This window comes from Coffea arabica, chromosome 5e (assembly GCF_036785885.1).
Source record: "Coffea arabica cultivar ET-39 chromosome 5e, Coffea Arabica ET-39 HiFi, whole genome shotgun sequence".
NCBI classification, from domain to species: Eukaryota; Viridiplantae; Streptophyta; class Magnoliopsida; order Gentianales; family Rubiaceae; genus Coffea; species Coffea arabica.
The window spans coordinates 6,188,812-6,246,371 of record NC_092318.1 but is presented as its reverse complement, the minus strand read 5'-3'; the positions used below and the strand labels follow the sequence as shown (position 1 = coordinate 6,246,371).

Sequence of the window (57,560 nt, the reverse complement as noted above, 5' to 3'; positions counted from 1 at the left end):
GCTTCTTCGTCCACCAAATCTTTTGCTGCTATTGTGCAGCATCACCCTCGACACTCAATACCTAAAGAATATCCGTTGCTAATGTGTAATCCACCGAGCCATCCATCAATAATTAAAGAAGTCTCAAGCTTCAGGGGTAGGCCAGCAGCCTTTTTCACGGATGAGGACATTCAAATTCTTGCTTCTCCCTTCAAATTTGCTCAGCCGAATATGGATGCGCTGTGTAAGTTGTTTCAAATCGTGGGATTCAAGGGCATGTTCAGCCTTGGGCTGCTAGATCCTCGACATGTCCTAATTCGGTTCAGCTTTGAAGAGGACTACTTGCGGTGTTGGCTTCAAGGGTCATGAAATTTTCAGGGATTTTTCATGCGGGCGTTTAAGTGGCCTCCAACATTCTCGGTAGAGACGGAGTCCTCCATTGCCCCAGTTTGGGTTTCACTGCCCAATTTACCAATTCACCTTTTCGATAAAGGGCCTTTGTTTTCCATTGTCCGGCTAATTGGAGAACCTTTGAAAGTGGATTCATCGACCATATCTTGAACAGACCGAGCATTTCTTGGTTTTGCGATGAACTCGATTGCTTCAGGAACTGCCAGATAGAATCTGGATCAGGAATGGGTCACAGGGAGACTTTTGGCAAGCTGTAGAGCATGAGAACTTACCTCAGTTTTGTCAGTCCTGCAATAGGCTAGGGTATGATGCGTCTTCATGTTAGATGGAGCATCCCACGGAGAAAGGGCCGATCTATCAGGGGACGGCGTGGGTGCCTAAACAAAATGGCAGCAAGGATGTGACAGCCCCACCTTCCCCAAAGGCGAACCAAAGGGGTTTGCGGACTGCCTGTCCAGCTCTCGCCAGGACTAACGGTTCAGTTTAGAGCGATCTAATAAGTTCCGGAACTTACAAACGCGCGTAAACAAGTCAAAATGTCAAAAAATAAAAAAAATGAAACCGGAGTCGGCCATGAATAGTAACCGACACGTCAAAACCCAACCAAACATCAAGCAAATTTTTACATGCTGAAATTTAGCAGATACAATCCAAAGTGGCATACCAAAGTGATTCAAAAGTGGATACAAGTACGGTTTGCCAAATCAAAAGGGAAATGGACCCAAAAGTACATTTAGGGTTTCAATCAATAAGCTATACAAAAGATATGTCCAACTAGCTCAATTCGGCAACCAACTATCAATTGCAGTCCAAAAGTATTTATTTTCCTGTAAGGAAAACAAAAGGAATAGGGTGAGCTTACGCCCAGTGAGATAATACCACTCAAGCAGCAAAGTTCACATAAGCATAAAGTTTCTCATTCCAATTCATCAAAAGTAAGCAAAGGCACACATCAAAAGTGGGGATAAAAGGATACGGGCGGCTCCCAAGAGTTCTTTTCCTCGTTTGCATTCTTAATCGGATCTTATTGACTCTCCGTCAATGTTTCAAAATAATCAACCGTAGACTCCACTTTACTTTCATTCCTTCCACCCAACATACCCCTACCGGGTCCGAACTCCAAACACTTGCAATGTGGTATTTCTCGAGTATACCGGAATCGAGAGTCTCTCATACTACAAGATTCCATATAACAGTCCCCAAGGTTCATTAATTGGCACGACCAAACCCTCGCCGGTTCGATTCAATCAACTACCAATGGGGTTGAGCTCAATGGTAACAATCATGGTCGTTGGATACTCGTTCAAACGACATCAAGTCAAGTACTTTCATTTCATGTAACATTCCAATAACAACAATGATATAAGGCATATAAGTGAAAGTGATCAAGTACACCCTCACTTAAGTCCATATCGAAGGTGCAATAAACATTCAACACATCAAGTTCAAGTATCAAAGCCATAGAATAACACACAAGTGAGTAGTACACTCACCAAACTTGAAAATGATATTTCATGCACCTCCGTCAAAGGAGCGTCGTAAACTACCGTCACGCCCTAAAACATGCAAACAAGTACAATGAGACTCGATAACGAGTCATAAACCAATGCCAAATACCACCAAAATAGGGTTCTATAAGCATACATAAGCATTAGAGGAAACCCGAAAAATTCGGAAATGGAGTTAAGTGTTAACAAAAAAAAAATAGTTTTTGACATCGTTTTGCGGTTTTGGCACTAAAGGCACTACGATTATCGGATGAAGGTGAAAGATACACCGTTTGAAAGCTAAGAGATAGGGTTACAATATTACAGAAGGTCACTTAGCCCAGTTTTGAGTGTAACCAGGTCAAAAACGCAATATACTACACCAGAACAGCAAAAACAGGTTCACAAATCGTATTCTGGTACAAACATCATAAATCAGGCTACCAAAGTCCAAATCCAGTAATTCTAAAGCCATCTGAAAGCTAAGAAACAGGGCTACAATTCATCAGAAGACCTCAACAACCAATTCCAAAGCATTCCCAACCAAAATAACCCATTACAGAAGCAATTCTCAAATTCGGGTAAAACCAGGGCAGCAAGAGTAATTTCATCTTTTCTCAAGTTACGCTACTCCGATTGACCTGAAATTTTGCAGGCATCTCTAAAATATCATTCCCTACAACTTTCATGTTTTAACCTAAGGCCAATTCAGCCCCTAACTATGAGCTACAGTGCCGGGTAGAATGAAAAACAATGAAACCATAACCTTTCAATTTTCTTTCCAAAACAGAAATTGCTTGCAATTAATCACTTTTCCGACCTTCTAGCTTCCTTAAATACCATTTCCAATCATCATACATGGCTACACCATAATAATCATATTAAAACAGAAATCACATGATTAAATAGGAAAATGTCATCAATCTCAACCCAAATCATGAAATAGCACCAATAATAATCACCTCAACTCACATAAGTTACTAATTAAACATTATTGGAAGGAAAAGAGTAGTTCCTTAGTCACTCATCTTATAACACAAGATAGGAAGCAATTCAACACCTTAGCTTTTCAAACAACTTCACCAATCACCTCAAAATCACTAAGTGGAGAAGTTTTATGGAGCAATTACAAATTTAACCGGTTGAAATTGAAGATTGAGCAAGGTTGGAGCAAAATTTTGGAGAGCTTTTCTTTTCTTTTCTCCCTAGAGAGAGCCGGCCATGAGCTTGCAAATTTTGGAGATTTTTGGGTCAACTTTTTGAGTTATTTTGATAAATTGGTAAGAGAATGAATAGTGGTCAAAAATGGTAATGAATCTCTAAGTGACACTTGTCACTTTCATTAATTGCTTGCCTAACTTTTGTCCTCTTACACCAATCCACTTGGTAACCTCTAATTATCTCTTAACACCCGGTAAATTTAATTCAGTATCCAAAACTTAACCTAACTGGCTGAATTTTTCCGAACTTTTCGCCCTAGTGGGTCCCACGTCCGGTATACGCTCTTAATTTCTCAAAACTATTCGATACTAGAAAAATCATTTAAAAACTATATCTGCTCCTTAAAAGTATCTAGAAATTTTCCTAATCACGAAAATGTAGAAAACAAGCCAGTGAATATAATAAAACCTAGGAAATGGAAAAAAAAAATTACGGGTTCTCACACTCTCTCCCCCTTAAAAGAATTTCGCCCTCGAAATTTCTCACCTCAACTCACGAAAAGTTCAGGGTATTTCTTTCGCATTTCTTCTTTCATCTCCCAAGTAGCTTCCTCTACCCCATGGTTTCTCCACAATATCTTAACCAACGGAATCTGCTTGTTTCTTAACTCTTTAACTTTCCGGTCAAGTACTTGGACAGGTTTCTCTTCGTAAGCAAGCGATTCGTCTACGTCGATCTCCTCGGGTTGTAAAATATGGGATGGGTCGGGATAGTACTTCTTTAGCATCGAGACGTGGAAGACGTCGTGAATTTTAGAGAGACTTGACGGCAGCTCTAGCCTATATGCTACCGCATCTATCCTCTGCAGAATCTTGTAAGGTCCGACGAACCTCGGTTGCAATTTCTTTCCTCTACCCGCCGTGACATTCCGTAACGGTGTAACCTTGAGGAAAACACGGTCTCCAACTTCGAACTCCAAGTCTTTTTTTCGATTATCCGCGTAGCTCTTTTGTCGGATTTGAGCTGTTTGGAGTCGTTGCCGTATCAACTTGACCTGTTCTCGAGCCTCTTCCATCCATGGAATAGTGGTTGGATCTAAAGCCTTTCTCTCGCCAACTTCGTCCCAGTAGATCGGTGATCGGCATTTTCGTCCATATAGTGCCTCGTATGAGGCCATTTGAATCGACGAATGGTAGCTGTTGTTGTACGCAAACTCTACTAAGGTCATGTGTTGACCCCAGTTGCCTCCAAAATCCAGAATGCAAGTTCGTAGCATGTCCTCTAGAGTTTGGATCGTCCGCTCCGATTGTCCATTCATCTGAGGGTGATAAATCGTGCTCAAGTTGAGTTTAGTCCCCAGGGTTTCTTGGAACTTCTGTCAAAATCGAGATACGAACCGGGGATCTCTATCGGAGACGATGCTCACAGGAACGCCGTGTAGTCTTACAATCTCGTCCATGTACAGTTGAGCCAACTTGTCCATGGAGTACTTCATGTTTACTGGCAAGAAATGGACTGATTTGGTTAATCGATCGACGATCACCCACACTGCATCGTGTCCTCTTTGCGTTCGCGGCAAACCTGAAACGAAGTCCATGGTGATGTTTTTCTCACTTCCACTCGGGTATCTCAAGGGGTTGCAACAAACCCGATGGTTTTTTATGCTCTGCCTTAATTTGTTGGCACACGAGACATTTCTGCACGTACAGAGCGATTTCCTTCTTCATATTATCCCACCAATAGGTTCCTTTCAGGTCCTGATACATCTTACTACTACTCGGATGGATTGTATACTTGGACCGATGAGCTTCCGCCAAAATTTCTGTTTTCAACGACTCATCCTTCGGCACCACTATGCGGTTTCGGTATTTTAAAATACCCTCAGAACTGAAATTAAAATCAGTCGTTTCCCCTTTTTTCACTTTCTCTCCCCATTTCTGTACCGGTGAATCTTCCTTTTGAGCTTCTTTAATCCTTTCCAAGAGGGTGGAGGTTACCATAATGTTACCAAAAATCACTTTATGATTCCCAAGGTAGGGTTTCCACTCGCAAACTGACTCGAGCAAATTCCACTCTTTAATCATTAACCCTGCTACTTGCGCCTTGCGACTCAAAGCATCGGCCACTACGTTCGCCTTTCTTGGATAGTAGTTGATGGTACAGTCGTAATCCTCCAGAAATTTCATCCACCGTCGCTGCCTCATGTTTAATTCCTTCTGTGAGAAGAGGTATCTCAGGCTTTTGTGATCGGAGTAAACCTCGAAGGTTACCCCATATAGGTAGTGTCTCCATTTCTTTAGAGCAAAAACAACTGCGGCTAACTCCAGATCGTGGGTTGGATAGTTCTGCTCGTGGGGTTTTAACTTTCTCGAGGCAAAAGATATCACATTACGGTTCTGCATTAGCACACATCCTAGACCTTCCCGCGACGCATCGGTATACACGACAAACCCGTCACCTCCATTAGGTAAAACTAGAACTGGAGGCATGGTCAATCTTTTCTTTAACTCTTGAAAACTTGTCTCACTTCGGGCATTCCAAACGAATCGACCATGTTTCTTTGTCAAGTCGGTTAGAGGACCGGCTAGTTTGGAAAAATCCTTGATGAAACGCCGGTAATAGCCAGTCAGTCCTAGAAAGCTGCGGATCTCGGTGGAATTTTCTGGCCTCTTCTAATTAGTCACAGCCTCTACTTTCGCCGGGTCAACTGAAATACCCTCTTGAGAAATTGTGTCCCAAAAAAGAAATTTTCTCCAGCCAAAATTCGCATTTGCTGAATTTGGCGTACAGTTGATGGTCTCTTAGGGTTTGTAAAACAACCCTCAAGTGCTGCTCATGCTCTTCACGCGTCTTGGAATAGACTAGAATGTCATCGATGAAGACTACGACAAAGCGATCCAGGTAGGGCTTAAAAACCCTATGCATTAAATCCATAAAGGTGGCAGGAGCATTGGTTAATCCAAAGGGCATAACTGCGAACTCGTAATGCCCGTATCTTGAGTTGAAAGCGGTTTTCGGAATGTCTTCCTTCCTGATTAATAGCTGATAATACCCTTGGCGGAGATCTAGTTTCGAGAAGACCACCGCTCCCTGCAACTGGTCAAACAACTCATCCATGTGGAGCAGCGGATACTTATTTTTCACCGTGATATTATTCAGGCCCCGATAGTCGATACACATCCTCAATCCACCGTCCTTTTTCTTCACAAACAGTACAGGAGCTCCCCAAGGAGACCCACTCTCTTGAATGAATCCCCGCTCTAGGAGGTCTTCTAATTGCATCTTTAGCTCCTTGAGCTCCGCAGGAGCCATTCGATATGGTGTCTTTGAGATAGGTGAGGATCCCGGTAGCAGGTCTATTTTGAATTCAATTTCTCTTTCCGAAGGTAGAGCTACTAACTCATCCGGGAATACATCTGGAAATTCCCTCACTATGTGCACATCCTCTACCTTTACTTTATCCGAAGGAGTATTGATCAGAAAGGCCAAAAATCCTTGTGCCCCTCTACTTAGCAGTTTCCTAACCCGAATACCCGAAATCAACGCAGATGAGGCTAACCTACCCCTTATGTCCAACCTTAAATTTGTCTCACCAGGGATGCGGAATTCTACCACTTTTGTTTTACAATCCAGTTGGGCATTATATTTGGCTAGCCAGTCCATACCCAATATCACATCATACCCCTTAATGACCAAACTTATCAAGTCCCCTACCAATCTCTTCTCTCCTACCCACACTTCACAATCCCTATAAACCGTACTAGTAACCAAACGTTGATTCCCCGTAGGTGTACTAACTTCTAGGTCGTATGGTAAACTAGCAGGTTTTATAGCGATGCCACACATGAAATCAGGGTTAACGAAGGAATGAGTGGCACCAGGATCAATTAAAACTTTGGCAAAGCGGTGGAAAATAGGGATCGTACCTTCTATGACCTCTGAGGAATCTGGGACCTGTCGAGATTCTAACGAATATACTCGAGTTGGCACCTTAGGTTTCGTCCCATTCCCCTTATCCGGTCCCGTATTGGTTTTTGGTGAGGTTTGAACTCCCTTTCCGTCTTACTTTAAGAGTGGGCAGGTAGCAAGCTGGTGGTCTGCGCTTCCGCAACGCAGACATTTGCCTCCCTTCTTCCAGCAATTATCTTCAGAGTGATTCGGCTTTCCGCAGTACCCACAAGGCCCATGGGACGTCGAACCTGAACCTTTCTGGAAGTTTCCGCCCTGGCCTCTCCCGGTTGAGCTACCCCTGGTCTGAGCCCCTCTGCTGAAACTCGTCTGTCATCCACCTCCAGCTCCTCGTCCGAACTTGGAGGGGGTACCTTTATCCCCTTGTCCAGAGCTGCTTCCAGGAAAACCCCGCTTCTTCGCCTGGAAGTTCCATACTTGCAATCTAGCACTCTCTACCCGTTGGGCCTTTTCCACAACTTCGCTAAAAGCATTTATTTGAGCCACTGCGAGGTCCTTCTGGATTTCGACATTTAGGCCCTAGATAAAACGCCTAATTCGCCGTTGCTCCGTCATAATCAATTCAGGCGCAAATTTGGACAGGCGGGTGAACTGGCTCTCGTACTCCGCTACCGATTGAGCCCATTGGTGGAGTCGGATGAACTCGTATTCCTTCATTTCCTGAACTAGAGGAGGAAAAAATTTCGCGTTAAACTCTCTTATGAAATTCACCCAAGTCCTGGACGTTTGTTCCCGCTCCCATTTTTGCCGAATGACATTCCACCAGGAACGGGCCGTCCCTTCCAACTGGAAAACGGCAAAAGTCACCTGCCGTTCCTCGGTATAGTGCAGGGCAGTGAAAATATCGACCATCTTCTCAAACCACCTTTCGGCGACATCCGGATCGGGTCCCCCAATGAACTTGGGTGGAGCAAACTTTTGAAATCGTTCAAGAGCTCTGTCTTCGTTCTCGACGTGATTACCAGGGTTTTCAGGGTTAGGGTTTGGGTTCTGGCCTTGTTGCTGCACCACTTGTGCCAGTAGGTTGGTCATTTGTTGCATAGTGGCAGCTATCTGCACATTGGGGTCAACTCTCGGTTCAGGATTTGGTCCAGATGAGGTTTCCCCAACACTCCGGTCTGGCGTAGGTTGCCTATTCCCGCGCCCACGCCCCCGTCCACTACGTGTGCCTTCCATAAAATCTATTTGATCTAGACAAACATACTAGAACAATAAAATGACAATGCATGTAAATAAAATTCCAAAACTTTTACACATATATAATACATTCCAAACAAGGCAACAACACACATATAAACAACCAGTCAAGTCAAGTACAGTCAAGTCAAGTACAAACATGGACAATTCACGGAGGAAAAGCCCCATCCAAAAGAAATATACACGTAGCTAACCCAAACGTACAAAACGATTAGCTAAGGCTCTTCTCCCTATCCGCCCTATATACAAAACAAAACTATCCCCAAAAACTCTAGAAGTCGTGACCTAGTCCGACGACGAGCTAGTAGACCCACCCGACGGGGTAGATCCAACCCCAGTCTCGGGCCCCGCACATGAGTCCTCGTCGCTCACACCTTCGACCACGTCCGCGCAGAGATTCAGGATCGATGCGGCTCGAATCTTCACCTTTCGGGCTCTCTTATACTCGCGCTCACGCGTCTCCCTAAGCTGAGTACAGAGGTCATCTACGCTATCATCTGCCTCAAGCACGTCGTACTCCAATCCCTTAATACGCTCGGCCTATTTCTCATTGGCTGCCCTAAACTGGTTCACCTCGGCCTCAAGCCTAGCCTTATCTTCGGCCAACTCCTTACGCTCCTCGGCCACGACCAACACCAGAGCGTTAGGGTAAGCGTACTTGTGTCGACACTCGTAACGTCGGAGGCGGTTAGCCGGGCTCCAACGCACAACGGTCCATCTGGGCCGGATCTGGTACGGAATCACCGGAAGCACCCCACGGGGTAGCTCTCCAGCAGGGGGACTACTAGGCTCACCATGACCGTCCATCCTACACCAAAAGAAGAAATAAGTATAATAATCTTAAAGGACGTAACCAAAATAATCCTCAAATCAAGCATTTCTAATATACCCAAACCAATTCAAACCTAAGCTCTAATACCACCTGTGACAGCCCCACCTTCCCCAAAGGCGAACCAAAGGGGTTAGCGGACTGCCTGCCCAACTCTCGTCAGGACTAACGGTTCAGTTTAGAGCGATTTAATGCGTTTCGGAACTTACAAACACGCGTAAACAAGTAAAAATGTCAAAAAATAAAAAAAATGAAACCAGAGTCGGCCATGAATAGTAATCGACACGTCAAAACCTAACAAAACATCAAGCAAATTTTTACATGCTGAAATTTAGCAGATACAATCCAAAGTGACATACCAAAGTGATTCAAAAGTGGATACAAGTACGGTTTGCCAAATCAAAAGGGAAATGGACCCAAAAGTACATTTAGGGTTTCAATCAATGAGCTATACAAAAGATATGTCCAACTAACTCAATTCGGCAACCAACTATCAATTGCAGTCCAAAAGTATTTATTTTCCTGTAAGGAAAACAAAAGGAATAGGGTGAGCTTGCGCCCAGTGAGATAATACCACTCAAGCAGCAAATTTCACATAAGCATAAAGCTTTTCATTCCAATTCATCAAAAGTAAGCAAAGACACACATCAAAAGTGGGGATAAAAGGATACGGGCGGCTCTCAAGAGCCCTTTTCCTCGTTTGCATTCTTGATCGGATCTCATTGACTCTCCGTCAATGTTTCAAAGTAATCAACCGTAGACTCCATTTTACTTCCATTCCTTCCACCCAACATACCCCTACCGGGCCCGAACTCCAAACACTTGCAATGTGGTATTACTCGAGTATACCAGAATCGAGAGTCTCTCATACTACAAGATTCCATATAACAGTCCCCAAGGTTCATTAATTGGCACGACCAAGCCCTCGCCGGCTCGATTCAATCAACTACCAATGGGGTTGAACTCAATGGTAATAATCATGGTCGTTGGATACTCGTCCAAACGACACCAAGTCAAGTACTTTCATTTCATGTAACATTCGATGTAACATTGCAATAACAACAATGATATAAGGCATATAAGTGAAAGTGATCAAGTACACCCTCACTTAAGTCCATATCGAAGATGCAATAAACATTCAACACATCAAGTTCAAGTATCAAAGCCATAGAGTAACACACAAGTGAGTAGTACACTCACCAAACTTGAAAATGATATTTCATGCACCTCCGTCAAAGGAGCGTCGTAAACCACCGTCACGCCCTAAAACATGCAAACAAGTACAATGAGACTCGATAACGAGTCATAAAACAATGCCAAATACCACTAAAATAGGGTTCCATAAGCATACATAAGTATTAGAGGAAATCAGAAAAATCCGGAAATGGAGTTAAGTGTTAACCCAAAAAAAATAGTTTTTGACATCATTTTGCGGTTTTGGCACCAAAGGCACTAAGATTATCAGATAAAGGTACAAGATACACCGTTTCGAAGCTAAGAGATAGGGCTACAATATTACAGAAGGTCACTCAGCCCAGTTTTGAGTGTAACCAGGTCAAAAATGCAATATACTACACCAGAACAGCAAAAATAGGTTCACAAATCGTATTCTGGTGCAAACATCATAAATCAGGCTACCTAAGTCCAAATCTAGTAATTCCAAAGCCATCCGAAAGCTAAGAAACAGGGCTACAATTCATCAGAAGACCTCAACAACCAATTCCGAAGCATTCCCAACCAAAATAACCCATTACAGAAGCAATTCTCAAATTCGGGTAAAACCAGGGCAGCAAGGGTAATTCCATCTTTTCTCAAGCTACGCTATTCTGATTGACTTGAAATTTTGTAAGCATCTCTAAAATATCATTATCTACAACTTTCATGTTTTAACCCAAGGCCAATTCAGCTCCTAACTATGAGCTACAGTGCCAGGAGAATGAAGAACAATGAAACCATAACCTTTCAATTTTCTTTCCAAAACAGAAATTACTTGCAATTAACCACTTTTCCGACCTTCCAGCTTCCTTAAATACCATTTCCAATCATCATACATGGCTACACCATAATAATCATATTAAAACAGAAATCACATGATTAAATAGAAAAATGTCATCAATCTCAACCCAATTCATGAAATAGCACCAATAATCATCACCTCAACTCACATAAGTTACTAATTAAACATTATTGGAAGGAAAAGAGTAGTTCCTTAGTCACTCACCTTATAACACAAGATAGGAAGCAATTCAACACCTTAGCTTTCCAAACAACTTCACCAATCACCTCAAAATCACTAAGTGGAGAAGTTTTATGGAGCAATTACAAATTTAACCGGTTGAAATTGAAGATTGAGCAAGGTTGGAGCAAAATTTTGGAGAGCTTTTCTTTTCTTTTCTCCCTAGAGAGAGCCGGCCATGAGCTTGCAAATTTTGGAGATTTTTGGGTCAACTTTTTGAGTTATTTTGATAAATTGGTAAGAGAATGAATAGTGGTCAAAAATGGTAATGAATCTCTAAGTGACACTTGTCACTTTCATTAATTGCTTGCCTAACTTTTGTCTCTCTTACACCAATCCACTTGGTAACCTCTAATTATCTCTTAACACCCGATAAATTTAATCCAGTATCCAAAACTTAACCTAACTGGCCGAACTTTTCGCCCTAGTGGGTCCCACGTCCGGTATACGCTCTTAATTTCTCAAAAACTATTCGATACTAGAAAAATCATTTAAAAACTATATCTGCTCCTTAAAAGTATCTAGAAATTTTCCTAATCACGAAAATGCAGAAAACAAGCCAGTGAATATAATAAAACCTAGGAAATGAAAAAAAAAATTATGGGTTCTCACAAAGGAGGAGGGTCTCATTGAAACTGAGACGGCAGATCCTTCAGCAACGGGCCTTCACGTGGTGACAGACTCTGCATTAGCTAGTACGTCTGGGCTGCAGGAGCAGGATAAGGCAGCGATACCAACTGCCATTGGTAGGGTAGACCGAAAGGGTAATGAGGCAGTAAATTGCAAAGGAGGTGTGATGCATATGGACATGCGTCAAGTTCTTCTGGCATAGCGCTCTCCAAATGCTGCTGAGACGAGGAAGGATAAGCTATTAGAGGTGGAGACCATGTTGGTGAAGAAGGCCAAGGCCAACTCCTTCGCTCAATCAAACACTTTTCAGGCATTACAAGAACTGGAGGAGCAGCATGAACCTAACGGTCTTCATGACATTGATTGGCAACCCTTGCACTTTCATTCTCGCTCTCTTTCTCCTGCTAAGAATGCGTGGATGAGCAGGGCCAAGCATAGATCCATGGGGGATAGTTCGAGGAGTGTGGTCATGGAGGAGTTGCAATAATTCCATGCCAAATTGAAGGAACGTTTCCGAGTCACGGGCATCAATAATGACACGCAACAAAACTCATGAGGCGCTACTACCTGTACGAGCCCGAGAGATGACTTAGCAGCCTATGTTGTAGCTCAAAAGACGTGGGCATCCACCAAAGTCGGATAGACATGGGAGTTCAGGTGCACCTCAGCAAGAAGTTGTCGGCCAAGGGAAACGACGGGGTCAGTCAGCTTCAATCACCAACAGTGAATTTGGTATGCCAGTTTCATCTCAAAATAACATTTCTTTAGACTGTTAATAGCTACACCAATCAACATGCTTATTTGGAATATAAGAGGGGTTGCTCAGCGGGGCTCCTTGTGTTATCTGAAGGAGCTGTGTTTACGCCATCGAGTTTAGCTTTTGGCACTTATTAAACCCCTAACAAATGTGTCTTCTATACACTCATTTCAAATTAAACATGGCTTTGACTTTGCCTCCTCATTCTTGGAGGGCAGGATATGGTTTTTTTTGTTGCAACATTTGGAGTGCTCTTTTCTCCCCCTAGCAAATCAATTAGTGCATGTAGACATTGTTTTACCATCGTCTTTCAAAATACCTGTTACAATTGTCCACGGTAAATACTCGAGGGCAGCAAGGCGGCTCTTATGGGCAGCTTTGGACGCCATTGCTAATGAGATGGAGGAGCCCTGGTTGGTTGGGGGCGAATTTAACGTTATTTCTTTAGTGCATGAAAGGAGAGGCGGGGCGACTCCAAGGAGGGGTGATATGGAGGATTTTCAAGAAGCAATACAGGTAGCCAATCTCGCTAAAGTGAATTTTGACGGCTTACAATTTACTTGGACTAACGAGCGGGTCTGGCAGAGGCTAATAGAGTCCTAATTAACAGTGCATAGAATTCAGCTTTTGGTTTGGTTTGCCTCTCACATCTTGCCAGAGGTAGATCAGACCACTCTCCCTTGTTGATACGATCCTCTAATATAGCAGGTGGTAGGAGTACTTTTCGATTTCTTAATGTATGGGTTAAGTACCCAGAATTTCAAGATGTGATTCGATAGTCTTGGACTCAATCGATTAATTCGATTGGTATGGTAGCTTTCTTTGCTAAGTTGATGCGGTTGCGACGATGCTTAAAGGAGTGGAATTGGCATAAGTTCGGCCATATCGATCAGACTCTAAAAGAAGCGAAGAAGAAGTTATTGTCTCGTCAATATTTGTATGATCAATAGGGAGGTGACAAGCTGCGGAGTAGTCTCAATGAGGCTAGAGCAAACTATACTCGACTTCTTACCGTGCAACAGGAATTCTAGCAGCAAAAAACAGCTATCAAGTGGTTGCAACACGGGGATGCAAATATAGCATACTTTCATGCTGTGGTGCAGCAGCAGCGTAATATGAACTATATCGGCTGTATACAATGTGAGGATAGAAGCTGGATAGAGTCTGTGCCCAAAATACAGAGCTCAACAATTCAATTTTTTGGTGCCTTGTTTGGATACAGAAATGATGTAGCTCCCCTAGCTAGCAGCATAGGGACGAGATGGAGTCAATGCCCTCGAAGGAGGAGATAAAGGAAGCCGTGTTCGCTATTGACAAGAATAGTACAGTGAGACCGGATGGATTTTCATCATTGTTTTACCAGTGTTGTTGGGACACCATCAAAGAGGACCTAATGGGGGCAGTAAAGGACTTTTTCTTAGAAGACACTCTGCTTAAGAGGTTCACAAGTACCATGATAACTCTTATCTCAAAAAAGCTAGGCGCAATAAGATGGTCAGAGTTCAGACCAATCAGCCTTTGTAATGTGAGCTCCAAAATTCTGTCAAAAATTCTGGCTAATAGGATTAATAAGGTGCTACCTCACCTAATCTCACCTTTGCAATCGGGATTTGTATTTGGGCCTCATATTGAGGACAATGTTTTGTTGGCCCAGGAGTTGCCAGCTGACATTAGTAGGAAGCTGAAGAAGCCGAAGGTTGCCCTTAAGTTGGATATGGAGAAGGCGTATAACAAGCTGGACTGGTCATTTCTAATGTCGATGCTCAGAGCTTTTGGTTTCGGATCATGGTTCATCGACTTGGTGTACCGGGCTCTCTCGAACAATTGGTTTTCCATCTTGATAAATGGGGAGCAAACAGGTTTCTTCAAATCCTTTCGTGAGGTTCGACAGAGAGATCCCTTGTCCCCGGCTCTGTTCATTATAGCTGCAAACTTTTTAACTCGTGGAATTCAGCATTTGTTTGACAATGGGCGACGCATGTTTTACAAGGCCTCTAGCGGCCAAGTCCCTATGCTGGCGTTTGCAGATGACACTATGATCTTTACACGTATTTCGTGGCATGGGTTGGGGAGAGTAAAAGATTTTCTAGAGCTTTATCAACGTGTTTCGAGTTAACGGATTAATACCTCAAAGAGTTCTTTCATTTGCTCTCACACACTGCTAGTCTCGAAAGACCATCTTGTTAGCTCTATCTTTGGCTTTCGTAGAGAACAGCTTCCTATTAGATATTTAGGGGCCCCCTTGTTTGTGGGACGGTTGAGACGGAGGTTATTTGACGGGATTCTAGACAAAGTGAGAGTCAGGATACACAGTTGGAGTTGCAAACTTTTGTCACATGGGGGAAAGGTGATTTTACTTCGGCATGTGTTGGCTTCCATACCGATATATTTGTTATAGGTGTTGGCACCCCCAAAGGTCATTGTACTTGCATCTGCTAAATAGCTTTCTATGGGATCATGCAGTGGAGCACCGTCGAATACACTGGAAATCATGGCAATGTCTTTGCTATCCAGTGGAGGAGGGTGGCCTGGGTTTTAAGGATTTCACAGTGATGAGTCAGGCGTTTGGATGAAGCTATCGGTAAGGTTGCGTAAAGGGGACTCACTATGAGCACAGTTCATGCGACAAAAGTATTTTAAACACGCATACCCGATGCTGGCGGATGCAACAAGAGGCTGTAGTATCTGACGGAGAATTTTCTGTATAAGGGAGATCGCCGATAAACAGATTTTTTGGCAAGTTGGGAAGGGGAAAATTGACTTTTGGAGGGATAAGTGGGCTTTGAAGGCGCCTGTGAGCAAAATTTGTGGCTTGGAAAATTACCCTCAGTAGCTTGTTGCGGTTTTCTTTCACGGAAGGGAGTGGGATATACGAAGGTTGGAAGAATGGGTGCCTTCATATGTGCTTAAAGCAATTCTTGCAGTGCAGTTTCAGCCTTCTTGTAAGGACACTTTAGTATGGAACACCTCTTCTTCAGGGGAATTCTCAACTAAATCGGCTTATGAACTGGTTCGGAAGAAATGTTGCTCCTCGCTGGTATTGCAAACGGTTTGGAATCCGATGGTACCATTGAAAATATCCTTTGTGGCTTGGTGAGTGTTGAACAATTCATTACCACTGGATTGTACTTTGCAGCAGCGTGGGATTGCCTTGGCATCTAAGTGTCAATGTTTCTCCGCGACGGAGACTACTCACCATGTTTTTTTTTTTTAGAATGCGGTGGCCACTGAGGTGTGGCGATATTTCCACTTCTTGTTTGGGATACCTTTTTTATAGCACTCTTGTCTTAGTGTGGCTATTAGGCACTGGGTAATGTCGACTCCTAGTGGTCACTTGCACCATATCAGAGGTATTGTACCGTTACTTCTTGTTTGGTTTGTTTGGCATAGGAGGAATACAGCACGGTTTGAAGGGGTTACGATGGATGTCGGATACATCATTAGTGAGGTGATGTGTCTTTTAAAGCTTTTGGGGGATGCCAACATAATCAATAAGAAACAGATGCTGGGTGATTCGAACTCGGTTATCGCACTATTTTGTCGTTTCAAGCAGAAGCAAAAGAAAGTGTGTATAGTCATAAAATGGACAGTGCCAAAGCTTACTTTTGTGAAACTCAACACTAATGCCAGTCTCAGGAATGGGATGGCGGTAGGAGGCGAAGTTCTTCATGACCATCAAGGGAAGGTTATCATGGCCTTTTACAAAGAGTTCGGAGATACGCAGGTGCTCAAGGCTGAGTCCTGGGCTCTGCTCCATGGCTTGGAGATATGCCGCTGTGTAGGATCTTGTCGAGTGGAGGCCGAAGTGGATTCAAAGACGCTTTATCAGTTGGTGATATCAAATAGACCGGCTACTTGGCCCCTTTGCAATATCAGTCAACATATAAGGACCCTGTTAGGAAGCCAAACTAGGCAGGTGCGTCACATTTATAGAGAGGCCAATGCAATTGCTGATGCTCTGGCGGGCTTCTCGGATAGGGGTTAAGGAATGTTTGACTCCTTCTCTAAATTGCCTTGTCATATTCAACTACTGGTTAACTTGGACAATGCCATCTACGTAGGAATTCGACGTGTGCATGTAAGGGAGGAGCGCTCCCAGTTTTCTACTTAAAAAATAATAAAAAAGAATGCTTTAAAAAAATATATATTGCATAGGTGACATATTAGAGCATCTTCTCATAATGTTCAACTTGAATGGTTTGTGATGTTATAAAATATTTAATCAAAGGTTATTTCTTATGAAAAAAAAAATACATAGGACGCTCTAGGCATATTCTCTTTTGTCAGCTAAACTTGCCCGTTAACTTGCAGAGGAAGGGGAGAAACCAGAACTATTGGCAGAATCACCTGCAAGGAGAAAGTGCGATGCACAAGATTCTGGATATTACAATTTTTCTTTTGGCTTTTTTTTTCTTCCGCTTTCTCTCCCTCTTTCCTTTGTTGTGTTTCTTCAACTACTATGAGTTTTTTTTTAGTGCATTTAAGAATTTGGTGGTTGAGAGAGTACTGTTGGGCTCAAATTAAGTACAATACTACCAATAGTACCATTTTTGCAGCAATTTAGTCACGGTGGATGGAGTGGGATGTTAGATTTTATTGTTATAAAATTTTTCATACTCTTTGATGGAATGGTTTTATTTATTTTTTTTCTTTGGGATGCTCAAGTCTTGAAATGTCAAATGCAATTATTAGTTTCCAAGTCTGTGTTGCATTGCGTTATGGGAGATTTAATTTAACGTTGCTTGTGTAAAACCAACCAATGTAATTCAGCTTTCATAGTACAATTATTATTTGGCACAAATGAACATTTGCTTGCTTATATCATCATTAACAAATGCGCATCATAAACTTTTTGTTTCCAATTTGCATCACCAAAAGATAGGTCCTAGACTCGTTTCAACAACCAATCTATTTTGATATTATATGTCCACTAGATATTTTCCTATTACATATTTGTAACGAAACGCCTTTCTGCTACTAATAACAAATTTGGCCCCTTTATGACATATCCACCTTGATTCTGGAAAGCACATACTTCTTCCTACTACTTCCCTCAAGTGGCCATTGGGCTTTCTTCTGATTGGGATGAAATGGTAACAAGTGCCAAACACACTCATCCACATAGCAACAATACCAAAAACTGAAAACTAGAAAGTACAAGAAATAAGTGTACTAAGCATGGCAAAATTTTAAAAATTAAAAATTAAAAAAAATTCTGCATACAGGTCCATTCTCTGCTTTGTTTCTCAAGCCTTGGCTACCATAATCTCTATCAAGGAAGTCCATGTTCCGTGGACAGCATATACTAAACCCGGTGCTACAATTGCCATATCCAGAGCCAAAACCCTGCCTTGTGCACAATTCTTCCTTGTGCACGATCAAGTGAAACAAAGTCGGCAAAACAAAACCCAGAATGATGCATACACTGCTCCCAATCAGAGACAAGAAATCAGCAAAATTTGGCACCAGGAGAGCCACCAACGTCACTCCCAAAACCGTGACCCATCTCATCCACAAAGCAATACCTAGCTTCACAGAATCTCCTCTCCGCCACCTCATAAACAAGGTTCATCATCAGTAAGAAAGTAAAGAATAGGTTAATGCGCAAACCCAACTGAACAAGGCTGCTCAATAGTCCCTGCCCAAAATTGGTCGTGATTATAACTTTGGTCTCTTCACTGAAAGCAAAATACCCCAAAATTCCAATTCCTCCATACATTAAGAAGATGAAGCCACTGCCCAGCCCAGGATTCTCACAAACTGCTGCTTCTCCTTTGCCTCTGACTCCAGCGGCAATACCATTTCGATCCCTTCAAAAGCATAAACCACCACCCAAATAGGTCCAATACAAAAGTAATCCCAAAAAAGGCCCAACACAAAAAAATACATTCCCTAGGACATACTGTTGACCCGTCCTCATTTGGACATCCATCCATCCATCCATCCATCAAACTATTCCCAAAAAAAAGGAAAACAAAAACAAAAAATGTCGATGTTGAACTTCAATTCTAAAAAAAAAAAAAAGTAATATCAGTTGATAATATAGTGACTTTGGTAATAAAATTGATAAGTTACAGTGTCATAGCCTGTCCTAGTCATCAATGTCTGGAAAAATCAAATTTGACATCCTATAGATGATAAACTGTCTCTCCCTCTCTTGTATGTTTCATTATGAATTCCAAAATTCTAATTTTTGTCCTTTTTCGTAAGTCAAATCAAGCCCCAGAAATGATGTGTTACAATTTTGATAGCGTTGCCATTGTCTCAAGCAGTAATTGTAAGAACACATTGGCTGGCAGAATTCGTGAGTGACCTATTTTTTTACCCTTTTTTATTACTTTATTTCATTTTAGAATTTTGCGTAATTTCTATTTAAAGATTCTGGAGTAAAGCCACCATTTTGTGGAATTTTATTTAACAATAATTCTAATAAAATTCTAAACACTGAAAATTCTATCATGCGCTACTTTCAAGGAAGTCCATGTTCCGCAGACGCAAATGCTAAACCCAGTGCTACAATTGCCACTTCTAGAGCCAAACCTTGCCACCCCAATTCTTCCTTGTGCACGATCAAGTGAAACAAAGCCGGCAAAACAAAACCCAGAACGATGCATACACTACTCCCAACTAGAGACAAGAAATCAGCAAAATTTGGCACCAGGAGAGCCACCACCGTCACTCCCAAAACCGTAACCCATCTCATCCACAAGCAATACCTGGCTTCATAGAATCTCCTCTCCACCACCTCATAAACGGGGTTCATCATCAGTGGGAAAGTAAAGAATAGGTTAATGCACAAACCCAACTAAACAAAGGCTGCTCAATAGTCCCTGCCCAAAATTGGTCGTGATTATATCTTTGATCTTTGGAGACTTCAGATTGGATTCAAGTCTCCTCTGCGTGTGGACTAAGAGCATCATATAGTGGTACGTGAGGAAGGCTACCGAGGAGAGCATAAGGACGCCCATCGCCCACCCTGTTCTCTTGAATATGTAGGGTAGGCCAAGGACACCTGCTCCCACTATAGCTATGAAGACATTAGCAAAAGTCTTGTTCTGGAAGAGAGATGATAGCCATTAGGGGCGACTAGGGGAGTATCTTCTCTAGGAACGTTCAGGACATACGAGAATGAGCTTGCTTTGTCCTTCTTGAATCCCATAATATTTTTTTTCTTAATTCAAGAATTTATGCTATGAATCCCAACCAATCACACATTTGGGAGGATGAACCCCTACCTAGCATCTGTGAAGTGGTGCAGGATAGATGTCCAGAGGTTGATAACGCGCACGGTCATTGTGAGGCAATGGTCCATCCTGGCAGAATTCAACATAAAGGATTTAATAAATTACATATGATAATCTAACGTTAAAATGAAAAGTCCCTATCACAAAGAAAAATATGCGGAATGTGTACTAGTACAAGGCTGTCAGAATAGCAAATTCATCCTTCAAACACTGTATCACTTAGCACTTTAGAGAAATTAGAAGGCCAATGGTATGGAAATTTTGAAAACGAAGTTAAGTATAAACAGTACTCTCACAGTTCAAAATAACAATTTAGCATTTAACTCGATAAATAACAGCCTTCTGTGACTTGAGAGCTGGACTAGTGACGTGCTTTAGCGGACACTAAAAAACATGGCAAGAAAGGATGTACAGTAGACCCAAATAAACACGTACAAACAGTATCTATATCTAGGCAGAAAGAAAGCAGACATAAAACACCAGCAATATATGCTGCTCTCACAAATCACAAGGATCTCACTTAACACACGTACAGGCTACACCTTGGCCTAACAGGAAGAAAAAATAGCTTTATAGTAATCAGGAACACGAGACTTCAATTTTAAAAAAAAAAAACCACAAACCAAAGATATCAAGTACGTCAAATAATGCAAAACAATTTTGTAGTTTTGTCACCACAATGAAAAGCTGCTGAATCAATTTCCAAAATAATGTATCTAGAAAACATTCTCCATGGTAACAGAAGTGCAAGACATTCCAAGTCAACAAGTTTCTTTGCGCTCAATCACCAAAGCTACATTGCTCAACAAAAGATTGGATGGAGATGAATAAAGATTGTTCAACTGATTATATCTTTGGGCATTGATGTGACATTTAAATAAAAGGCACAAATCAGAGCCAGAGAGACAGAGAAACAGAACCGCATGTTAGAAGATCAAATGCATTTTCCTAAGCTATAATATTATCATAATATTTATCACAAAGATAACAGACGCTTAAGTGACTAAAGCTTCACATAGTACTATTGGCTTTATCAATATAACGAGGAAATACAGAAAGGAATACTACCTCAGCCAAATTTATTTGGAAAGGCTTCACAAAATCTTCAAACATACGTGGCGATTGTCCTCTCATCTTTTCCTCGACTTCCTGAGAACAGAAACAGAAAGCACCAAAAGAGCTAACACCACAATCCCAAATCCTTCTTAGTTTTTCACTAACAAAAGTGGTAAACAAATACTTGAACAAACCTTATCCCATTGCAAATCTAGACACAGAAGGTTTAGGTCAAACAAGAATCCATCATTGAGCAAATAAGAAAGAAACACAATAATTAAGCACTACTTAATTATCACAAAGCACCGCAGAGAAAAATCACCATATAGACAGTTAATATCAAGACTTCCTGCAGGGAATATCTTCTTATAAACTTCCATCCAGAAAAGCAAGTTCATGTAGTTGCAGAGGTGTATACATAGCTGACTTTCCTAGAAAACCTTTGCTAGGTCTGGTCAAACTTATTTTCCTAACATATTGTTCTTTCTTGGGGGTATAGTACGCTGACTAGCCCAATGCAATAGTCAAGAAGGAAACGGAAAAAAATCTGGGAAACATTAATATAAATCCTTTTCTAAACAAAAGCTATTATTCGACATTTATACATACATACACACAAACATACATACGTTCATACATAAATACATAGATCTATGCATAGACTCCAAGACAGCATCTTTTAAGCAATACCAAGAGTACATGTTGACAACAAAGCTTCCTGCAAGAGGGACTTATATTAAATCATGAATGCATGAGGCAGTTAATCAGACTCTTATAAAGTAAATGATCTATTCATGCAGCTCCAAACGTATTTATTCATCAGAATAACACAAATGGGAGAGACAAAAAGAACGAAAAATTAGCCAATAAGGATAATATTTGTTATATGTCTCAAAGCCACAGACGAGAAGAATGAAACGTAAATAGTGACTCACCAATCCAGTTATCCTTGAGTGTTCAAGAAGTTCCTTTGCAATCATGTCTAGTATGTGCCTGTTCTCCATTAATTTCTTCATTGCAAATTCTTCTGTTTCTTCAATGTACTGCAACATAAGAAATTATAGTTTTCACTGAATTTGCAGATATGCAATATATAGAGAAGAAAGTGCATTGGAGACCCTCCTCCTCATATCTGTTTTGCTTGGCAGTGTAATCTGGTTCCACAGAGTAAATCTATAAAATTATTTCACCTTAGTGATGTTATGGGTTTCACTCTCATTTTGCTATGAACAGAAAAAATATCTAGTCATGAAAATTATTCTCATAAAGTTATCCTTTTGTGGTTACATAGTTTCTTCATATCTGGAAAAGTTTAGCTTAAAAGAAAGCTGAAGGTAGTAACAAGAACACAAACTTGAACTCGATTCTCCTTTCCTTAATAGTCCTGGAAACATGTTTGATTTTAGTAGCAGACAAGGATGTTCAAGACTCCCATATCTTCCACCTGCCAAGGTCTATAAATCTAAAGTGGTTTGGATGTGAGAAGTAACTGAATTATATTCTTCACTTATCTCAAACCAGAATAACCTTTATATGAGCAAAGCAATAACCACATTTGGGTGCAAAAAGATTCAGGATGTCTTTCAAGAAACATGAGACCATCACAAAGGGATATGTCCTTCAAGAAACATGAAACCATCACAAAGGGCTATGTCCTCCAAGAAACATGAAACAATCACAAAGGGATACTTCACTTACTCTTGCCAACTCCCTGGTAAATAGTTCAGAAACTTCAACTGTCATATCAGCAGGAATAACATGAGGATCGTCCCACTATATCACCATAACAAGTTGAAGCAGCATAATTAGTTGCTCAGAAAAATTAAGGATGTGATCATGCTTAAGCAAAAGGAATTCCTACAATGAAGCTTAAAATTCTTAAAAAAAAAAAAAAAAGAACTACCTTATATGTAATAAGCTCACGATCAGGATTATCTGGTCTCTCAACCAGTCCAAGTCTTCTTGTCAAAGCTGTAAGCCCCAACCTAGGATTTCCGGGGCTTATCACCATTTCTCGAGCAATCTAAAGGGAAAATGGAAATTATTACCAAGCAGAAGAGATAGGTCCCCATTTAACTCCAAACTAGATACTTAAAAACTAGCCCATCAGTGAAGCAGCTTCTTATCTGCTTTCAGAAATAGATCTGAAACTATTTACTTACCTTTGTAATCTTTTCCAGATCATCTTGTCCACCATCGGTAATATCATCCCCAAATACAATACGTTCAGCACATCGCCCACCATGAGCAACTACCATTTGCATTTTCATGTAGCCAAAGGTTGTATAACCTTGATCAACCATATCTTCTCGAGGATAAAACACAGATATAGCAGTTTCCTTTTCAATAGAACAAGGAACAGTGTTGGAGGCAACTCGGGCAAGATTAAGCGCTATAAATGTTCACAACAGGAGCTGTACCTTGCCACCAGGTAGAAGCTGAGAAAATGCATGCCAATCAAAACGAGGGAACAAGTGTGCCAAGACTATGTGTCCAGCTTCATGTACTGCCAGAAGTCTTTTCTTTTCAAAAGACACCTATTATGTGAACACATTAAACATGTGATGAAAAGAACATCTAGAAGGATCTCAAAATGTTAGCAGCGATACTCTTATTAGTTTGCATGCATAAAATGCTTACATTTTGTTCACACTTCTGCTGCTCTTCCTCCGTGAGAAGCACACCCATACCCTCAAGCAGTTGCTTGTCCAATACATCTACAATGTCTTGCTGGTAGATCTTAGTCTGCCCTTTTCTCACCTGTACAAGTAGTGAAAAAGCCTGTTAGGAGTATTTTGTTCATCATCTGTATGTATACAATACAAGTGAAATAGAAGACAACAATCATATCTAGAGCCAAAGGTCATGAAAAGTTCCAACTGTTGAGAAAGCCTCAACATCTTGAAGATCTTTCTGCATGGATTTAATACGTTGAGCTCACAAAAAAGGGGGGGAGGGTTGGGAAGTAAATATTATATCCGAGTTGCATCTTAAGTTCTCATGTTTAACCAAATATATATCTTGAGATAGACTTTTAAACATCAGCTGCAGTTTAGGAAGGCTATACATTTTGAAACTCAAGATATTTAATTTATCCATTACACAAATAATATCAGAGGATTAAGCCTTGATCTCAATAATCAGGATTTAAGAATTCAAATGCAAAAGGATAAGAGATCTGCCAACAAGTAATCCGCAAAACATGGTGATAAAAACTTTATTAATTCTGCAAGCTTTCTCTTGAACAATAAAACATTTCCATGTTCATTATTCCATTCCATCCATTAAAACAGAGGTCACCAGAATATGTACACAGTAGATCAGAAATATAGCTTGTAAAGCACAGAGATGACTAACTTACCGACATTATTCCAGCTTCATTCACTAGGTTTCTAATATCCGCTCCTGAATATCCAACAGTCCGAAATACAAGCTGCACAAGTAAAGAGACAAGATTGTCACAAGTAAACCATTCTCCAGACCTTTTAGTCAGAAGCCCCTTTACTCCAAAGCCCCATGGAGGTAAAATATTTAACAGAGAGAGAGGGCAGGAGAGTAAATTCTTAATTAAATAGTAGCAGACAAAAGAAAACAAGACTCTCCTTCCACCGATACATTAAATGGAAGGGGACCACGACCTGCATAGAAAGAGATTGAAAAAACCCCCCATATGATACCTCGGAGGAGTTGTAAAATCGGTGAAGATTGATACAAGAGTTCAGCAATTAGACACATTATACCTTCTCAAAATCAACATCCTCTGCAAGTCGTTTACCAGCACTATGCACACCAAAAATTTGTACACGTTGCTTTGCATCAGGTAATCCAATATATAAACGACGGTCAATACGTCCAGGCCGAACAAATTCTAGGTCCAATTCATCTGGCCTATTAGTAGCACAGATGAATATGACAGCTTGCCTCAATGAGAACCTGTCAACACCTGTTCTTTCTTTCCTGGGAACAACAGACTTCCCTTTGTAAGTGGTAATATTAAACTTGAAATTACTAAACAGCAGCTGCAAATTTCAATATGGACAATTATAAAATTGTGAAATTGACTCTATCCCTTCATCTATCTCTCTCTTTCTACTCCCACCCCTTCCTTCTCCTTGCCAATCTTTATTCGATTACAACATGTTCCCATGATTGATATACATCCAGTCAGAAGTACAACAATATGCAATGTGGAAACACTAATGTTAGTGAAGTTATGACAACAATTGTCAGAAACTCTAACTTGATACTACTAATAAATAGAGAAGCCATAACTAGCTCCACTGTTTCTTTCCTAGTGCATGGCAACAATACATCAAAATGCATAAACGTTCACCATCTATTAATCACATGAAAGCAGTATAATTTATTATTCAGTTTAGCAAGTCTGTCATTTTAAGTCTTACATCACATACATAGTCTCATAATATGATCTTTGTAACAAAAACAGGAACTCTCTCTTACAGTTGAATTCTGATTGAGCACACAACCCTATAGATTTAAAAAGTTTACCATGCTACTAAACATCCTTCACTAGGAGACCAAGATGGAACAACATGAAACACCACACACATCGAATCATCACTATGAATTTCCCTCACAATCACTTGTATGTGGATAATTCCTCCTGGATTCACAAAACTGAATCTCAAGCAAACAAAGTGCTGTGGTCAAAATTTTGGGGATTCCAGGAAATAACATCCTAAATCTTAAAAAGATAAACCTGCCAGATCAATACTTAGATACGCAGAAGCAATATAGTTGTGGCATAAGGAAGACACTAACTCTCCATCAAGCTGAGCAATAAGAGCTTCAAATGTTGCTCTTCTTCGTGGATCCTTTCGGGCATGCCTCCCAGCAATAGCATCAATCTCATCAACAAAAACAAAAGCAGGAGCCTGCATAAAGAAGGATGATTAAATTTTGTTCTTCCTAGACATAGCACGAAGGCATCGAAGGTTTTTTGGGGGGAAAAAATTTAAACACAAAAAATCCTAAAACAAAACTAATGAAAATCAGAATGTGTTTTTCCAAAAGCTCCAAAGGCAGAGAATTCTTGCCTGATGATCTTTAGTAAATTTCATGTATAAGAACATGATCAACAGAAAAATAATGGGGAACTGATAAACGTAAAGCATGGAAACATTAAACACGCAAAAGGGAAATTTAGAAGACACAGCAGTCTTTGTATCAAGATGTTTCAGAAGCAGAGGGTGGCAGAAAGGAATGAAGAGGAGAGGAGAATGGAGATGGTCCGAATCAAACTTTTGTTCTAACACAAGGAAAAAAGAAGCTTAACCACAAGCCTACATCACCATCTACATTACAAGATATCGAACAAGGTTTTCAAACTGGCCAGACTTACATTTCTCCTAGCAATAGAAAACATTTCATTTATTCTTGCAGCACCACTTTTTTCACTGTCTGTAAACTCTGCACCAGAAGCAAAAACAAAAGGCAACCCACTTTCCTTTGCAAGAGTTCGGGCAAAAAGTGTTTTGCCTGTTCCAGGAGGTCCAGAGAGAAGCACACCCTGTAAAGCAAATAACATGACACGAAAAAATTACAACTCATTAATTCTTGGCATATTTTATCCACTGTTTTAATTATCAACATATGAAGCTTACCCGCACAAACTTCACTTCTTTTTCATAATAATGCATGGGATTTCCCATGTATATCATCAACTCATCTAGTAGATCCCAGACATCTCCTCCCAGTACTACTTCTTTGTACATAGACTTTGTTTCCCCAACTTCCCCTACTGGCTGAGAAAGTGGCGGAATAAGAGATCAAAAATAAACTCAAGACGAAGAAACTACAAATTTAGAGACAATAAAATTTACCAAAATGAAATTTTCAGCATAAGCCATGTCGAAGAGTTGATTGTACTTCTTATAAAGGAAACGTCTTGAAGTGATGTGAAGAAGCATCAGAGATTCTCTTATGAACCACAATATCAGTATTCCAGGCAGCAAAGCAAAGACAACATTAAGAAAGTAATGAATCTGCCGCTTTTGGAGGAGATCAACTTCAGCACCAGAACTTGATATCATCTCAAACAAATAAGGATCAAGTGGCATATCTACCTGAGAAAGTACAATGCATCAATAAGCAATTTCAAATGAAAAAGAATACAATTTCAGCTGAACCATAACCAAGAGCTACAAAGCTCACAATATACTCCATTGGGAACCCTTCTTTCATTGTCACATACAACCTTTTCAGGTCTTCTGTGAAAACAATAGCAGCAACCTGCAAAAATCAAACACAAATCATAACCTGACTTCTACAGTTGACCCCAACAATTTATTGCACCTAGCATCAAATAAGGGATATCAAAGAAATCTAACATCTCACATCTCACACTCCCACTGGAGTTCATCAATGAAATCTAACATCTCACACTCCCACTAATGGAAGCCAACCAGTCAAGAAAGCGTTGCACAGTTCAAGTTTTATGCATACACAAGCATGACATAAATAACATTGCTCCATCTGCATCATATTTTTTACCAAGTATGTTTTCATGTATGTGAACTTTACAAGTTCTCTCCCTCATCAGTGCAGAAATGCGTGAGGAAAGATTCTCCAATTTCCTAAATGGCAAGACGAAGAAAGACACAGAAGGATGAACTACTAGAATCATTACCTCAGAAGAATCAAGTTTTTGAAGAAAATACATGTAAGGAAGTTTAGGGCGGTAGCGCCACCATCTTTTAGAAATCCACAGCGCTCGGTTTCCGTGGTTGTTCTTGACCTTTTCAAGAACATCTTTGCGCAGGCTATTCTCAACTTCTTTCATATCGAACTCAACTACATATCTGGCATTCAATGAATCTAATTGTTCAGCTAACTTATCCTTCTGAAGGATTTCATTCCATGCTTGAAGCCTTTGACGCCAAGTTCCTTGACTCTCCTGATTTTCTCCTGCAAAAGAAGGTTGTTAAAAAAGCTATTTAACCACATTAACAGGCCATCACGCAGATCGTGGGGCACTTAAGGCGGCAGCTGGCACCTAACAGCATCTTGACCCCCATCAAATTTCCACTTTGTACTACTCACAAAAGAGAAAAAAATTCAGATTCATGCCAAATCCAAGTTTGCTGCTCCAATTTTTACCAAAGTAATGCTGATTTTGTTTAGTCCTTCAGGTATGTAAAAGAGACATAACAAACCAAACAATAGCATTTCCACACTTGTATCTTCTTGCCTCATCAGTAGTCAGTTGAAGTCCATTATTTTTACTTACAACATTATCACATGTATACAACTGGTCAAAGAAAATAGTTAAAGCCGGGAATTCCACCAGGACATAATGGAAACATTGTATAAAAAATATTTGCTGGTACAACATTCCATCCTTATGTTTTCTATAAACTAACTCTATATAGGACGTTAAATTACCAAATCAGCTAAAATTTAATTAACTTAAAACATAGAAAACAACTCAATATCCAGTCCCAGGTCCTTAATAAAAAAAATAAAAAAAAGCACGCATCAAGTCAAAAATTAATGTACCCAGGAACCTTGTTAAATGAAGATTTAAAAACATTAATCTTTTTCCCTTTTCTTATTTTCACGGGTAGTGTCACAAAATGGTCTGTAAAAGGAGCATGCCCACTAACTTGAGGGAAGAAAAACAGACTTGCAAACTCACCCAAAATTGTTAAATCTTCTTTCAAAACCTTCTTCTCTTCTTTGCTCAATTTCACATCTTGGTCTATAATTTCTTTTACACTGTCCCGGGGATGATCATCATCATCATATGCATCTTCCCCAACAAAAGAACTATCATGAACAAGCGTTCCATCAGGTCCTTCAATAAACTTTTTGAGTTTTAGGCCCTTTGGAGTTGTCTTCCTCCACAAACCCTTTTTGAACCTGCATTAAAGAACAAACATCTGAGATAACGAGTGCAATCAAAAGACACTTTAAAAAATAAAAGAAAAAAATCATGGCAGCGGGTATTGAGACAGTCAAATGACAAACATTATCAAGGAAGTCATAAGTATGTCATCAGGTAACATTGGAACGTGTATATAAAAGTAAATATGCAGAAGATTCGTGTCATAGTAACTGTTCAAGTCATGTGCTCCTGGGTGAGAGCTGAAATCGTACTCTTCCAAACTAAAATCAGGTGAGATAGGAAAAGTAGCACACACTTTCTGACATTTGTGGGAGTAGGCTCAGGAATGAGAGCCTCCATATATGCCTCAGCCAGCTCTCTTCTTTCTCGATTAATAACAGGTGCTTGAATTGCCTTGTAAATTCCTCGAGAAGAAGCCACCATAACAAGTGCATAAAGAATTAGAACACCAATTCTCTTGGCTTCCCAATTCTTTACGTCCTGAAAACCCAAACAAGAAAACAAGCACATTACCTCAGTTGAGATTCACACTGAGAGGGGCCATCAATCAAGAACTTTTAAAAAAACCCAAAAAAAAAAGATGATGCTAATAATTCAATGGTGCCAAGTATGCAGAGCAACAGAATCAACCCATGCATTTATTATTATTATTTCACAACTCCAAAAAAAAAAATTGAATTGCACAAACGGAAATACACAGAGTTGTGTGTATTATTTAAAATTACCTTCCAGCGATCCAATTTATTCCAGTTGACGAAATCGGGAAGTAAGTGGGACCTAAACCTTTCCAGCGCAGAGTGGGGCAACTGGACAGAGCGACGAAGTGGAGCAGCGAGCCGAGCCAGTGTGGCAATAGCGTCATGTTGAAAATCAATACCGGTTTGTTGCTTGAAATTTGTAAAGAAGCGGCGAGAAAGATGGAGCCAAGAGAAGCCAGCAGCAGCATCGGAAGCGGAGTGGTCGAGAGGGTTATCATTACTAGTAGAATCAGAAGAAGAAGAAGAGGAAGCTAAAATGGGGGTCCTTTGGGATTTTTTATGGCAGGAGAGCTTAGACATGTAAGTGAAGCGAGAAAATGAAGCAAAAGGGCGGCTCACGGGAAGAAGAAAGAAGTTTGAAAGAGTAGAGGAAGGAGGAGGAATGTTAGGGCTGAGGAGGAGGTGTTGTTTGGCAGTTATAGTTGGTGGCGTTGAAGTGGAGGACAACTGAAATGGGTGACCGCCGGCCGCATAATTCAATGTGCTTATCTCCATGGTTGGTTAAGTACATTAACCCTGATGATGAATAAGAAAGTGCTTCAGAAAGCAGCAGCAGCAGAAGATGGTAGTAGTAGTCTAGTCAAAGGGCTAGAAAGAAAGAAAGCAGCTGCACCACCGGCAAAAATGGTTTTGAGACTTCGGCTTCTCTCTTCATTCTCAGTTTTTCCTCTCCCTCTATCTTTGAATGCTAGCCGGAAATTGGGAAAGCACCCTCCGAGGTCCAGGTGACAAATGCGGGTCCGGGCAATGATAGTGTTAGGCAATCAATCATGGGGTCAATCAAATTATCACGCGTCTAGGCCCAACACCAAATAGGCCCAACACAAAAGTAATTAATTCGGTTATTTGACTTATAGAAATTTAAATCGATTTCAAATTCGAATTGAATATAACCGAATTCATTTCGCAACCGATTTTGAATTCGAAAATGGTAATGAATTCGGTTAGCCCGAATTCATTTTATTATTAAAAAAAAAAAAAAAAAAACCCTGCTGAGATAACCCTGTTATCAACATAATAGCTACGCTGCTTCTGAGTCCTAACACAACTGTAATCAATCTAATATTCTAATTACAAACTTACATGCTACAAGCCTACAACACCAATTCATGTGAATTGCAAAATCTCAGCTTTATGCCTTTACACAGCTATAAAATTGTTACTCAAATGAACAATCAATTCATAATTTTAGCCACACAAAATAGGCAATATGAAGACATCGAAACTATTGAGCTAAGCTGACAAGTATAATCAACCAATTTACATTATTATTCAAACCCTAAATGGCACTGATTGAAAGCAATTAAGCAAAAATCAAACATAAAAAAGATAGTTTAGGGATATATGAACTTACCTAAGTGAGCCAGCACGGCAATGAACCAGAGATGAGCAATGATTGGCGCTTTGGCTTCGGCAGTGACGAACCAGCACGGCGTATGGATGCGGTAATTAAGGTCGGCTAATGGTTAAGATGAACTGGTGAAGTGAGAACTGAGATGGAGACGTAGAGTGCGGCGGAGAGCAGCTTCGATTTGGGAGTGAAGCTTTGAAGGGCAGAAGGCAGAGTCGCAGGAGAAGAAGAAGAAGACTTCGTTAAACTCGTTTTTGTTTCTTAGATTGACTAGAAATTTTCTAGATGTGCAAGGCACGGCCAATGCCCAATTTGCTGTGTAAAATATATTGAAAAATTCCCTATAACTCTCATTTTTAAAATTAATAGAACATGAAAGATCTTAATTGTCGTCATGTTGAGAAACCATGTCCATGTGCAAACTATTAGAGCAGTAGGGTAATTAAAGTAATGTCCATGTCCATGTGCAAAACCAGGGAAACTAATATAACAAGGAAGCTGCAAAATAATTGAAGACTGAGGTATGTTAAAAGTCTTTGTCCCCCCAAGTTAGGATCGGTCCATTGAACAATCCCCTTTCAATGAATCAAGATATGGAACTCAGAAGTGCTTATCTGTGCCAAGAATTAATTAGTGCATGACCAGTTCCTAAAACCAAAATTTAAGCAAAAACCAAATTATATCAAACAAATCATGATTTGAGTGCAGATTCTACTTGTTGAGCCCCAAAACATGTGGAAAATTAGAACCAAGACAGTAGAAGCTGTGGAAATACTCTTTAACTGGTCTTTGGTCCTAACTATGATAGTCACTAACATGACAATTCAGTAAAAGTCAAAAACAATCGATGAAATTAATGTTTCCAGGTTTATCAAAGTATCGTTTCCAATAGAATTTAAAGATAGTTCGAGCCATTGCAAGACATTAAAGGATCATTCAGCATACAAACACAAAGGCAAAAGTAAAATCATTTTTGTTTAGGACCAAACAATAAGCTAAAGAACATTTGTCAAATCATCTAATACTCCATAACAATGGGACACGTAAATTTTTAGAAAACTAAACCAGTGTAGTGGTAAAGCTACCTTTAGAAGCAAATCATCAAACACAAAGCATGCTACTATTGTAAGAGATGAACTTCTTTGAATGTCACATTGTAAAAGCCACCAGAGTTGCTAAGAATTAGACCATAACCGGTCCATATCTACTGTAGCTAAACTGACGCTTTTTATATAGTTAAGTTATATGACGTGACATGACTAGCATTTTAAATCGTGTTATGCACGGGTTTATATTTCAAATCAAAATTATATTGTATATATTTATATATTTTGGTACAAAATAATATATATATATATATATATATATATATATATATATATATATATATATATATAGACAAAATTTTGAAGAAGTGTATGCTTAACATGTTGAAAAAAAATTTACTTTATGAGCAAAAAATGGACTTATTTAATTTTAAAATCTTAAATAACTTCAAGCCAAAACTTGCTTACTTATTGTCTATCAATATCTGAAGCAATTTGAATAAAATAATTTAACTTATAATAATTTACATAATAGAGGAATTGTTAATGCATTTAAGGAGAGGGTTAGGTTAGGTGGTAAGGTCAGAAGAAATTTCTAAAAAAAATTCGACAAAAAATATTATGTTATGCCCATGTATCAAAACTTATAATATAAAAAAATAAATTATAACCAATTTATTTTCTTCGATTTTTAGAAAAAAATTCTTTCTCCTATATACAATATTATTTCAATTTGAAATATAAACCCGTGCATAACACAGGTTAAAATGCTAGATTAGTATCTTGTGTCCCTAAAATTGTTGACTGCATCTAGATTAGTATTTTCATAAACTTTAACATAAATTAAAAAAAATCTTTGTAATATGTGTTTTTAGAGTTTTCAAAATTATTAAAAACCATCATCCTTTCTCTCATCTCTTAAACGATAATGTTACTTTTTAAAATTTTTTGATGGAACTGGTGTTGTTATTATCATTATTTTTATCAAAAATGAATGTTTCAAATAAAAATTTTCACATTAAAAGGCCAGTAGTGCATTGTTTTTTTTAGCAATTTCGTAATTTAGATTTCATAAATGATACCATTCTTTATTTTTTAAATCCACAACCAATGAATATTATTTCCTTTTTATTTTCTATATAATTTGGCCCTTTTAGTTAGGATTACTAAGTTAAAAGATAAAATATTGTCATTTATTTTTTTACTTTTACGAAGTTTGGTAATGTTTTCTCTTTACTTACCCAAATTAAAAAGGCATGAAAGCCACTTCGTAGTATAAGTGGAGCCACCTCTTACTTATTTAAATTAAAAAGGTATGTAAGCCACTTCTTACTTAGAAAAATTTTATTTGCACTCCATTTTTTATTACTTGCACTCCCATCATTTATTTTATCATATAGTCTAATTAATGAAAACTATATGATTAAAATGATTATAAAAGTGTGAATAACAAAAAATGGGACTATAAATAATATTTTCCCTTACTTATTTAAATTAAAAACGCATAAAAGGATGTTATATTTGTTATCTCTTATTATGGTCTTATAGAAGTTTTAATTGGAATAGAATCGTAAATAACACATGCAATCGGGAAATGTGATGAGTTGAAATACGGAAACGTGGCAGTAATTATAAAAAATAAGAGCAGAGCATGCATACTAATTAGATTAAATGGTGCAGAACATGCATACAAATGAGTTAAAATCGCGTTTCAACTGTAAAGGATAACATGCACATGCACATTAACTAATAATTTGAAATGAAATGATTCTAAAAAGCGATCAAGCCTCAACGCTTGGTCGAATCTGACTTTATGGAGCATGATTATTCATCTCCAAATGTTACATTAAATTTTTTCTTTGCTACAGTTTTGAGTTAAAGTGTGACATTTATGCTTTTCTACTTTAATATCAATATGGTATATTGGAACTTATTTGTGTGATGTGTCATAACGTTGTGAAGTCATTTGTATCTTGGGATGGGAAGAAATCTATAAGTCATCAATCAAGTTAGATTTTGTTCTTGTTGTTTTGGATTACAGTAGTTGTACTTCTACTTCCATATTTATGTGAATAGTTGATAAATAGACAAACTTGTCAGATAGTGGGTTTGTTTGGAAAGCATAATTGGGAGGTTATTTGAAATTTTTTTAAATTGGCGTTTGTACTGTGTAAAATAAAAAGTGGGGTTTTTTACTGCGTAGAGTTCCGACATTGGATTCCTTAGGTGCAGCCTTTTGCACTAAAGTCATGCAAACAATTCATTCGCTCACGTGGACTCTGAATTTTTCAAAGGGCTTTAATAAAAATAACCGTTGGTTGAGGAGTAAAGCCACAGTAAAAGGCATTTACTCCTGAACACAGCACAAAGGCTTCACGAGCTCCTCTGTTCGGGCCTCTCTTCACCATTTTCATCTACCAACAGACGGGAAAGACAGCAGCAATCAAGCGAAGCCTGCGGCGACGTCCGGCAAACAACCAGATTGACTGCGTTTTGAATCTATCGGACGCATTTCACCCTGCCGCGGTCGACACTTCCAACACCCAAGCGGAATTGGGTGCTCCGAGGCCATTCCACTTTCTCCCTATCTACAGCGGCAGGTACAATTCCCTCGATTTACCATTAGCTGCAATTTACATTCCATAAACCTGCGTTGATCTCTCTTTCTAGTTGTCCACGGCTTCATCAGCTGATTATCTCCCTTGGACACCTGATTTTGTGTTGGGTGTGTGCGAAGAGTAGATTTTGTTTATGCTAGATTAAAATCTACTTAGGATTAATTGAACCCGAATCTGAATGAATGGTGGAATAAAGCTGCTCTGGCCTTCCAAATTGGGAGGTTATGAGCATTAAAACTGGATTAACTGGATAAATTGCAAGCAGGGAGATTTATCGTCTTTGGGCTTTTTTCTTATCATGGAAACAAAATATTTAATGGGGAAAATAAAATCTGTCCTGAATTTATTAGGAGGATAAGTCAATGTTAGAAGTTAATTTTGCTTTGGAATATGTCAATTTAAGAAGTAAAATAATTGAAGGTGGACAGAAGTAAAATATATATTATGACCCTTAAAAAAATAAATTCATCACCCTTAAAAAAAATAATTGAAGTAAAATATATTCTATGACGTAAATTAAAGATGGATAGAAGTTGTTTAATAAAAGTTTTGCCGAAAAAATACAAGGGATTTTCACTGCTTAGTTGCATTGGCCTTTGGCAATCAGTTTTCTTTTTTTCCATGATTTCTTTTGCTTTCTTTCCAATTAAAAAGGTTTGCCTCATAACGCACAAGGATTGGATGTGATAGGAAACATAAAATCAAAATATACTGGTTTGCTGCAAAATTTTTAAAGTATTTAAAGTTAAATGTTTAAGCGTCTGGATGCCCAAGGCAGTAATATGCAAAATATTACTGATAATGAGCCAACGAGTCCCTGGATTAATACTTTGAAGTTAGCAGCAAGTTACTTGTCCTTGGCATTGATCATGTTGATTATTATTGAATAATAAACTCATAAGTTGATTATTATTACTTGTCCCTGGATTATTGTAGTATAAGTTGTTTAATGGGATGCTACTTGATAAGTCATAACTCAGACACTTTATGAAGGAATAGAAAAAATGGTTTTGAAGAATACTGAGATGGGACATATACTTGACAACAAAAGTTTACATGAGTGGCCCAGAGAAAAGATTCTTTACATTTTGAGTCTGACCCAGAACAAAAGAAAAAAGAAAAAAAGCAGATGATTTGCACCTTTTCAACCAAGAAATCGTATACGGTGCTTACCACAGCCTGCACAGTTATAGATGCTTGAATTCATAACTTTTGGTTCTGTTGTAAGTCTCATTTGATGAGGTTAGATACATGTCAATTAGGTCATAATCTTATTGTTAGGAGTTAAAAACATGTATTATAGTGGACTGCTAATTTCCAGAATTAACAGACGCATGGGATTTTTTGTTTCACACTGGAATTTGAAAGCTAACATGCTGGGAATTTGTTTGGATGCAAACTCCCATTTGCTGTTTGGATGCATATTTTTTGCAATGAGTTAATAATTTTACTGTCCAGCTGCTGCCATTACGGTTGTTGTGAGGCAGTTCTCTCTTCGGTTATGACCGCTGAGAAGAGGAAGAAGCCTTCTTGTGATTGTATGTCCTTCTACGCTGTATTAGAAAGTAATTTTCGCAGCATATTAATTGGTTAATAATACATTTTGTTCGAATTTTGAAGCCGCACCTGTTAGCTGTACGTCCCATTGCTCTACCTGTTCGTCAACTGCATCCAACAACTACATCAAGTGCCTTGAGGTCTACTTTGAGGCAAGTGCCTTGGTTGAGTTCCTTCTGCACCTGTTTTTGCTTCACTATTGATTGTCCAGATCTGTTTCCAAACCACTTTAATTCAATTTATGTTATATAAGTCCACTGCTAACTGTTTTTCCCCATCAAACTTAGCAAATGGCTTCTAGGATTCACTGGACTGATGCAATGGATGAAGCTTTCCTCACAGCCTACGTCAGTTTTCAGGAAAATAACATTTGGGACAACAGGAAGTCGCTAGAGACCAACTACGACATGTTGGCAGCCCATTTGGCGAGCAATCACATACTGACTGTGACTGGCCAGCAATTGCAGACCAGATTCTATTACATCAAGAAGAAATGGGACCTGTTCTGCAATCTGCGTGGGATTTCATCAAAGACAGAGACCGGGGTTGGGTGGAGTGAGGACAGCTACTGTTTCACTGCTGATGATGAACATTGGGCCAACTTGGAGCAGGTATGGACTTGTCGCTTCCCTGACTTCTGTTAATTGAATTTCTCTGTACTTCAGATTTGAAAGGTGACTTCAGATTCCCTATTGAACTAAAAGCTGAGCACTCAATCTTGTTTAAACTGCACTTGTTATTCTCACTTGTGTCTAATCCTTGATGTCTTTTCATCCTTGAGTTTGCCGGTGACTTCATCAAGTTTTATATGCTGACTCCACTTGTTATTCCATCTTTTTTTTTTCCGCAAAGTCTTGAGATGAGTTACGAATTGACGCTCAGTCATTACATCCTTATTAGATTGAATGATGAAAAGAACTTGTAATTTGGTCCACAACTCATAATATTCAATTCTGAAGCATGCTAGATTTGGGTTATAAAGGGTTATAAGGGGAGGTTCCTGAATAATATATATTTTCCTTGTTAAAATAACTTGAATATTTAGAGTTTTCAGTAAGCGCATGAATTTTTTACTTTAAAAAAAAATACAGCTTCAATGAATTCGGATGACAACTCGAGTTACATCCCTTTTCATCCTCATTTTTAGTCTTTCTTGCTGAATCAGCTTTTTTGTCCATGTGTTTTGGAGACTTGGTTGTGTTTTCTGTTTCTTCACAAAGTAATCAGTGTGGCTTTGGATTCTTTTATCCTCTCTGTATGGGTTATATTGGAAGTAAGATGTGATAGTAGCAAATCAAGGCAGCATTAGTGAGTAAATTTATAAATCTGGGTTCTTGTTTCCATGATATGATTTACTTGAAGTTGGATTATCCTTCGCTTAGTTGACCATTCTTTTCTGGGCATTGTCATTAACTGGATTAGCTTTGATTGGATTATTTGACTGCAAAATGTGGTGGAATTTGCTCGGCTTAGCTGCTGGTGATTTGTCATTCACAACTCTTTGTTTAATATACAAAAAAATAGCTATCGACAAAGTTTTGGATCCTGGATTTAGCTATCGACAAAGTTAATTGAATTAGCATTTTCCTTGTTGAAATAACTCGAATATTAAGATATTTTCCTTGTACACTATCAATTCCTGTGTCTTGACTTCATATTTGCATTTCACCAGACCAATGCCTCGTACGTTGACTTCAAAAAAGAGAATTCATGCTACTGGTACGATCGGTTGACACCTCTACTGCTTGGAAGACATGCCACAGGCAGCCGTGCCCAGTCTGCAAGCGAGGTCGTTCATTTGGAACCGCCTCGCCGAGAACGGATCAACTCTGCTAGTAAAAGTCGAAAGGGAAAAGGTAAAGCCTCTAGCTCGAGGGTGCCTACTCCGGTGAACGTACCAGCAGTTGAGGATGACGACGACGTCTACTATGTTCCCCCAGTTCCTGGTGCAGTTGGACAAAAATGGTCAGCCTCAAGCCTAGGAACCAGTGGTGAACCTGAAGGGAGTAGAGGTTCAAAATCGACACGGTCATCTACTGGTCTTGAGGATGCTCTAAGCAAGATCGGGAATTACACCGACTTCGTTCTTGAGGACAGACGGAGTAGGTCGGAGTACGACTCCCTCCACGGCATAATGCAGTGCCAGGATGTGATCACCTCAATGGATATTCCGGACGAGTGGAGACTTGAAGCATGTGATCACTATGCCAAATATGAGAACGAGGGTGCAAGGATTATTTTTATTAGAGCTTCTGCAGCCGATCGCTACGGCTACATCCTGAAGTTGATGAAGGCGAAAGGCTTGGCCTAAGAACACTTTCTGTGGCATGCCACTTATGTGGAATGTTTGTACTATTAAAGTATTTACTGTCATGTTTTCAGTTTTAAAAAAACTTCAGAATGGGTAAGGAAAAGGTTCATATCAACATTGTGGTCATTGGTCACGTCGACTCTGGAAAGTCGACCACTACCGGTCACTTCATCTACAAGCTTGGAGGAATTGACAAGCGTGTGATGCAGAGGTTTGAGAAAGAAGCTGCTGAAATGAACAAGAGGTCATTCAAGTATGCTTGGGTGCTTGACAAGCTCAAGGCTGAGCGTGAACGTGGTATCACCATTGATATTGCCTTGTGGAAGTTTGAGACCACGAATGTTACTGCACAGGTACCTATTTGGATCAATCTGCCTACAATCCATACCAAAAGCAACAGGTACTGAATTGCAAATTGGATTATGCTTGAGATGGTAAATAACAACGTATTAACAAATACTTCTCTTGTCAAAGCTTTTCTATTCGTTTTAACTTCGCATTGAAAGAGTTGAGAGACTAACATCAAATATAAGTAGTATCAGTTTGTTGCATCTTTGATCTACATTTGAAATTAATTAGCAGTATCAAATAGCAGTCGTGAGAGTCTTAACCGATGAACTAAAAAGAAGCAGGCCACTGGATTAATGTCCACCATTTAACTATTTGAAAGATTATTGCACCAGAAAAATAATCTGAACTTTTGTACTGTAATAATAATAAAGATTGGGGAAGAACTTTTGTAGGTTTGCTGCTTGCAGCATTAAATTAACCCATCATCTCATCCCATAAATATAATTCCTGGGTCAGTACCGAACGCTTTGTTTAGATCGACTTTTTTTTTCTAAAAATTTTTTAAATATATTTTTCAATCTCTTTTTTCATCTCATATATATATCAAATTAAAGTAGTAATATATTTTTGTACGGAAATTTCGAGAAATAATAATAGTAATCCAAATGGTGGGCTAATCATCTCATATATATTTCATTCAAAGAAAAATCGTAATCAGTGATGGTGGGCCTCTACACTGACTCCAAAATCAGACGTCCTATGGCTAAAATTGTGGAACCTATCAACCAAACTCCTGAAAAGGACATGCATCAGAAATTTCCTACTATACACATAAATGAAAAATAAAAAAGAGAACGTACACGAAAATCTGTTAGATTTATCAAACAGTAGTGTTGATCCGATCTCAACAGTGTTTCTTTTGTAATTTAGAATCTATTCAACAAATATCAGAATTACTGCATACTGTGCAAGGCACGTACCCTCATACTAGTCCAAAATAAAAGACGCACGAATCTGAAGAAAGAAAGTTCCTGCAACGACAAAGTGGACACTTTGGTGGAAGTTCTCTAAAAACTCCAATGCAAATCAGCCAAAAAAATGAACGAAGACAAAAAAGTCTGCCAACACCGCAGTTTCCAAGCAATGCGCTCTCTTAAGCTTCTCCTATAGAGCGTGCGACCAAACCCGTTGTCTCCCTCAAATCCAGAGATAGGGACAAAAGTTTATTTTGTCAGGATTGTATCCGACCTTCTTCAAGTAGGAAGACACTTCCTTCACAATTTCATCATAACGTGCCTTGGAGTACTGACTATGGCATCCATCTAGGCAACAAAAAAGATTGAAGAGAAGTTAGAGATAAACAACAGGCCTGCAGTATTTGTGTTTAATATTACACCCCCAGGAGCTCACCTTGTTGCAGCAGCAAATCATTTGTCTCACACCAAGGGTGAAAGCAAGCAACGTGTGCTCTCGGGTCTGACCGTCCTTAGAAATACCAGCTTCAAAACCACCAGTGGTGGAAACTCATTCAAACTTCTCAATCTTCAATCCGACCATATATATATTTTATTCATCATCTCTCCCTGCCTCTTCAACTAGTATATATTTTATTCACCCCAGCAGAAGCCTTTAGCCCATCCTCGGCTGCTTCTTCTTTTTGAGGTGTTACAACTTGAAGTAACCTGGTGAGATCTGTTTTTTGAGATAGTACGGCCTGGAATTAGTTTCGCTTGAATTGTTGTTTTATATACGCTTACGTAATACATTTATATATTTATATTAATAAACATAATATTAATTATACATTTATACATATTATTAATTACATTTATAGATCTGTCTCGAGAAAGATTTATAAAGGTACATAATTTTTACTTTTAAGCATGCGGATACAGGTTGTAATGTGTTGTTCTAGCTTGAGTGTCTTTGAAAAAAATAAATAAATAACATAACAACATTTGTTTTATGTGACGTATATGAAATAAAAAATAATTAAAAAATATGTTTATGATATAAGTAAATAAATTTGTGTAAATAATCTATTATTCAAACAAACTCATTGTAAACATATATACAGATATATCAATTATCATGGCCTGGAACAACCGCCGTGGTGCTAGAGGACGCAATGCGGATCGCATGAGGCAAGATGAGGAAGATGAGGCCTTACTTCTTATGAGTGCCTCGTTAATGTTAATGCATCCGTCACTTGCACACGTGGATAATAATCAACCACTTCCGCAACATGATGGGTCATTCACAGATAGGCAGTGGGTCGAAAGCGTACTCTACGGTCATCATAGACGCTCAATAGACAACATGCGTATCACGGTTGATAATTTCTTGCTGCTGTCCAATATCCTTGTCGAGAGACAATACGTTCCACACAATTACCAACAGCGCGTGCCCATACAGAAGGCGCTTGCTATGACCTTAATGTTGGTCAGCCACAAGCATACGCACCGTGTCTTGGGGACAATTTTTGATCGATCCATCGAGACGATTAATCGAAATATAAAAAAGGTGCTCCGAGGCCTGTGTCTATTTGCAGCTGAAATAATACGACCGGGTGACCAGACTGCAGTTCATCCACGAATTGCAAACTCAACTAATTTTTATCCATGGTTCAAGGTAATGTGGAAAGCATAAGTGATTTTTGGCTTGATGTAGTAAGACGATTCTAGAAAGTTGATTATATATATTTTTTACACATATTAGGATGCCGTGGGAGCGATGGATGGTACCCACATCTCAGCTTGTCCTCCGACAGGCGAGCAAATGGCATATACAAATCGGCACGGGTGGCAATCACAGAATGTTCTGGCAGTTTGTGACCATGACATGCGCTTCATCTATGTGTATGCTGGATGGGAGGGAAGTGCACACGATGCGCGAGTGTTGGAGTCAGCATTAGCATATCCGTCCGATTTTCCACTGCCGCAACCTGGTAAGTGATGGGTCCAATATTTCAAGTCAAGCATGTGCTATGCTTTATTACCACAACTCCTATTTTTTATCGCGTTTATTAATTAGAATAACTTTGTCAATTAGGCCGGTACTACTTAGTTGATGCGGCATACAAGAATGCTCCAGGTTTCATGCCCCCGTATAAGAACGTGGGGTCCGAATCTCCGGCAAAGGCCTTGTTCAATACTCGACATTCGCAACTTCGCAATGTCATTGAGCGCACATTTGGTGTGCTTAAGAAAAGATTCAAATGGTTAAAGGGTCCGGTAGATAATTTCTATATGAGCACTCAAATCAGTATAGTCATTGCTTGTTGTGCGTTGCACAACTTTTTAAGGATGCACCAACCAGAAAATGCCCATTTTCAACGGTTTGAATCAGAAGACGTGCACTTAAATGAAGAGCCAGAAATAGGCGGGCTAGTACCTCAGCCGTTCGCATTAAACGTATCTCCTGCAGAGCTGGCGGAATGGAAAGCTAAACGAGACTACATAGCGACTCAAATGTACGCAGCACGGGGGCGACGCCGCCGTTAGGTGTTCATCGCATTACAAAGGATTGTAATTGTCCAGGCAATTTATTTTCCCATGTGTAGAGTGTACTAGAAATGCCCTCGATTTCCAACTTCTAAATTAATCTGTACCGTTTGTGTATTAAGTATGCAATTGGTTTAGCGTAAACGTAGTATAAAGTCAAAATTTTCGAAGTCAAAGTCAAAATTTTCAAAGTCAAAGTCACCTGCTTAAATTCAATAATGAGCACCTGTCCAAACGCTAATTTACACGATTTACTTACTATCCAAACGCTTATTTCATATTTACGCAATCTTAAAAAGTAACCTAAAAAATATCTCAAATAACTTACAATCCAAACGGACCCAGTATGTCTTCTTGGAATATAACTATATGTTGTATCTTGTAAAAGGTGCAAAGCTGTATGTATTTTATGAAACCAGGGACCTAATTTTCTTTGTGAATTCTTGTTTTCAAAGACTGGTACTAGTGCATCTGGAAATTCCCCATAAAAAATGTCAACGTTGAAGGAGATCCTGACCCGTTGGCTAGTGGCAACAATGATCCGCTTAATAGTTCCAGCTAGGGAAGCTCGGCTGGCACCTCCCGTGGGGCTGGTGCTAGGTCAATATATGCTCAATCTGATGGCCTTCTGCAAGGATTTCAATGCTAGGTCGCAAAAGTACAAGCCCGACACCCCCATGGCCGCCGTCATCACTGCCTTGAAGGACAACACCTTCAAGTTCACCGTCAGGTCGCCGTTGGTCATGTGGTACCTGAAGAAGGTGGCGAGGTTGAAGAACGGGAGTGAGCTCCCCAGTCACATGATGACTTCCTCCTTGACCTTGAAGCACATGTACGAGATTGCCAACGCGAAGCAACAGGACCCCTAGTTGTCAGTATATGCTTCTGGAGTCCATTTGTAAGTCTATCATCGTATCTGCTAATGCCATGGGGATTAAAGTCTAGAAGGAGCTTGATTAGATTTTTTTTTTTGGTTCTTTTTTTATGTTGCTGCTGATGTCTTAGTTTCAGGCCGTTCCGTTGCTGCTTCATTGTTACCTTTTTCTTTTTCTTTATTTCTTCCGCTTTCTCTCCCTCTTTCCTATGTTGTGTTTCTTCAACTACTATGACTATTTTTTTTTGGGTGCATTTAAGAATTTGGTGGTTGAGAGAGTACTATTGGGTTCAAATTAAGTACAGTACCATCAATAGTACCATTTCCGTAGCAATTTAGTCATGGTGGATGGAGCGAAATGTTAGATTTTACTACTATAAAATTTTTCATGCTCTTTTATGGAATGGTTTCATCTATTTTTTTTTCTTTGGGATGCTCGAGTCTTGAAATGTCAAGTGCAATTATTAGTTTCCAAATGTGTGTTGCATTGCGTTGTGGGAGATTTAATTTAACGTTGCTTATGTAATACCAACCAATGTGATACAGCTTTTGTAGTACTATAGTATTTAGCACAAATGAATATTTGCTTGCTTATATTATTATTAACAAACACACATCATAAACTTTTTGTTTCCAATTGGCATCACCAAAAGACAAATCCTAGACCTGTGTTTTAACAACCAATCTATTTTGGTATTACATGTCCACTGGGGTTTTTTCCCATTACATATATGTGACGAAACACCTTCATGCTACTAATAGCAAATTTGGCCCCTTTATGACATATCCACCTTGATTATGAAAAGCACGTGCTTCTTCCTGCTACTTCCCTCAGGTGGTTGTTGGACTTTCTTCTGATTGGGCTGAAATGGTAACAAGTGCCAAACACACTCATCCATGTAGCAATACCAAAAAACTAAAGATTGGAAAGCGCGAGAAATAAGTGTACTAAGCATGGTAAAATTTTAAAAATTAAAAATTAACAAAAAAAATTATGCATGCAGGTCCATTCTCTGCTTTGTTTCTCAAGCCTTGGCTGCCATAATCTCTATCAAGGAAGTCCATGTTCCGCAGACATCAAATGCTAAACCCAGTGCTACAATTGCCACGTCTAGAGCCAATCCCTGCCACCCCAATTCTTTCTTGTGCACAATCAAGTGAAACAAAGCCAACAAAATAAAACCCAAAATGATGCATACACGGCTCCCAACTAGAGACAAGAAATTAGAAAAATTTGGCACCAGGAGAGCCACCAACGTCACTCCCAAAACCGTAACCCATCTCATCCACAAGCAATACCTGGCTTCACAGAATCTCCTCTCTGCCATCTCATAAACAAGGTTCATTATCAGTGGGAAAGTAAAGAATAGGTTAATTCACAAACCCAACTGAACAAGGTTGCACAATAGTCCCTGCCCAAAATTGGTCGTGATTATATCTTTGGTCTCTTCATCAAAAGCAAAATACCCCAAAATTCCAAACCCTCCGTACATTAAGGAGATGAAAGCCATGGCCCGGCCCAGGATTCTCGCAAACTGTTGCTTCTCCTTCGTTTCTGACTCCAGCTGCAATACCATTCCGATCCCTTCAAAAGCATAAACCGCCACCTCAAGCCCATAAAAGAACACATTGAACCCACCCAAGGCTTCCAAGGTAGGCCTGTTTGTAAGAAAAATCATAACATCTTCGACCATCACCAGCCCCATGGTGTCAATATCAACTAAGTTAGCAAATATGCTCAAGGGTGCCAAATGGGTTAGCATGGGAATTGAGTTCAACACCAGTTGGAATGCGAAACAGCTCCATATGTACATAGACTTGGGCGTAAAAATTCCCAAGATCTTAGGATTAGGGTTAGTGGGAGCGTAATTGAATATATAAGCTAAAGTATTGGCTTATCAAGTAATTTGCGCAGAAACCAGCTTGAGAAAGAACAATCATACCATTGATGGCAAACCTGCCAACAAGACCACATGCAACAAATCCAAGATTACCAAAAAATGAGATCTTTGGAGACTTAAGATTGGATTCAAGTCTTCTCTGCGTGTGGACTAAGAGCATCATACAGTGGTAGGTGAGGAAGGCTATCGAGGAGAGAATATGATGCCTATCGCTCAGCTTGTTCTCTTGAATGTGTAGGGTAGGCCAAGGACGCCTGCTCCTACTATAGCTATGAAGACATAGGGGAACAACTTTTGTCTCTATCCTCGATTTTGAAAAGCAATGTTCGTTATTTGTAATTCTTTTATGTTCAAGTACTTGTTTCTTCTTTGTTAAATTCTTTTGCAATTGATTACTGTTTCTCACTTGTTGAAATAGTTTTGAGATTGCTTACATGCTTTCTAGTTTCTTTCAATCCATAATTGTTGTTAGGAATTAGAACAAAAAGCAAAGTAAATTAATTTGATTGTCTACCCTTTCATATTAATTTACTATGGAGAAAACAAGACAAGTTAAATTATTTAATCTTTTCAATGGTTGCTTGGATTAAATTTATATTCTTTATTTTAATGCTATTATTGAGTGAAAGAGAATTGCTTTTCAACATTGAATTCACTTTATAATAAGGAACTGATTGGAAGATTTTTCTAGTTAATTTTACTATTGAGTGTCTTGGCTTTCGTTAACTTTAAGGATAATCGAATTTATTTGCTTGAATTGAAAGGATGATTTCCGCACTTCAATAATCAACAAAGTCTATGGAGTGAATGTTTAACCTTTGAACTGAGTTATTTTAAATTGATTAGTTTCTTTAATTTTCTTGAATTTATTTTTAAAATTTTTAATTCAAACCCCCTTTTTTTTCCTAATTTCAGTTTCTTGTAGAATGTGTAGAGTTAAATTTTCTAGGGGTTGACCTGATTTTCACCATCATATCACAAAGTTTCTTTGTTTTGATAATAAAAATCAATATTATTTAGAAGTTTTGACAGCTAAACATAAATAGCATGCTAATCAGTCCAATAATGAATGAAAAGAAGGTAAAAAGGGTAAGGATGATGAATTGGTTGGAATTAATTAATTCTTTTCTTTTTCTCCAACATGCTAAACAAAGGTAATTGGATCAACAATTAAAAAAGTTTATTAAATTTTTCAAGAAACTCCACGTGTACATTTCATTTGTAGATGCATTACAACAAATTCCAACTTATGCAAAGTTCTTGAAAGAAATAATAACCAACAAAGAAAAGTCTATAACTTTAAGACAATGTGCTATAGCTTAACAAAAGATTGCTCAGTTCTTTTGCAAAATAAGTTGCCACCAAAACTAAAGGATTTAGAGGGTTTGTTTTATTTATTGTATTATATGCAACTTAAATTCTAATAAACTCTTATATGATTTGGGAGCTAGCATTAATCTTATGCCTTACTATGTGTTTAAGAAGTTAGGTTATGGAAGGCAAAACCTACTAGTATCTTCTTGCAATTGGTCAATTGAACAATTAAATACTCTAAAGTAGTAATATAGGATATCCTAGTTATGGTTGATGATTTCATATTTTTTTGGTAGTTTCATAGTTTAAGATATGGACAATGATTATAAGATACTCATCATTGATGGTCAATGTTTCTTACCAAGGAGAAGGATTATAAAAGATGTTAAAAAAAAATTGAACTTAAGGTTTGGTTTTAATGTTTTTCAAAAGCAATGAAACATCCTTTTGAGCATAATTAGTGTTCAAATTTTATATTTTTAATGATCTTATTGATGACTACTTTTTGAAAAATGTTTTCAAGGGCCTAGTGGAGGCTACCATGCAAACCTTTTAAAGGCTGCACCATGCTTTTCAAATATTTTGAAATCAAAATTTGTAGAATTATACATGACCTAGAATGGTTTAAAACATCCTTTGAAGAACTTGACCTTGAACTTAACCATTTTCCAAAAGCATCAAAGTTGAAATTACAAAAAGGTAGAGGGACATTTTATTGTACAAAGAAAAGAGGATAAAGGTTGAAAACCTATAGTGAATATGGATTTAATAAACATGAGTCAGTTATAGACGTTAAGGATCCAACATTAGAAAGTCCAATAAGCAGATTGCCTAACTAGTGACTACAACTTTAAACAACTTCTACCACATCTCATTTATTTTCGATTGAGTCCTCTTGAAATCACTAGCTTCTTCATTTTCTTGTTTTCTCAGTTTCGGTTGTCTTTTGAATCTTTGGTTTGTCATTGTCCTTGTAGGTAGCCATGGTTCCTCGCAAGTTTTGGGGTGGAAAAACTAAGTTATCTCTATTAAAGATCAACTTAAGGTTATGGAAGATCATGAGCATATCAAAGAATTTTTCTTTACTCTCTTTCGTCTTTGATTTTTCTTTAACATTGAGAATAATGTAAAGTTTTAAAGTGGGAGAGAGGAGTAGAAAACCACTCATGATTGTTGTACTTATGTATGTGTTTCTGAATCTCGAGTGTCTGCTCAACTGATCATGCTGTGTGTTTTTTTATTAAAGATCATTATTGAATTTTTTAAGCTTTTGCAAAAATTATTCAAATACTTCTAATATTCCTTCTTCTTGAATTCTAACTTAGCTTCATTTATGATTGACCCATGATAATTTAGCACAATGAATTGAGTGCTAGTTGTATACTTGATGAACTTGGTGTTAATGTTGTCCTTGTTATGAATGTTTAAGTCTTTGAGAACTAAGAGCCATGTTCTTGAGTGAATTGTGAATTCTTAAAATAAGATCATTTGAATTTAATCATTCAATACACCTTAGAACTTTCTTTTATTACACATTAGAAAAAGTCTTAGACAATGAAGCTTGATCTAGAAAATAGTAAAAGGCCTTCTTTGAACCTTTGGAATTTTACTCTTTCGCATTAAATCACCATTATCTCTTTTAAGTCATAATGTGAAGGTTATCTATTCCTTTCACTTTTTGACCAATATCTTAGACTAGCATTACATGCTTCAAAAGTATGATTTGAATTAAATTAATTATTTATTGTCTAATTAGTGAAAACATTATAAATCCTATGAGATGTCTACTAAAAGCATATAAGTTTGCATGATCCTAAATACATAACCATAAGGAACTTGATGAATGTATAAACATACACAAATCCTACAGATTTTATGATGTAAATATAATTATTGTTTGATTTATGAGTTAATTGATTCCTCTCACTATAAGAAAACGGACTTTTTGCAACGCTTTTGCTGCGGCACAAGGAGAAAGTGCAGCAAATAAGCAGCAAATTTCAATTTGTGCTGCAAATTTCACAGCGGTTCATAATTTTTGCATAAAAACGACATAGTTTTAATAAAAACCCATAAAAGAAAAGAAAATAAAGCCCAAAAATAGGGGGGAAAAACGATGTTCTAAAGATAACTAAACACCTAAATACCTAAATACCCAAAAATCTGATCCTTTCCAAAGTCTGAAAGCAAACAACCTAATTCCACCTCTCTCTCTCTCTCTCTCAATTCCCTTTGATTTCTAATGATGCAGTAGAAATACCTTCGGTTCCTAATTCCTGGTCAATTAATTTTTGTGTTTGTTTCTTAGTTTTATATCTGCAATAGAAATATCAAACCGAATTTTCTTTCAGTTTTAGGTCATTTTTTGAAAGGTGAATAAATCGGATATCCTCGGTTGGATTTGGTTCTCTATCGATAAACCAATTGTAGCTTTGAGACAACTCAATCTACAATTCTACGAGCTCTTCTGGTTTAAAGGCAAGGTAATTAAGCTCAATTTCTTTGTGATATTTTCACTTTACTCATTTCAACTTGTGGTATTTGCTATCGATATTGCTGATTAAATTGCTCTTTGACATTCCTTTGTTTGTCTCCTTCTAAATTTCTGGGGCTATCTGGTTAATTTGCTTGCTTTTTTATCCTCTTCTCTTACCTGCTTTGGATATGCCGCATCGTATGTATATGCCGTTTCGTTTCAGTGACTACTTTTTGTTTTTTGTTACAAGCTAGGATGTTGTTCTAATAATACCATATCTTTATGAGTAAAAAACCTAGGGAGCCCTTAAACTATCACCGTTGTCAAGTTTTGGCCCCCGATCTAATTTTTGTCTCCGATAAGCCCCTAAACAATAAAAAATGCATAGTTTAAGTGCTTCCGGTCATTTTATGTGTGAGTCAAGCCGGAAGCAAATGGCATTATTGTGGGTTGTTGCCCCTCTCTGCAACTACGCTGCCGATGATTTCAATACAAGCAAACAGCCCCTGTTGATGCTTGCCAGATGTAGTATAAACCTCTCTAGTGATTCCACAAAAACCCTAAATCCTAAATCCTTGTAATCAGAAGCTTCGATGATATCCGCCTCCTCCAAATTAAGTCAGATTCTGAGCTAGCTCGTATCTTGGCTCGGCAAAATCTTCCAATGGCAGTTTTGCAGCCACGGCGGGCTTAGCCTTTTCTCTGATGATTATACAGCTCAGAAAGAGTACGGGATTTCTTCAAGGGTGGTTGCCCATCTCTGCTTTGCCTATGATTTCGCCATTGGTTACTAAAAAACCAACAGCCCTTCGAACAGAGCCAGGGAAATATATGTATATATATATATATATGTACGTAAACACACGTATGCATATCAACATGTGTGTGTGTGTGTGTGTGTGTGTTTAACAATAACAGGGAAGAAGCCCTCGTTGCGAGTTTTCTTTTTCTTTTTTTCTTTCTTTTTGGCGACGGTGTAATATGAGATGAAGGTGGTGGTGGTGGAGGGATTCGGCGTTTATGGAAAAGAGGCGGTGATGATATTTGTTGGGCATTATTTCTGAGCGAATCAAATCGGACATTGGAGCTGGGCAAACTCAGCAGTTGGTCCTGATGTTTCAATTATAGTTGGACGAAATTGCCCTTTAATTCCGGCTTGACTTCAGTATAAAATGACCAGAAGCACTTAAACTATGCATTTTTAATTGTTTAGGGGCTCATCGGAGACAAAAATTAGATCGGGGGCCAAAACTTGACAACGGTAATAGTTTAAGGGCTCCCCAGGTCTTTTACTCTATCTTTATTGTCCTTCCTTATGCCATTCTGGTTATGATTTGATCTTTAGTGGCTGTTTGACCAATATGTTGCTAGTTGCTTGTGCGTTATACTACTGCACATGCTAGTGCTTGATTATCGTTTGGAAACTTTGAAAGCTTTCTTATCATGATAATTTTACTATAATACCTATATCCATCTCCAGTCGTTTGCCTTAGCTATACCAATATTCAGTCATCAGTAAATTTTGAAGTCTCGATTGATTATTTATCCAGCTGAGTTAATATAGAATTCTAAGTTAGAACCTGAAAGTTTGGCAAAGCTTCCAACTCTCAGTGACAATCTAGATAGCTGATGAATCAAAATACTTCTCTTTCTCTGACTGCTTAGAAATGTATCTAAAAGTTAAGTCTGAATATAATGAGGTCCACCATTAGTCTTTTCATTGTTGTGAATTGTGCACCACCATTGGGCCCTTAATCATGGCTAAAATACCTCCATGGATTAAAAAGCTGAAAGTTGTTCTTCTCTTCCTTTTCTTTCATCTTTTATGATGAGAAGTTTCAGAGATAAACTCCTTGCTTACAAGCTGTAGTTTACTATGGTTCAAACAGATTGAATCTTTGTTATTTTGTTCGTCATGAGATTGATTGAATCTTTTAAAAAATTTGGCCATTACAATACATTAATTTCTTTCTTAATCAGTTTATCCATTTTTCATGAACTTATACTTCCACTATAAACATAGCAAACTGGGATGCACATCCTGCACTTTATTTTTTATTTTTTGGCATGTTAATGGGTTTGCTATTTTTCAATTATGTTTATAAGGTCTCTTTTCTTGCCTTCTCAATCTTGTTTATTGTAGAATGGATGATAGGTCTTGGATCTTTATTGAAAACCGAGTCAATAATCCATACTTTGAAAAGTGTCTGAGTGACTTCCTTAAATTTGCCTACAAAAAGAAAGAGGTTGGGAGTAGAATATATTGCCCATGTAGGCGATGTAAAAACTCAGAATGAAGAAAGGAAGAAACTGTGCGTGCACATGTAACAATGAAGGGAACACTTATACAAATTGGATTTATCATGGTGAAGATCCATGGGACTTCAATCAAGAAAATGTGAGCAATGGAGTGTTTAGGCACACTGAAAATGATGACATGAATGAATTGATACACGAAACACTTGGAAGAACACTTGAAGAGAATTCTAACATAAATTTAGAAGAACTTAGAGGAGCCTGTGATGAAGAGACTAATAAGTTTTTTAAGTTGCTGAAGCATGCCGAAACAGAGTTATATCCTGGATGTAAAAATTTTACTCTTCTGTCATTTGTCATCAAGTTGTTGCATGTCAAGTCTCTTTGTCGATGGAGCAACAACTCAATGACAATATTACTGGAGCTTCTCAAGGAAGTTTTTCCTGAAAATGAATTATTTCCAAGCTCTTATCGTGATGTTTGGAAGATTGTTAAAGACTTGGGTCTTAGCTACCATAAAATTCATGCATGCCCCAACGATTGCTTGATTTATTGGAAGGAGACAGAACATGAAACCTTTTGCAGAAAGTGTTGAACTCCTAGGTATAAGCAAATTGAAAAACAATCCGATGATTCAAGTGAACAATTTAAAAAAGTTCCAGCAAAGCTTGTTCGCTATTTTCCTTTGAAACCACGTCTCCAAAGGCTGTTCATGTCATCAAAGATTGCTTCATTAATGAGATGGCATGAAGAGGAGCGCATCAAGGATGGAAAATTGAGGCATCCGGCAGACTCTTTAGCTTGGAAGCATTTTAATGACCCACACCCAAGCTTTGCTAGTGATTCTCGCAATGTTCGTCTTGGACTTGCAGCAGATGGATTTAACCCATTCAAAGCAATGAACAATAAATATAGCACCTGGCCAATGATTTTAGTGCCATATAATTTACCCTCATGGATGTGCATGAAGCAAACATCATTTATGTTGTGTCTGCGAATTGATGGGCCTAAAGCTTCGGGTGATGATATTCACATATATCTTCAACCAGTAATTGATGAATTGAATGAGTTTTGGGATCCAGGGGTGCCTACTTATGATGCAGCTAGTAAGCAAATGTTTTACTTATGTGCTGCACTACTTTGGACTATCAATGATTTTCCAGCTTATGGAAATCTGTTTGGTTGGAATACCAAAGGGAAGTATGCATGCCCTTGTTGTAATAAAGATGTTCGAAGTCAATGGTTGATGCATAGCAAAAAATATTGCTATTTGGGTCATTGTCGATTTCAAGCTATTGATCATCCTTATCGTTTAAATCGAGCACAGTTTGATGGGACAATTGAGAAACATTCTAGACCTGTTCGATTATATGGGTTTGAGATTTTAGAACAACTAAGAGATTTTAGAAATGAATTTGGAAAGGATCAACCAGTTTCCTTAGCTAAGAAAAGGAAAATGAGGACTAAAGATAATAATGATTCTGAACAAAGCCCTATATGTAGGTATAATTGGAAAAGATTGAATATCTTCTTTCAGTTACCGTATTGGGTGGATAATTTGCTTCCACATAATCTGGATAGAATGCATATCGAGAAGAATTTCTTGGAGAATCTCTTGTGGACGCTGTTGGGGATGGACAAGACAAATGATGACATTAATGCTTGATATGATCTAAAAGAAATGGGGATAAGAAAGGCACTTCACCCACAATCTAAGGGTGACAAAGTATTTCTTCCACCTGCATGCTTCACAATAAGCAAAGATGAAAAAGAAACTTTTTGTGATGTGCTAAAAACTATCAAGGTCCCTGATGGTTATGTATCAAACATTTCGAGGTGTGTGAATATTAAAGAACGAAAAATCTCTGGGTTAAAGAGTCATGATTGTCACATATTAATGCAACAATTGTTATCCATTGCTGTGAGAAGAATAGTGCCTAAACATGTTTGCAGAATTATCATTGAGTTACGAGATATATTTAGGCAGTTGTACTCGAAAGTGCTTACTGTAACAGATTGTGAAACTTTGGAGGACCGAACTCCACTGGCCCTTTGTGAACTTGAGAAGATGTTTCCACCTCCATTTTTCAATATCATGGAGCATTTGCTTGTTCACTTGCCTGAAGAGGCGAAACTTGGTGGACCATTTCAATTTCGGTCTATGTTTCCCATTGAGAGGTAAAAGATTATCAACTTAATCTATGTATATTGAAAAATCACCACCGATATTAATATAAATTCTATGCATAGGTATCTGTGTACTTTGAAAAATTATTTACGGAGTCGAAGTCACCCAGAAGGTTCAATAGCAGAGGGCTACTTGGCGAAAGAATGTATGACATTCTGTTCAATGTACTTGGACAATATTGAATCAAAGTTGAATCACCCACCTAGGAACTATGAAGGTGAATATTTAAATAGACAGATTCGCCGTTCCTTAGAAAAAGAAGAGGTCATCTATTTAGATGATGTCTCTTGGGTTCAAGCTCATCGTTGTGTTCTTGGAAATCTTGAAATTGTTGATCCTTTTTGCAGGTAAGTTCATAGCTTATCAAACTTAATCAAAAACTCATGAATTATTGCTTTCATTAAAGTATTTAATGACTAATGTAGGGAGCATAAGCATTTGCTAAAACTGGAAAAACCACGCATGTCAAACTATGAAAGGGAGAAAATTCATAGTGACACATTTTACAAGTAGTTTAAGAAGCATGTAAGTTTTAAATTCAGTAATGAATTTAATTGAGCTTCATTTTCATATATTTACTATTCTCTAGAGTTAACATACAATAACAGTTTTTGTTCAAACTTGTAGGTTGAAGATTTGGAATAGTTGCCATGATTATTATAAAGAAATTGCTTATTTGGCTGCTGGTCCTGATAAATGGGCAAAAAGCTATTCTGGTTACATTGTTAATGGTTTTCGTTTCCATACTAAGAAGCGTGAGATGAGAAGGCAAACTCAAAATAGTGGTGTATTTATGAATGCTAATGCCAATAGTTTCGCTAGTATAAAGGATAAGGACCCTATATCTGGAATTTTAGAATACTATGGGGTCTTAGTGGATATTGTTGAGTTGAGATACTCAAATGACATTAAATTTGTGATGTTCAAGTGCGATTGGGTTGATAGTGTCACTGGAATGAAACAAGATGAACACAATTTCACACTTGTTAACTTTGATCATATATTATACAAGCAAAACAAGAAGAATGATGAGCCTTTCATCCTTGCCTCTCAAGCACAGCAAGCTTGGTATGTTCGGGATGCATTGGAACCTGAATGGAATATAGTTGTCAAGATGACCCCTCGAGATCTTTTCATTATTGATCTAGAAATTAACATATGTGAAGATATCCAGGATGAGCATTCTACTTGGCAACATGTTAATAACAATAATTCTGAGGATAGTAATGTTTCATGGGCTAGGGAAAGTGTTGATGGAGTTATACTTGATGCACAAACTACAAAATCCAAGACACACGTTGCTGAAGTTGATGATGGATTCTTCTCTGATGAGGATAATCTTGGGATTGGCAATACGATTGATGATACAAGTGATGATGATGATTTTTTTGATAAAGTCCAACAAGGAGACAAGGCTGATGATTGACTCTAATTTTGGAATATAATGCTAATATTTTATTATATGAAGTTTAGAATGTCAATATTAGATAAAGTTACTGATTAGTATGAAAAATATTAATTGTGGGATCATTTTCACTGCCTTGGATGCCAATTTATGATTCCTTATGTTCATATTAGGCCCCTTGATAACCTGCATTCTACTTCTTTTCTTAGCAGGCTAGTAATGCTGGATTTACCTTACGTTCAATTTATGATTCTTTATGTTCATATTAGCAAGTTGGTAATGCTAGTTTCATTGGGTTATAGTTCCTTAATATGTATATATTCTTTGTGTTTGCAGATTTTAGAAATTTAAACTCCAAAAGTAAAATGATACAACACTGTCTTGCTGAATTATGTGATTAGTTTCTGAAAAAAGCTAGTAAAATTAATCATCTTACTTAACTTTGCCTTAAAAAATCAGAAGCTGTTTTTATAGGTTTTCCATGGCACCAAGTATGAAGGGGTCCCGCAAAGTTGTTGGGCCAATGTTGGGAGCACATATTGAGTCCACTAGTAGTTTGAACCTTGTTTCACAGTCAAGCTCTCAATCTTATCAGACTCACCCCAATCATTATTCAAAGCCTCCAGCACGTAAATTCATTAGGGCAATGCCTGGAATACGCATAGACCCTACATCTAGCTCAAACTCTGTTTCTCGACCAAATTGTCAAGCAAAATCACATGACTCCAATTCAATTTCTGCTTCTCAGTTCAACTCTAAAGCCAATTCACATCAGTTGAACTCGAAGGCTGATTCTCAACTAAATTCCTATCCTAATTCACATATCGGTCAAGGCTTTCATTCTCAACCACTAGTAGACCATTGTGAGCAACCAGATTCCTTTGATAACAATGATTCTGAAACTGGATCAGGTTCTTCATATGATTCAGAAGACATAGAGGATGTCTTTGATGGTACTTTTGATGATGATGATTCTAGTGAAGAAGGTCGGTTGGAAAAGAAAAGATTATCACAAACAGTTTTGAGTCTAGCATTCCTTAATATAAGCTTTGCATAATATTTATAAAAGAATTATATGAATCACAATTTCTTCTTTTGTATGTGTATGTGTTTTTTGTACACAGGAGCCAATAGCGGTAGAGGACTAGCCAGACGAAGTGCTGGTTAGGGTGGTAGAAAGAAATTAGAGTTAGTTTGGAATGCACGGGGCCAAGTAATTGGTCCTAATGCTACGCAGTATATAAGCCAAGTAGGAATCTTAGTAAATGATGGTAATAAATTACCACTCACGTACACAGATTGGAGGGCCATGCCTGAAGGACCTAAGGAGAGATTTTGGGAAGATATTAAGGTATTTTGACTCACTATCAAAGTTAGCAACATTTTTTTCTTTTTATTTCATACAATCTTGTAGCTTGTGAATGTTTAAACTTTTGTTTTGTAATTGTTGATAGAGAAATACAAATATTGATGATACATGCAAGAAAGTATAGATGATGAGAGTCAGCAAATTGTGGAGAAATTGGAAAACAAAAGTCAAGAGCATGTAATTCACTCCTTATAGGAGGCACAGGCCATGGCTATTAGCACACTGTCCTGCAAGAGTTGAGGAGGATCAATGGCCTATTTTGGTTGATTATTGGAGCTCAGAAAATGTCAAGGCATGTATTTATTGTCACATCTCTTTTGCTTTTGAATTAAATTCTAGTGCTATTATGATTTTGATGTGTTGTTAACTAACTTTTTCTGTTTTGTACATAATTAGAAGCAAAGCAAGATTAATAGCAAGAATCGAAAAAAAATAAAAGATGCCACATCGAACAGGGCGAAAAGATCATGTGAACCTCAGGGAAGAGGTATATTAAATTCTAATGCTTATGTTTCTAGCAATTTTTTCTGAAAAATAGTCCTATTTAGAAATATTAACACTTTAGTCTGTACATTGAATATCTGGCAGCTTCGGATTAAAACTGGAAAAGAGCCTTCGAAACTGGACGTTTTTATTCATTCAAGACAAGGAAAACAAATGGATGAGTTGACTTCACAAACAATTGTAAGAATAGTTTTTAGTCACTTTTTATTGGTTTTACTTCATAAATAATTCTTTCTTCTGTCTGTTTTTCAATTTAGGCAACTATGAATGAGGAAATACAAAAACTGCCAGAGACATCCAAGGATGATAATTTTGTGAAAGATATACTCTATGAAAATATTCTTGGACCTGAAAAACCAAGTTGTCTTCGAACTTATGGGGTAGGTGCGCTCCAAAAGACGTGTATAGGATATCGGATAACATGAATGCTGCACAAAAGAAAGCATTTGAGGATGCAGTGAATGAGAAAGTGGAAATCATACATGGTGAACTACGAGAAGAAATGAATTCGAAATTGGCAGATTTTAAGGAGGAGTTGATTGCTCAATTTGAAGCAAGAATGGTTTGGGATAACTATTGGGTTAAATATTATAGTTTTCTAATTTTTTTATTGCTTTAGTTACTGTTATATTTGTTCTTCCAGGGGGCATCCACATGTGACTTGGCATCACTCCAAAGAAGAGAAATGAATGCAGCAAAACAATCTCAAATTTTGGACTCATTAGAGGTTGTATATTAATTCATACAATTCGATTTTGTGTTCAAAATCTCTGAAATATTAGCAGCTATGGCCTGATTTTCTTTTCTTCACACTTTGTTGATAATGTAACAGGTTGGTGATAGAATGAACAAGGAAGTTGGAACAAATGATGCTGAAATGTACAAGGAAGTTGGAACAAATGATGCTGCAATAAACAAGTGTAAAATGAATAAAAAAGTTTCTTCAATTGCTGATATTCTTGAGGTATAATATGCGTACTTTGAGTTGATCCTTCTATTGAAGACCAATCTTGCT

At 38.3% G+C, this 57,560-nt stretch overlaps 6 protein-coding genes and 2 pseudogenes across 8 annotated transcripts in view; 5 read left to right on the top strand and 3 right to left on the bottom strand.

Moving 5' to 3' along the window:
* Positions 1-17,824: 17,824 nt before the first annotated feature.
* Positions 17,825-18,660, bottom strand: LOC113688422 (amino acid transporter AVT3A). The gene is given in 4 exon segments (XM_072048379.1): positions 17,825-18,001; positions 18,003-18,176; positions 18,178-18,401; positions 18,404-18,660. Coding segments are annotated over 4 exon segments (639 nt in total). The 5' UTR covers positions 18,546-18,660; the 3' UTR covers positions 17,825-17,902.
* Positions 18,661-19,035: 375 nt separating this feature from the next.
* On the bottom strand, positions 19,036-30,303 carry LOC113743595 (ATP-dependent zinc metalloprotease FTSH 12, chloroplastic). The gene is made up of 19 exons (XM_027271646.2): positions 29,549-30,303; positions 29,119-29,303; positions 28,614-28,837; positions 27,606-27,883; positions 27,131-27,208; positions 26,800-27,042; positions 26,581-26,721; positions 26,319-26,486; positions 25,739-25,851; positions 24,697-24,913; positions 24,318-24,389; positions 23,597-23,716; positions 23,377-23,493; positions 23,119-23,295; positions 22,860-22,979; positions 22,655-22,729; positions 21,892-21,999; positions 20,969-21,049; positions 19,036-19,969 (listed from the first exon to the last, which is right to left on the bottom strand). Exons 1-19 carry the CDS (start codon positions 30,074-30,076, stop codon positions 19,892-19,894), a joined length of 3,123 nt encoding a protein of 1,040 aa, XP_027127447.1. The 5' UTR covers positions 30,077-30,303; the 3' UTR covers positions 19,036-19,891.
* Positions 30,304-34,277: 3,974 nt separating this feature from the next.
* LOC113687730 (uncharacterized) lies at positions 34,278-38,923 on the top strand. Of its 2 annotated transcripts, XM_027205269.2 has the most exons (5): positions 34,278-34,578; positions 36,055-36,134; positions 36,217-36,305; positions 36,441-36,764; positions 37,826-38,923. In XM_027205269.2, exons 2-5 carry the CDS (start codon positions 36,098-36,100, stop codon positions 38,462-38,464), a joined length of 1,089 nt encoding a protein of 362 aa, XP_027061070.1. In that variant the 5' UTR covers positions 34,278-34,578; positions 36,055-36,097; the 3' UTR covers positions 38,465-38,923. The 2 variants fall into 2 exon arrangements, with proteins under 2 accessions (XP_027061070.1, XP_071904479.1); XM_072048378.1 differs by lacking the exon at positions 36,055-36,134 and having other exon boundaries at positions 34,280-34,578.
* Positions 38,924-40,846: 1,923 nt separating this feature from the next.
* LOC113688420 (uncharacterized) lies at positions 40,847-42,258 on the top strand. The gene is made up of 3 exons (XM_027206232.1): positions 40,847-41,386; positions 41,474-41,702; positions 41,807-42,258. Exons 1-3 carry the CDS (start codon positions 40,847-40,849, stop codon positions 42,256-42,258), a joined length of 1,221 nt encoding a protein of 406 aa, XP_027062033.1.
* Positions 42,259-42,749: 491 nt separating this feature from the next.
* Positions 42,750-43,218, top strand: LOC113687887 (large ribosomal subunit protein uL11m-like; annotated as a pseudogene).
* A 936-nt stretch (positions 43,219-44,154) lies between these two features.
* Positions 44,155-50,599, bottom strand: LOC113688419 (amino acid transporter AVT3B-like; annotated as a pseudogene).
* A 158-nt stretch (positions 50,600-50,757) lies between these two features.
* Positions 50,758-54,805, top strand: LOC140006461 (uncharacterized). 2 transcript variants are annotated; one of them, XM_072048377.1, is made up of 2 exons: positions 50,758-53,257; positions 53,330-54,805. In XM_072048377.1, the coding sequence occupies exon 2, from the start codon at positions 54,028-54,030 to the stop codon at positions 54,691-54,693; it is 666 nt and encodes a 221-aa protein (XP_071904478.1). In that variant the 5' UTR covers positions 50,758-53,257; positions 53,330-54,027; the 3' UTR covers positions 54,694-54,805. Both variants share the same exon structure in this region; 1 of them encodes a protein (XP_071904478.1).
* Positions 54,806-56,395: 1,590 nt separating this feature from the next.
* Positions 56,396-57,560, top strand: part of LOC140006199 (uncharacterized) — a 2,022-nt gene continuing 857 nt past the window's right edge. Inside the window, exons 1-5 of the mRNA XM_072048115.1 lie at positions 56,396-56,528; positions 56,630-56,725; positions 56,803-57,107; positions 57,189-57,272; positions 57,378-57,509. Coding sequence (XP_071904216.1) covers positions 56,967-57,107; positions 57,189-57,272; positions 57,378-57,509 — 357 coding nt within the window. The 5' untranslated portion in view covers positions 56,396-56,528; positions 56,630-56,725; positions 56,803-56,966. The remainder of the gene's footprint in view (positions 56,529-56,629; positions 56,726-56,802; positions 57,108-57,188; positions 57,273-57,377; positions 57,510-57,560) is intronic.

Excerpts from the sequence above, each read along its gene's own strand:
- LOC113688420 (XM_027206232.1), top strand. The coding sequence starts at position 40,847 with ATGGCCTGGAACAACCGCCGTGGTGCTAGAGGACGCAATGCGGATCGC. Across the intron at positions 41,387-41,473 it reads ATTTTTATCCATGGTTCAAG|GATGCCGTGGGAGCGATGGA; the intron begins GTAATGTGGAAA and ends TACACATATTAG. Across the intron at positions 41,703-41,806 it reads TTTTCCACTGCCGCAACCTG|GCCGGTACTACTTAGTTGAT; the intron begins GTAAGTGATGGG and ends TTTGTCAATTAG.
- LOC140006461 (XM_072048377.1), top strand. The coding sequence starts at position 54,028 with ATGAGAAGGCAAACTCAAAATAGTGGTGTATTTATGAATGCTAATGCC.
- LOC113743595 (XM_027271646.2), bottom strand. The coding sequence starts at position 30,076 with ATGGAGATAAGCACATTGAATTATGCGGCCGGCGGTCACCCATTTCAG. Across the intron at positions 24,390-24,696 it reads AGGATGTTGATTTTGAGAAG|CTTGTATTTCGGACTGTTGG; the intron begins GTATAATGTGTC and ends TTACTTGTGCAG. Across the intron at positions 22,000-22,654 it reads TTACCAGGGAGTTGGCAAGA|TACATTGAAGAAACAGAAGA; the intron begins GTAAGTGAAGTA and ends CTTATGTTGCAG.
- LOC113687730 (XM_027205269.2), top strand. The coding sequence starts at position 36,098 with ATGACCGCTGAGAAGAGGAAGAAGCCTTCTTGTGATT. Across the intron at positions 36,306-36,440 it reads GCCTTGAGGTCTACTTTGAG|CAAATGGCTTCTAGGATTCA; the intron begins GCAAGTGCCTTG and ends CATCAAACTTAG. Across the intron at positions 36,765-37,825 it reads ATTGGGCCAACTTGGAGCAG|ACCAATGCCTCGTACGTTGA; the intron begins GTATGGACTTGT and ends GCATTTCACCAG.